The sequence below is a fragment of the Talpa europaea genome, assembly GCF_964194135.1.
Source record: "Talpa europaea genome assembly, chromosome: 3".
Lineage (NCBI taxonomy): Eukaryota > Metazoa > Chordata > Mammalia > Eulipotyphla > Talpidae > Talpa > Talpa europaea.
The window spans coordinates 7,316,239-7,367,955 of record NC_140069.1 but is presented as its reverse complement, the minus strand read 5'-3'; the positions used below and the strand labels follow the sequence as shown (position 1 = coordinate 7,367,955).

At 47.3% G+C, this 51,717-nt stretch overlaps 2 protein-coding genes across 3 annotated transcripts in view; both read right to left on the bottom strand.

Annotated features, from left to right (window-relative positions):
• Positions 1-11,795: 11,795 nt before the first annotated feature.
• Positions 11,796-37,939, bottom strand: LOC311168346 (gasdermin-C-like; the record flags this gene model as incomplete). The annotated part of the gene is made up of 12 exons (XM_084229748.1): positions 11,796-12,076; positions 12,746-12,819; positions 13,266-13,398; positions 13,668-13,807; positions 14,610-14,636; positions 15,481-15,525; positions 17,049-17,096; positions 19,173-19,284; positions 22,052-22,220; positions 26,809-26,992; positions 27,666-27,879; positions 37,868-37,939. 12 exons carry the CDS (start codon positions 37,937-37,939, stop codon positions 11,816-11,818), a joined length of 1,479 nt encoding a protein of 492 aa, XP_084085874.1. The 3' UTR covers positions 11,796-11,815.
• Positions 37,940-40,980: 3,041 nt separating this feature from the next.
• CYRIB (CYFIP related Rac1 interactor B) overlaps positions 40,981-51,717 on the bottom strand; it is a gene marked incomplete at both ends in the record, with an annotated part of 25,447 nt that continues 14,710 nt past the window's right edge. For both annotated transcript variants that reach the window (XM_084229837.1, XM_084229838.1), the window contains 5 exons: positions 40,981-41,044; positions 46,012-46,082; positions 47,439-47,565; positions 48,742-48,821; positions 49,700-49,816. In XM_084229837.1, coding sequence (XP_084085963.1) covers positions 40,981-41,044; positions 46,012-46,082; positions 47,439-47,565; positions 48,742-48,821; positions 49,700-49,816 — 459 coding nt within the window. The remainder of the gene's footprint in view (positions 41,045-46,011; positions 46,083-47,438; positions 47,566-48,741; positions 48,822-49,699; positions 49,817-51,717) is intronic.

Genomic DNA, 51,717 nt, shown 5'->3' with positions numbered 1-51,717 from the left:
ACTATCTTTTTTTCTCCTTCTGAGATTCCTATTTCCTTTCCTCACTGTGTGAGATAATTCTTGAAGTGTTTCTTTATTCTTTTTCCTTTATTGATCTCCTATCCTTTCTTTCTTTTTGTATCAGATCATTATTCCCTGTCGTCTATTCTATTTCCATGGCTTTTTCAAGAAGTTTCTACATTTCCATTGACCTTTTTATGTACTGCAATCCTTTATTTTCTTATTTAAACTTTCAATCAGTCTTCCATTTGTTGATTATGTTTCTCATAGTATTCTTTTTCTATTCTGCATCTTCTGATTTTTTTTTTTAATTTTGATTGTGTTGTTTGAGTTCTTTGACTTTCTTAACCATGGGAATTTAAAATTCTTCACTTGACAAAGGAAGAGGTCTTCTGTTTCGGGGTTGTTGGGTTCTGGATTTGATTTTCTCTCTGTGGTGGCTGCTCCCCTCAAGGCTGGCATGGCCATTTATTTGTATTTATCCTTCTCCCCATTGTTGCTTTGGGTTCACTTTGTCTTATTGGGCTTCTGTTGTGTGTGATTCCTTCTCTCCCACTCTTCTGAGTGTTTCATTTATGGTGGCGCAGCTACTGGGGTCTTGTAGGATCTAGGGTGCTGATGGAGCCTCCCGCAAAGCATGTTTGTCTTGTTCTGGTGGCTGGGAGGCGGAGAGTTGGGTCGGGAGGGAGTGCTGGGTTAATACACTGAGTTTCTGGAACTTTGGTTCAGTGAGGATGGTGGGTCAGGGCCTGTTACTGTGACCAGGTGGGCAGAGGGTTGCTGAGATCCCTAACATAAGAGACCCGATGAGCTGAGCGCAGAGAGTGATGTACTTCCTCCTACAGCTCGGGGTCCTTGGTGAGTAACTAGGTCTCACAAGGTTGTGGCCAAGGCCTCTGTCCTCTCCCTAAGAGCTGTCAACTCAGCCTAGAATAAGGGATTCTCACCTGGGGGGTGTGGACACTCTCTGAATTAAAGCCAGGCCTTGTGAGGCCGAGCTGGGCACTGAGTAGTTGGGAGGTGCTAGTGTCTGAGAACTTGTGGGATTCATTTCTGAGTGCATCAGGGACTCTGGTGAATCCTAGATATTGTGTGAAGTGGGACTTAGGGCCCCTTATAACTACTACCATGGACATCCTTCGCATATGCATCCACTTAATCTACAAAGACCCATCTCTCCATATAGTATGGAAGTCATTGTCACTCTCTCAAATGACACGGAAATACCTATTTAATCTCATTTGTAAGCCCCAAATGATTTCTGTAACCCTCTTCTATCTGCTCCTAGAAAATGCCCGGTTTTCAGAATCTTAGCAAGATTATGACAAAAGAAATGGGAGACAAAGAAATGAAGTATGTCAAATGTGTGGATTATGCCTCCTGTGAAACTATATTCCTTATTAGTGGCGGATAAGTATTACTCAAGTTTTTGGAAGAAAGAATATAAGCCACTTGATTTTTCCCTCTTGGATATTCTGGAACCAAGTTCTTCACTACCAGGTATTGTCAATCAAGGTCAGGTTATAAAACAAAGTTATAAGATAAAAGGGGCACAGTAGGGCCTCCCTGGTGGCGCAAGGGGTTAAGCTCCACACTGTGAAGCAATTCATAGCCTCTGTAGCATCAGTTCAATCCCCAGCCAGCCAGAGATCTAGCCACATGGCGCAGCAACCTCTCCTGTCTTGCCCGCTGCTCCCCTCAGCAGTGTATTTGAGTCCGTCTGCCTGTTCTGCTCTCCACTCTGTCTCTGGTGAATCCTCTCACTCCCCACATCCCTGGCCTGTACCACAGCTATTGTATGCATAAATAAATAAATCTTTCCAAAAAAGGGGGGGACACAGTATACAACCAATTATAAGCCACCCTCAGATCTTAGGATCAGCCTGGTCTAAAGACACTAGACATGGAGCTACGACTGTTTGAGACGATATTAATTATTTATTAATTACTGCCACCTGTTGATCTATTATGCCCATTTTACACAACAGCTAATGAAAGCTAGTAAAATAATTTGTTCTAGTTACATATCTGGGAATTGGTAGAACTATCATTAGCTATGTCCATTCATAATGGCTACAAATCCCCAACATTTCTGCACAATGTGCTGCCTCCTGGGCTGATGCTACTCGTGTTGCAGAAGAGTCACTGGGCCGACAGAGTGATGCACCGAGCCTCCTGGACCAGTGCCCGAGTTGCATCCCTACTGATGAGGATGATGTCATTCTTGCTGTCACCCAAAACTTCAGTGGTTCAAATACTTCCTCTCAGCAGTAATTTACACTAAAACTTTAATTGAATAATTAGCTTATTAACAGAGACATTAAATGAGTAGGAGGATTAGGCAAAATGGAGTCAGTTATTCCATGTCCATTGTTCTGGAGTTAATTCTTGAGTCAACCTAAGGCCACTATTTCTGTCTCTAGAAACTGGTGTACAGGGACCACTTGTCTTCCATGGTTTCAAGACACCTAAGGTTGCTGTGACTGTGGATGCTGCAGTAGATAAGAACACTGCAGGGGCAGCTACTGAGTTCCAGGAGTCCTCCTTCCAGTTTCAGATTGTCACACAATTTAGAAGACTTCAGAAAGAGGTGAGGCCATGGGAGTTAAAGGGGGTGGGTCCACAGAGCCCTGGGCTGTGCTCTCCTGCAAAGAGGCATCCAGCAGGATTTGTTGTTGAGACTCAAAATGAAGAAAATGGCATTTTGTGCTTCATTTTTTGGGCTATTCATTCATTTATTAAACTCAAAGTTAGTAGTTATCCAGTGTATATTTGATAAAGCAGTAACTACCCACCACTGTGTTATTTTGTGCTGATGAAAAGAGATTTTTATCTGTGTCCTAAAGCATATTACATTTAGTGAGACAGGGGACTTTACAGTGAGTGAGGAAATAGCATTGAAAAAGTAAATTAGCAAAGTGTTCATTTAAGTGAACAAAGACTTTGAAACTCTTTTTTAAATAAAGTACGCAACATGTGCAGACAAGAAATTAAACTCTGAATGCGGTAACAGATAGATCTCCAAAAATCTGCCATGGTCTTAATAAGGAACCTCATAAATTGTTATACCTTTCAGAAATAGAGATGTCTGTTTAAATAGCATTGATGTCAATATAAAGAATTATTAAAGGAAAGATATAAAAGATAAAAGATATAAAATCAGATTAAAATCTGATTTTCAAGAGCATGTATGATAGAATAGCTCTCTGCTGGCAAGCCTCCCATTCAAGGGCAACTGAAAAAGTCAGAAATCACTGAAAGATGTGTCTCACCCACTCTCTCCAGCATTGCTAGTGTCCCATGCATCTTTCTCCCTGAGGGGAGTCTTTGTTATTCCCTAAGATTTTGAAGCACAGATTGGTGAGGGGGCCTTGTTACTGTGCAGGCCATTCCTGGTAGATGAACAAACTAGCTAAGGCATAGACTTTAGACTGGTACAGAGAAATTCCCAGTTAGTGTGAAATAGCGTGTGGCTTCCTGATTGAGATGTCACATGAAGCGGTATTGTTAGCTCAGCAAGGGGCTTGATATCCCTACAAGGACTAGCAGAGAGCAGGGCCCTGGATGCTCAGTGACTCCTACACTGACAGCAGATTAAAAGTTTTGAGGTTTCGACACAGCGGTTCCCTGGAAACCAGTCCCGTGGGACCTTGGGTAGACTCAGGGCTGACTCTCACATCAGAATGGAAATGAAATGTGTCTCTGGGGCTTCAATCCTCTCATTCCCACCTCCTTCCAAACCTCTGTCTTCAGTCAGGTGAGGGAGCCCACCTGCAAGGACATTACTCCAAGACACCCTCCTGCGCTGGCCACGACAATCACCCAGCACCCCTGCTTCCTCGTGCCTGCTGAGGCAGCTCCACGTTCCCCCTGATGGTGCTGGCGTGGCTCCCGGCGTGGCGGTCACACCCCTGAGGACTGTTCTCAGCCCCAGGTCGCAGCTGCTCCAGCCTCTCTGGAGAAAGAACCCGTGCTGGGATCTATAACCTGCCCCCAACCAGACCCTCTAACTCGGGAACATGCAGACGTCTCTGACAGTGTGACGAGACCACCCTGTGTTTATCCCACCAGAGAACGGGGGCCTCTTCTCTGGCCGTGCATGTCAGAGGCTGTTGTGTGTTCCCAGGTGGCTCAAAGCCCTAAGTCAGTATTTTCCTGCCCAGGAAGGGCTTACCTGTGAGAACGTAAAGTCTGCCCCTCTCCCAGGTCTTGAAGAGGAGACTAACTCGGAGTCATCTGAGGAGGCATCGCTTTCTCTCTGATCCTCCTCTTCCTCCCTTATGTCTGCAGGAAACTGTTGGACCCACAGCCCAGCTACATGAACCAATACCGGAGATCAGGGAGGAATCTCTATGTGGTGACAAAGACGGTGGAGCTGCTCAACAGCCCTGTGCTGAGTGACAGCAGCAGTGGGGGTGTTTCTGGAGGTTTCTCCTTCCCTTGGAATCCTGCCTCCAAGGTACGGGGTGGGAGCTCGCGAGCACAGCCAGCCCAGCCTCACTCCCTGGGGCCTGAGCCCGCTCAGCCTCTGCCCCTGGGGGTTAGAAGCCATAAGGTTATTATTTCCACGTGTCCCATGCCAGGGAAAGCAACCCCTAACCTAAGACTACATTCTCACATCCTCAGTCCTTCCTTACATGGACTATTCATGAATGATGAATAGGAAATAGATTTGATTGTGATGTGTTCCATTTTGCTTTAGGAAGATGATGGATTCTGGAGACTCTACAAGTGTAGCTGCTGCTCTGTATGCAGTCACTTTTATGCTGTACACACAGAACAAATGAGGGGTCACTAAATCCAAACTTCAGGGGTTATAGTATCTAAATGCCGTGATACCTTGAACAGAAATGATTTAAAAGTGAGATTTGAATACTTTCAAATACATGTGATTCCCATAACTCACTCACCATATCAACTCTAATACTCTTAATTAATCTGACAATTTCATTGATCAAACATTTTCTGTGTTATAATTACTTTTTCATAATATATATTTTGTGAGTAAGTCATCCTCACTTAATAAATTTAGCACAGGCAGGGATTTGAATGACTGTTTCTGTAAGCTGTGAATTAACTTTCACAAGGTCTGTGTTTGTGTCCTCAGAAGGGCCAAGTTCCACCCAGTTCATTGGTTCCAAGTCAATTAGACAAGGTTTGAAATCATAAAACATTCTCCAAAGTAAGGGATATTAGTATTCACCTTTGGGTTTCCATCTACTTGGGTGGGGGAACAGCTCTGTGAGAAAACAGGAGAAATCCTGCGACATTGCAAGAGGGTGACGGCTCAATTCTGTGTCCTCCACCGCTCCAAGCAGGGATCGAAATGTGAGCTCGTGGTTGTGATGTTGAACAGTCCGTCTGTCGCTTCTGGCACCCGGCTGCATTGATTTTGATTGGGTTGAGAATGTGTTTCAGCACATCAGAGCTTCTCATTGGTCTGCACTGTTTGACATCAGGAGGTGTCCTGGTGAATCAAAGAGCAGTGTTGAATTCCAGAGGCACCACTTACTCACTGGGCAGCTTAAAAACCTTCATCATTTTTCTGATGAATGGTTTCCTCACCCACAATATTAGTGCAGTAACACCCTAATTTGAATGCAATAATACCAACATGAAAGTTTATGGTAACATGTTAATCCTCAACCAGTTCTCCTAGGATACTGTAATCCTCAATAGAGAATATTTGTTACTATGGCTTTATTCAAATTGGTGATTCCAGAATACACGGAAACCAATGCCTATATTCCTTGAAAAAGTCTTCTCTTGCATGTAGAAACTATGTTTGCCTATATATAAGGTCGCTTGATTAATTATATTGAAACTGTGCTGGACTGGATAGGAAATTCCTTCAAAGATAACTCCTGGCCTTGATGGCAAGTTGCCCCCTGGTTTACCTCCAAGGACAAGTTAATGGTGAATTTTCTTTTCCCACTGTCTGAAGCAAGAGGGAATTTTTATCCCCCTGGATATTCACTATGTGAACTGGTTTGAGCTCCTGGAAATACAACTTACAAAGGTGTGAGCCATTCCCACATGACTGGGTCTCCCCAGAGTTATTAAGGCCCGGGTTTGTCCCACTGACCTTAGAGGAATTTCTCAGTAACAGTTTAGGTTTCTCTACCCTGAGACCAGTTCCTGTGGAGGTTTCTTCTCTGGTAAATTGCCTTTTTACAAATTTGGGGGACAGTTATTGCTCTGTGACCTCACTTCTCTGACAGATCTAAGAGCTCTGGGTTTTTAGTTTGTGTAGCTTTTCACTTGTTGATACGAAGGAATGATGACACCTTAGCTCTTTATCGATCAGACTAGCGCCAGATGTCAAAGCATTTATAACAACAGAAAAGTCAGAAAATAAAATCCAGAAGATATTTGAAAAAAAGTAAACAAAGGATAGGAAAATATCAGTAAAAAATGTAGAGTATCAGTCCAGAGACCCATCTTCTGAATAATAGGAGGTCCAGGAAAACAGAACAGAGACAAAATGCTGTGGGAGGAAATGATCTAAGAAATAATACAAGAACATTCTGAGACTCGAGGAATGTGTTTATGTAATGAAAATGCCAACCGAAGGTCCAATGTAGTGAGCCAGCAACAATTGAGACCACATAATTAATACATGTTTGAAACTCTAGGCATTACCCTCTAAAAGAAAGCAAACATTTTTAAAAACAAAAACAAAAAAAGTCCTACCATGAAATTACACCCTAGAATTCAATGTCCAGTCAAATATTAATCAATTTGACAATAAAAACATACCTTCACTTATACAAGGTTTGAAAATATGCGTGCTAAACATCCCCTGGAGAGAATGAATAAAAAAGGAGAGAAGCCACATGAATTAGCTGATATTGAAAAGACCCGGAGTGTGGAGGTTCAGACTCCCTCACAGAAAACAGTGACGACTGACTTAGACAGGTGCTGGCTATGAACATTTTAGGAGGCCGTGGGGAGTGGGGGGTGGGGGGGGAGGCATAGGAGAGATCGCCTATCAAAAGGAAACAGGAAGTAGGCATATTTAAATGTGGGAAAATATCAAATGATTACAATAGAAATAGGAAATTGAGAAATAGAAGGTAAATATGAGATGAAAAAGGCAAAACCATGGTAACTGGCAATTGGGATGCAGAAGAGAGAGGACAGCTGGGTTCTTTGCTCATGAACTTTCCAGATCTATTTCACTTTCAAAACTACACATAAAAAGGAATATTTTCTCTTCATCTCTGCCACCAGGATGATAAACCAAAGGAGAAGCTTTTGACTCTGCAGAAGGGCATGGTGCTGGCCTACAAGATGAATCAACTGATCATCAGGGACAACGGCTGGGGTGAGCAGAGACTGAGGGCACGGGTGAGGACAGGGCGTCTTTTTCTCCTGGAAAGAGAGACCAGAAGTAAAAGAGACTCAACAGGCGGCCTTGGCTTCTCTGCTGCCTTGGAGAGGAGGAGCAACATCTCTCGGCTGTTTGGAGACACACACATCCCACTACGAACTGTAGCCACAGGGAGGTCGTGACAATTTCCTACGTGGAGAGGGACCAGGGACAAAGGGTGTGCCGGGCAGAGGTGTCCCGAGCAGCCGTAGTTCCCACCACCTCTAGTCCTTCAAGAACCTGCCGCTCTCAGCAGCTCATCTGGGGGACCCCAGGTGCCCAATCTCCTAAAATACCAGCACCATCACAGACGCAACTGCAGATGCAATGCCTTGTGTTGACAAGGCAGAGATTTGTCTTTATCTCTCCCTCGCTCACTAGACTTAGAGCCCCCGACACGCAGACTTAGGGCTTGGACCCGCACGGTGAACTAGTGGCATAAAAGATCAGCCGCATGCCCGGTGGGCAGAGGGCTGAGGATCAATGGGAGGATCCTGGCCTCTCCACTCCCAAATGAAGTCCACTGAGAGCTCAGCCGGGGATGGCGGGGTCCATCTCCTTGGAGACGAGCGATGCCTGCGCACATGAAATACATACACGAACTACACACAATTCATAAACTCTCTGACACACACAATCACACTCTTACATGTATGCACTCGCGTATGCGTTCACCCACAGAGACACACAGAGACAAGCACACGCTCACACACTGCTCCATGTGGCATCTGAAGGGCAGCATCTGGCCAGGCAGGGTCCGGGGGCTGAGCTCCCAGGACGTGTGAGGTCAGTGGACGTTTCTTCTGGGGAAAGGCAGGAACACCCAACGCAGCTCTCTGCTGAGACTGGGATTCACACGCAAGAGGAAGATCTCCGTCCCCTGATGAGGCACCTGCCGTTAAAGGTCACGGAGAATGGCAGAGTGCTGCACCTGAGGGAGGGAGAGAAGGAGCTCAATCTTCCAAAATGTCGAGTTTCTTCAGAGCCGGCAACTGGGAACTGAGTCACTAGACAAGAGGCGAGCACTTTAGTCCTGCAAGTCGTGTTCCCACCACCAGGGGGAGCCGGAGCTGCTCACTGGTCACAGGCGTTGGTTCTCAGTGTCAGGGAAGGAAGCTGTGCAGGTGCCAGAGCAGCAGACGCCAGACCCACGGGCCCTGGTTTCATCCCCATCGCAGAGCAGAAGGCAAGGAATGTGCAGGTCGAGAGTGCGCCACAGACGTGCTGTGCAACTGCAGAGAAAATCAAAACCCTCTGCGAGCCGTCTCATCTGCAGCCAGAAGTGAAAACACCTTGTCGTTGTTCATAGGAGGGTTCGTCCCTCTGGCGGAGGGACTGGCACAGAGCGGCCTCCACCCCCTGCCACCTGCGGCCTCCCTAGACCTGACTGCGGGCTCAGGGCCCAGCCTTCCCACAGCCCCTCACCCAAGGGCCCCCCCGGGCCCCCCCCCCATTATCCTTCCTCAAACCCCCTCCCCTCAGGGCCAAGTCCTTAGTGAATCTCCACACTCTGTGTCCTCCCCTCCCCTCCTGGCTGCCTCTACCTGCTGCAGTTCACCCCAGTGAGTTCACACCCCCCAGTCACTAGTGCACTCACTGGAACTCGCATCTCCTGGACACCAGGACACTAGGGCCTGTGAGCGCTTCATCTGTAGGACTGTTTCGGTGTTTCCTTCATGGGTTCACTTCACCTGTCAAAGAACCTTAGAGTTAGAAAATGTTCAGTTTTTAGTGCATTTCTCACGGGAAATTTGAAACCACCAGGGAAGCTGGCAGAGAGTAAGGGGGGAGGACATGAGCGAGGAGACTCAGGACAGAGAGACCCGGCAGAGGGGGCAGCCCTGCAGGAGGAGGGGGAGCAGACCCTTCCCCACCCCTCCACAGGCAGGTCTCTGGTGGAGCCAGTGGCACCCATAGGTGCAGATCCCAGGGTCTTCTCGGTATCAGACCCAGAAGGTCCAGAGTGAGGTCAGGGGCTCTGAGTTGTCACAAGCACCCCAGTGCCTCTATCAGGGGCCCCCAGAGCCCCCCTGAGGAGAGCTGCCATGCTCCCTACAGGAGCAGGGCTGGGCTGCGGGTGGGGGTGGGGAAGCCTCCAGCAGGGTGACCTGGCTCTCCTGACCTGGATCCTTCTCCTTTCAGATATTGTTGAGGTCACAGATGAAAAGCTGACAACATTTCCAGACGAAACTCCATAAGGTGGGTTCCAGATTCAGTATTTTCTTTTTTTTTTTTTTTTTTTTTTTTTTTTTTAATTTTTTTTTTTTTTTTTATAGAGGCATGCTTTATTTATTTGTTTGCTGGTTTGTTTGTTTTTGTTTATACATGCACTGGGTACAGTCAGAAGCGCGGGAGGGTGAGAGAATTCACCAGAGCCAGAGTGGGGAGCAGAGCAGGCAGAAGGACCGAAGTACACTGCTTAGGGGAGCAGCGGGCGGCAGGAGAGGTCTGCACGCCATGTGGGACCCTCCTCTGGTGGCCGGGGAGCAGCCGGGGATCGAACCGGCACCGCAGAGGCCGCGGGCAGCTTCGCAACCCAGCGCTCAACCGCTGCGCCACCGGGGAGGCCCACCAGATTCAGTATTTTCTCTGCCTAGACCTCAGGCCACCGCTGAGCCCGGCCCCACGGGACACCCCTTCTAACCCAGATGTGCACCGAGCCCACAGCTCCACAGGGCAGCCCCCCGAGCCAGCCTCTTCTGTGGCTTTCTGGTCTCCCCCACCTGGATCTGCCCCGGGGCCACCTCAGGGAGGCCACCTCCCTGCTTTGAACGCCTAGAGGGTCATGGGGGGCTGCCTGGGGTCCACCTGTCAGGCTCTCTATCTGGGGAGGTGGTGGTGAGAGGTGAGATGTCAGGGACCAGGGGAGTCACTATTGGATGGAGGAAGTGGAGAGGCGGGGAAGGGAGGCAGAGGAAGTCCCCTGGGGGAGGTGGTACAGGCCTCAGTCAGACTCAAGAGCAGTCCTGTCTGACTGACCTCCCTGGAAGTAAGACTTTCATCTCTTGCAAACCTGTTTCCAGCTGAGGAAGTCGGCCAAGGAGACAGCGTCATCTAGAGCTGCGCGGGGTCCTCAGGTCACCAAGAGAAACGACTCGAGCACGGAAAGGCCGCGTTCTTCAACCCTTCCTAATAATCCACTTCCTTAAAATACTTAAATTCCTCCCTCCTCCACCCCACCCCTCACTGGCCGGACCCACTCCGGGAACACCCTGAACCCTCTTCACTCAGGAGCTCAGGCTCCTGGACTCGCCGGCGCCCTCTTGGAAATAAACTCTCCTGCCTCAGAGCCCGGGGCTGAGTGTCTGCTGTGCTGGGCGTCCAGCACCCACCAAGGGCGCCATCTTGGCGGCGCCTCTGCGGCTGAGGCCAAAGGAAACAGGTGCAGGTGGTCCTCGTCAGCTGTGTGGGCTAGTCTAGAAATCTGCAAGGTGGGATCCGATCCCGCCACCAGGATACTCTGGGCAAGAAAACCCCTGCTGACCGCCTCCACCGCCAGAAGCCAAGGCCGGGGATCTCAGGCGGGGCCCGGGGCAGGGGCAGGAGCAGAGAATAGGGCTCGAGGAAGCAGAGGCCAAAAGCTGAGGACAGCCCACATGCCCATAGCTACTTTCTTCCAGAGAGTTACAGGTTTCTTGTGAACCTGCAGAGCCGCAGTCAATAGACTCAAAATAATCCACGTGCCCATCATTTCTTTAAAACACTCTTTTATCCAGATGTTAACCGTGCTAAACAGATCTTCTAAATTTATGTCTTATTTTTCAATTACGCCCTTTTGGTCAACTTTATCTACTCTTTTATGTTAAACTTTCTTATATATATAATAGTTTTAATTTCTAATAGCTCTGCTGTATCCTCTCAATGTTGTGTTTTAAAGAGCAACGTTAATGCAACACTTTTCTCCTGTTTTTCTTAATATGCTAATGATTATCTTAAAATGCAGCCTATGTAGTTTCTTTGTTCTATGCTGCATATTCTGATTCCTCCCATTTGTTTATTTGGTTTGGGTTTTTGGGGTTTTTGTTTTGTTTTGTTATTTGCATAGAAGAGGTGGGTTGTAGGCCAGAGGTGCAGGGGGTGAGAGGATTCACCAGAGACAGAGTGGGGAGCAGAACAGGCAGATCTATTGAAATACACTGCTGAGGGGAGCAGGTGAGACAGGAGAGGTCTGCTGTGCCATGTGGGTTACTCCCTGGCTGGGGATCAAACTCAGGCCATAGCAGTGATAGCGCTGAGACTTAACTGCTAGGCCACCATGGAGGCCATGATTGTTGAGTTTTGATGAATAATTAATCCTTAGCAAGATGTAGAGTATTTCCATCACCCCAGAACTTTCCTCCAGTCCTGAATGGTCCCCATAGAAAGGACCCATGTCCCCCCAGCCTTCAGATGACAACACAGCACAGACAGGTTGGAGCAGGAGTCTGTCTCGTGTTTGGATGCCTAAGGGGGTTGGGGGCGGATCAGGCCTCTGTCAGCTGCTGCAGCAGACATAGGGAATTCAAACAGGGCTGACAGGGGCTCCTTGGCTTCCAGATCCCAGGTGGACCTGGGGTTATTCGGCTCCATCCTCAGCCCACACTCCTGCAGCAGCCCATAGATGATGGCCACACCCTCACCCTGCAGGGGGGCGAGGAGCTGGGGGTCGAGGGTGAAGGGAATCCACCAGGGGTACTTGAAGTTGGGCTCCAGGATGCTCCGCACCTAGAATAAATTGTGTAAGATGTTACAGGTCAGCCTTTGGTAGGGAAGAGAAAACCTTCTGTCCCAACAGTGAGATATGACTGAGGAAAGAGTCATGGGGACAAGGACTCCATCCTGGCCATGTCTTGTGCTCAGTGTGACCTTGGGCACACATTTCTGGAAATTGCTGACCACCTGCTTCCTGAGTTGCTAAATGGAGAAACTAACACTAGCCTTGTAGGACAGTGGTATTTGGGGTCACAGGTGTGTGTGTACATGTGTGCAATGTGTGAATGTGGATGTATAATTCTAGTATCTCCTATGGACTCATACATACACACACACACACACATACATACATACATACAAACATACATGGAGATAGAAGAGCAATTGAATTGTAACTATGTAATTAAAGTGGGGGTATTCCTCAGAACCTCTGAGCTCCCCAAATCTGTATCCCTGTTTGACTATTTTAGTACTCTGGGGCCCTCCGCAGGGTTTCCATGGAAACTGAGACCCTCACATCCACTGGGCCTGCTCTCCAGAAGGACAGGAGCTGGGATTTCCCAGGGGCCACATTGGGATGGGGTCTCCCCTCCCAGAAACTGCATCATCTCTCCTCAGAGTCACTCTTCTCTCCACCCACCTCCCAATCCCTCCGGGATGCCTGCCCCGGGCATTTCTCACCAGCTCCCGCTGACAGGGCAGGATCCTCTTCTCCATGGACTGGGCCAGCAGAGCGTGTTGGGTGTCACTCAGCACTGGGGACAGAGGGTGTTTGGGAAAAGAGTGAGGAGTCAAATACCCCCCAACCCGGTGAATTAAGAAACCCCGTGAGGGGGGATCTCCAGGGAGAAGAAGAAAACCCACTAGATGTAAATTGCAAATCCCTGTCCTCCGAGTCTTCTGCTCTGGGGATGGCCTCCGTGATGCTACAGTACACAGTTGAGAGGGTGGGATTCTGAGCCTCAAGCCTGGAACCGCCCACCCCAATGACAGGGTGGATGAACATGGGAGGGTCTGTCTAGGCCTCAGGCTCCGTGTCACATGGCAAGTTTTCCTCATTGCTCCTCTGAGTGAGGAGTGATGAGAGGATGAAAACCATAATCATCAAAGTGCTTTGGGGAGGTGGTAGCTCACAAATTCCTGTTCGAGGTTCTGGGGACCAACACTGAGGCTCTCCCACACCCCCTCAAATCACTCTCACCCATTATGGCTTCAAGCAGGTAGAGGATGAGGTCCACTGGGTCAACATGAGGGTACCCTGGGATCCTTCCCAGCTCATCCAGGATGGTGGCACCAGGGCCACTCAAATGACCCAAGGGCTTCTCCTGGTCAAGCTGCAAAAGGCAAGGATGATGATGATCTGTGATCTATACGTTATTACCCAGAAGTTGGGTTAATGTCTTTCTCTACCCCCCAAGGGATACCTTACCCCCCCAAGGGATATGCTACATGGGATGTCCATGCAGCATGGCCACTCTCCTGGCCCTCTCATTCCCCTACTATTATCCCCACTCTCCTTCCCCATGTGTCTGGGCAGCCCTATCTGCTAAACATACACCATCTGCAGGTTTGATCAGCCCGGACAGCTGTGGGGCCCCCTCACCGTGTCCATGAGGTCCTGCAGAGCCTGTCGGTCCCCCAACATAGCTTGGATGTTAGTGAACATGACAGCCCGAATGTTCCTTGACAGCAAAGCCACCTTCTCCATGTTCATGAAAACCTCTTTTTCCAGGCATTTGAAATCTGCCACCCGGGAAATAGGAACGAGTCTTAGGTAGAACATTCCTAGGATAATCTTTCCCCATCATGTGAGCAAACTCATCAAGCGTTCAAGCTGCTGGTGAAAAGCATCTCTGTGGGTGATGTGTTTGAACTCTGGGGGTGCAGGTGTCAAAATAGGCTAGAAAGATGACGATACAGCTGAAATGAGGGGGCAGACGCCAGGAGCAGAGATGGAGAATCTTAAAGGTGTCTTGGGATGTGGAAGAAATGTGCAGGGACTCCTCTATGACACTTTTCTTGAACAAGGAGGATCCTGGCCTACGGCTGTAGAGATGAGAATCTTCCCTGCTCTGGACTCAGTTTCCACATCTAAAATGCGGCTGTGGTGACAATCACGGGGGTCATGTACGTGAAGCACATGCACTAGAACCGGGCACACACCACACCCTACAGAGTCACACTTGTGTCTGTGTCTTCTGAGTCTAGAAGGAATTAGCCTCTCCCAGAGCACCTGAGGGGCCATCAAAGAGACCTGCTGAGGTGAGAGGTCACACGAGAGGAAGCTCCAATGAGGCGGCATTTCTGTCTCTGGGTTCACTGCCGAACCCTGAGTCCCTGTGCCCAGATCAGTGCCTCTTTCCGACACAGCCTCATCAGGGTGTAGGGACTGAGTGTGGATGAGGGAGGATGGATGAACAGATGAGGGATGTGACAATGTGTGCATGGAGGAGAATTCAGTTGTCTGAATGGCAGGGAAGCTCCAGGGGTGTCAGCCTGTCAGTTTCCACATAGAAGCCCAGGTTCCCTCTCGGTAAACACTCACCTTGCCCAGAGGGTTCCTCTATGGTTCCTGGAGAGAGAATCACAAGCCATCATGTCTTTCCTCATCCTCAAATTCACTTTTCAGACACTGGAGGGTTTGTGCTCCCTCCGACCCCGCCTCCCTCCTGCAGCACCTCTTCCTGCCCCATCAGGCCCACCCTCCCCACCCTCAGCCCCCAGAGCCCCCTGGACAGGGTGCTGGGCCAGGCCCAGGGCAGCGGTGGCAAAGGCAGGGCCAACTGCCAGGCCCAGCTGATTGTGGCAGGAAGGATTCCTCCCCCAACCCCACCACACACTCACCTATCGGGGGGATGGGACTGACAGAACCACACCGCATTTCTAGAGCAGAAATTAAATTCCCAGCCCAAGATTAGTTCAAAGATGCTCAGTTTCTCTGCTCTTCTGCCCCTGCTCCCCCACCCCTCCTCCCCACCTGTGTTGCCCACTGCCCAGGTGCCAGATCCCAGAGCCCTGGGGTCGGAGGCCACTGCAAGCACGTGGGGGTTCTGTTGTGCAGCGGTGACTCCTGAGGGCGGGGGGTCAGATGGCCACTCTCCTGGCTCAGAAACCACCACTCACCTATCCGTTCCCAACGTGACTCTGGAGAGAAAACAGAAGGGCTCCCTCACCAGGAGGTGGTCTCTCCCCGAGAGAGACCCTCGCCTGCATGCCCACCCCCACCACCCAAGGATAAAGCTGGGTCTTGATGTGTTTTCAAGGCCCTGCTGGGGAAGAGCAGGGGAGCAGGAGGCTGTGCCGAGGGCCCGGGGACCTGCGTCCAGGGCTGACCGCTGTGCTCCGGATCCTCCTCCTCATGCCAGGGCTCGCGTGGCCGAGTTCGCGTCAGAGCACAAGTCTGGACTGAAACTCACCTCGTAGACACCGTTTCTGCTCATCAGCCAAGATGTCTGTAACTCCTGAGAGGAGAAGGGTCCGGGTCATCAGGAGAGCCAGAGCCAGGTCACCCTGCTGGAGCCCTCCCCTCCCCCACCCGCAGCCCAGGGTCATCCGCAGGCAGCACGGCAGCTCTGCTCAGGGGCCCTGGGGACCCCTTGATCAGAGGCACTGGGGTGCGTCTTGCAACTCAGAATCTCTGACCTCACTCCGGACCTCCTGGCTCTGGCACTGAGAAGTCCCTGGGATCTGCGCCCACAGGTGCCACTTGCTGCACCAGAGAACTTTCTATGGGTGTTTACAAAGGAGTAGGAGACAGAGTGGAGACAGCCCAGGAGAGGAGCCCAGAGATCAGTGTCCAGCACCCAGGGAGAGGAGCGTCCAAGCAGGCCCTGCCAAGACGTGATCTTGGGGTGAACTGCAGCGGGTGGAGGCAGCGAGGCCGGGAGGGGAGACACAGAGTGTGGAGATTCTTTAAGGACTTGGCCCTGAGGGGAGGGGGTGGGAGGAGGGATAACAGGGGGCCCTTGGGTGAGGGGCTGTGAGAAGGCAGGGCCCTGAGCCCCTAATTAGGTGCAGGGGAGGCTGCAGGTGAGCTGGGGGTGGAGACGGTTCTGTGTCAGTCCCTCCGGCAGACTCTCCCTCTAGCTCACCCCTCTGGAAGCAGGTCTAGCTTCGATTTCATAGCTAAATAGTGACCCGGGATTCTGACTTTCCCTGCCGTCTCGCGGCCAATCTTTGGCTAATCCTTTAACTGCCCTGCACGTTGGTTTCCTCTCTGATTTACTGTGAGCCTGAAATCAGTTCATGCAGGTCTGGTGTTGGCCCCCTGGCACGTGGTAAAGGCCCCAGGGCAGCGGTGGCCAAGCCAGGGGCAACCACTGGGCTCAGCTGCCTGTGGCAAGAAGGGTTCCCACCCCAAGCCCACCACACGCTCACCTGCGGAGATCAGGGAAGCAAATGGGATTCCTAGAAAAGAAATGAAAAGCCCCACCCGAGAATTAGTTCCAAAATACTCAGTTTCTCTGCGCTTCTGCCCCTGCTTCCCCACCCCCTCCTCCCCACCTGCTGCCGCCCATCGCCCAGGGGGCCAGACCCCAGTGCCCTGGGGCAGGAGGACTCAGGCACACTTGTGGGCATCTCATTGTGCAGAGCTGGCTCCTGGGGATGGGGTCGGGGCAGGAATCAGAGGCCACTCTCCTGGCTCAGAGAGAACCACTCACCTCTTGATATTCCTCTTAACTCAACTAGAAAGATAAAAAAAGAAGGGTTTACTCACCAAGTTAGTCTCCCCCAGAGACAGAGACAGACAGACACAAGCACATACACACAACACTCACACACACCCCACTATTCACAGGGGGAGCTTGTTTGTTACGTGTTTTCAAGGGTCCTGCTCCTGAAAAGCAGGGGAGGTGGCAGGCAGCAAGGAGGCCTGTCTCCCTGTGGGGAGAAGGCGGCGCCCCCTGTGGCCCTGGTTTGCATCCAACCTGTGGGGTCAGGGGACTAAGACCTAGTCTGAGAACATGCCGGGTCTGCAACTCACGTTCTTCAAAGGTTTTCTTCTTTTTATCATCCGAGACCTCAATAACACCTGAAAGGAGAAGGACCCAGGTCAGGAGAGCCAGGTCACCCTGCTGGGGGCTTCCCCCCACCACCCGCAGCCCAGCCCTGCTCCTGCAGGCAGCATGGCAGCTCTTCTCTGGGGTGATCCGGGGGCCCTGATCAGAGGCACTGGCTGGGGTGCTTGTGACAACTCAGAGCCCCTGACCTCTCTCTGGACCTTCTGGGTCTGACGCTGAGAAGACCTTGGGATCTGCACCCACGGGTGCCACTCGCTCCACCAGAGACCTGCCTGTGGGGGGGAGGGTCTGCTCCTCCCAACCCCCTCCTGCAGGGCTGCCCCCTCTGCCGGGTCTCTCTGCCCTGAGTCTCCTCCCTGATTTCCTCCTCCGACACTGCCAGCTTCCCGGGTGGCTTCAAGGCCCACACAGAGAAATGTCCAGAGGCCTGAGACTTGCCTCCACCAAAGAGTCAGGGATCAGGAAGGACTGAGCCCATGAAGGAGACAGAGTGGAGACAGCCCAGGAAAGAAGCCCAGAGATCAGTGTCCAGCATCCAGGGAGAGGAGCGTCCAAGCAGGTGCTTCCAAGACGTGATCTCCGGGGTGAACTGCAGCGGGTGGAGGCAGCGAGGCCCGGAGGGGAGGACACAGAGTGTGGAGATGCTTTAAGGACTTGACCCTGAGGGTAGAGGGTGGGCGGAGGGGTAATGGCAGGGCCCTTGGGTGAGGGGCTGTGGGAAGGCAGGGCCCTGAGCCCGTGGTCAGGTCCTGGGGAGGCCGCAGGTGGCTGGGGGTGGAGACCACTCTGTGCCAGTCCCTCCGCCAGACACTCCCTCTAACTCACTCAACACTGAAAAGATTTCTCAGTCTCACTTGCAGATAAGGTGGGTGCCAGAGGGATTCTGATTTTCTCCGCAGTCACACAGAAAATCTTTGGCATTTTCCTCTCCGATTTATTGTGGGGATGAAATTAGCTCCTGTGAGCCGTGTGTCCGCCTCACGGGCACATGACGTGGTCAAGGCGCACTGCCTTGCCATCAGCGTGCAGCTCTGCAACAGAGAGAGCAGCCTCGCCCCCTCGTGGACTGTCCATGACTTGCAGGCGCTGCTGTGGGAGCCTTGAATTTCCTTCAGCTCACTTCCCCACACTTAAGAAACAACATTTTTGAAGATTGAGCATCTTCCTCGGCCCTCCCTGAAGATGTGGCGCTTTGTCACAAGCCATCTCACGCTGCCTCTGCAGGGGTCTCTGACCTCCTCTACACTGGGGACACCACCCTCCTCTCTAGCCCTCAGGAGGGCCTTGCTCTGGGGAGGGCTGGACTTTCCCCAGAAGCAAAAGACACTGACCCTGCAAGACTAGACAGTTCAGCCCCTTTCTAGCCAATGTCACTGACGGGGCAATTGACAGCAGGACCTGACCCTGACCAGATGCTGCAATTAGGATCTCTAGAGGTCGGGTGGGGGAGAGGACATCCCCTCATCTCTGAGGAATCTGCCCCGAGCTGTACCAGGCTGACCTGACGAATCCAAGGAATGGGAGCTGGTGGGTTTGCAGTGTTCATGTCACCCAGGTTACACACTTGCTTTTTGATGCTAATAGTTCACACTTCGCGTAAGAACCCAAGTGTGTTGGGAGTGTCCTTTGGAAGCTGGTGAAGGGGGCAGAGATGTAGGTAAGATCCGGGCTATGTGGTCAGGGCATCACGCTTGTAGCCTGTGACTGCTGATGTCGTATAGGCCTAAGCCCGGGACTGTGGGTAATGCTTCCTGGTGAGCTGCTAAGAGAGGCAACTCCTTGAAGGAACAGAGATGGTCTACATTAGGGGCCCCCTGTGCCCAGTGCTAATGACACCCCCATGCTGGGCACCTTATTATCCCTCTTCATGAAGAAGACTGTCTCTCCATGTAGCAAATTTCATCAGGCCATCCCTGGAGATGGCTGCAGGTGGTGGGACTTGTATGTGGCCCAGATACTCGATAAAGGGGGTGGACAGGCAGAGAAGTCAAGGTCTATGATGATGGTCTTCCCTCTTCTTTCTCTTTCTAGCAAAAGTTCACCACCCCTTCCTCCCACCCCATGTGTCTCAGTCAACCTCTACTTACTCCACCCACTATTCTCACAAACCAGCAGCTTCTTCTTATAAGCCATCACCATGCCCTTCTGTAGAGTCAGCGCCGTTTCTCTCGACGTTTGACCCTCTCCTTCTGCTTTAGCCTGGGGGAAGAATCCAAGGAACATGATCATATATACAAGAGGTTCTAAAAGTCAAATAGATTTGGAAAGGAGGTTGAGGGTCATCATTCCCCCCTAAAAACAAGCAAAAACCTGAAGAAACAAAAATACCGACAACTGTTCTTAGGTCTGTCAGGAGATTAGGTCACATCACAGAGAAACCCAGTGTCCCCAAAATTGGAGAGACTGAACAGTAGGTGTAGAGAATCACAATTTATCAGAGCAAAAACCTTCCCATGAACCAGGATCAGGGTATAAAAGCCTAAACTGCCTCTAGAGAACCGCTGCAGACTCAGTGTGGACAGTTTAGAACTTAGAAACTCAAGGGAGACCGAGTCACTGAGGGTCTCCCCATTTTGTGAGTTCTGTCTACAGGAGCTCTACTAGGCTCTCACAGTGAATACAGGGAAAAAGTCTTCATGTTTAGGCAGTAGGAGGAAAATTGTCACCATGTTGAAACATTCTAGAATGTTCTGTTTTCCTTGATAAGACCTGGATCAAGAGAATTATTTTGTCAGAGCCTAACTTTTTGGAGTTTTAGAAGAGCCAAAACAAATGATAGTTGAAAAATATCCAGATTCAGCCTTTTCTAGCCCTCCCTGTGGAGAAAATAAAATAACCAACTCTAATTTACTTCCTCCATCCTGTCACTCCTGAGGTGGAGGCGCACAAAGATGCTCTTGTAAAATTCACATCTCAGAGGAACGTGTCGATGAAACACCGAGACCTAGTCAGGGGACTGGAGAATGATCGCCCACCCCATACCCCTTACCTCCACATCACTAAAGGGATGTTTGCCAGAGTTACTTTTACCTAGTGTATTTCATCTTACATTCAACAAACTATTACAAGGTTTACTCAAGGATGAAGCAGCAATTTAAGAGACAAGCACACCTGAGTATCAGACTCAGCTATAATACGGATTTGGGAATTGTTAGGGAATTTTCAGTAACTATGATTAATATGCTAAGGGATCTTGTAGAAAACTAAGAAAAAGTACAAGAACAGATGGTAATGGAAGCAGAGAGATGGAAAATCTGAGAAAGAAGCAAAAAGAAATGCTACCCAGGGGGACCCCTGGTGGCGTGGGGGTTAAAGACAGTGCTATGAAGCTGTCACCAGCCACTGCAGCACGAGTTTGATCCCCAGCAAGGGAGCATCCCACATGGTGCAGCAGACCTCTCCTGCCTCGCCCGCTGCTCCCCTCAGCAGTGGATTTCAATAGATTCGCCTGTTCTGCTCCCTGCTTTCTCTGGTGAATCCTCTTAACCCCCAGTACCTCTGGTCTACACCCCCAGTTCTTGTATGCATAAATAAATAAACCTTTTTTAAAAAAAAATAAAGAAAGAAAGAAATGCTAACCAGATCAAAAACTCTACTTCAGAAGTCAAGAGTGCCTTTGATGGCTCTTAGGAGACTGGGCCCGACAGAGAAATTATCTCTGCACTTGAGGACATCTCAAAAGAAATCACTAAATTGAAACACAAGGAGAAAAAAGACTGAATAAATGAACAGAAGACCCAAGACATGTGGCGTCACTGTCAAAGTTTCACATTTAATCGGAATACAAGTGACAACAGGGGGAAAGAAATCTTGGAAGCAATAATGACTGAGAATCTTCCCCAAATTAATATAAGCTGCCAAACCACAGGTCCAGGAAACTCAGAGAACTCCAAGCAAAATGAAAGCCCAAACACACCCACAAGCAAACCCACAGACTAGGAATATTATACTGAAGCAGCTGAAAATCAAAGATGGAGCGGGAGCAGCTGCAGGGGAGCAGGGTGGTGGTCTCGGGGGTGGATAATGGGTGGGGGAGTCGCACCTAAGGCAATAACTGCACAAAAATGACCCATGGTGTAAGAAAATAAAAATTTAAATAATAAAATAAATGTTTAAAAAGGACGGTGGCTGTGGAGAACAGGGAGGGGGAGAGAGAGGAGGAAAAGCAGAGGCGGCCAACTGGGCAGCGGGGCGGCACCGGGCCTGCGGCGGGGGTTGCTCTGAGGCACACACACCTGCAGAAGGCCGCCGCTGCCCTCCTCAAGTTTATATAGTTTGCAATAAAGGTAAAAATCCATTTTTTTTTTTTTAGTGATCTGGGTGAAGTTCGGTCCAACTGCTCCAGGGCAAAATCACTAGTTGGGAAGGTAGTTCACCCCTTCGTTTTTTTTCCCCCTTTATGCTCTACATCTGTTAAGTGAAGACAAATTACTTAAAAATTTTCTATCAGCAAAAATACATTATAACACACAATATATTTAATAAATGGTTTTTCTTGAATTATTTCAAATATCAGAGTTGGTTTTTGTGACGCACTCACTAAATCGTGTGTTTCAAGCTTCTTAAATCACATTTGTTAAATCTTTTCTATCACACCGTGTGTGGGAACTTTGACCACCGCGGTTTGGAGACGGTGGGTCTCATTTCTTCCAGCATGAAACTGAACATGGGTACAGTAGAGGAACCCCGCCTTTAGATTCCCCAGGATCCAGCACTCTTTAAAAGTAAAATATAACATATCACAATGAAATTTACTTCCTATAGGTCCTCACTGAATGGTCCCACCCGGAGAAGCACCAAGCATGAGGCTGTTAGGACGCGGTCTCTGGCCAGGAGTCAGGCCCTGCACATGGCGGGTGGAAATAGCAACCTGCACCTTCTAACCCCCAGAGGCAGAGGCTGAGCGGGCTCAGGCCCCAGGGAGTGAGGCTGGGCTGGCTGTGCTTGCGGAGCTCCCACCCTGTACCTTGGTGGCAGGATTCCAAGGGAAAGAGAAACCTCCAGAAGCACCCCCACTGCTGCTGTCACTCAGCACAGGGCTGTTGAGCAGCTCCACCGTCTTTGTCACCACATAGAGGTTCTTCCCTGATCGCCGGTATTGGTTCATGTAGCTGGGCTGTGGGTCCAACAGTTTCCTGCAGACATAAGGGAGGAGGAGAAGGATCAGAGAGAAAGCGATGCCTCCTCAGATGACTCCGAGTTAGTCTTCTCTTCAAGACCTGGGAGAGGGGCAGACTTTACATTTTGACAAGTGAGCCCACAATGGGCAGGAAAATATTGGCTTATGGCTTCCAGCCACCTAGGAACACACAACAGCCTCTGACATGCACAGCCAGAGGAGAGGCCCCCGTTCTCTGGTGGGGTAAAGGACACAGGGTGGTCTCGTCACACTGTCAGAGACATCTGCATGTTCCCGAGTTAGAGGGTCTGGTTGGGGGCAGGTTGTAGATCCCAGAACGGGGCCTCTCTCCAGAGAGGCTGGAGTAGCCGCACCCTGGGGCTGAGAACAGTCCTCAGGACTGTGACCGCCACGCCGGGAGCCACGTCGGGAGCCACGTCAGCACCATCGGGGGCACGTGGAGCTGCCTCAGCAGGCACGAGGAAGCAGGGGTGCTGGTGATTGTCGTGGCCAGCGCAGGAGGGTGTCATGGAGTAATGTCCTTGCAGGTGGGCTCACTCAACTGACTGAATACAGAGCTTTGGAGGGAGGTGGGGATGAGAGGATTGAAACCCCGAAGACACATTTCATTTCCATTCTGATGTGAGAGTCAGCCCTGAGTCTACCCAAGGTCCCACGGGACTGGTGCCCAGGTAACGGCGGTGCCGAAATCTCAAAACTTTTAATGCTGTCAGCAGGGGAGGCCACTGAGCATCCAGTCTCGGGTCTCCTGTGGCCCTTTCAGGGACATTCAAGCCACTTAGAGCGTCTCTAGGTGCCGCGTCCTCTGCCATCGCCTTCCCTCCAAGCCATGCATTATTTCACCTTCATCCAGGTTAAGCAGGCTGTCACCCACTGCTCCCTACTGATCCTGAAGCCTCCCGCCTGAGTCCTGCCCCAGGGATAGACACCCCGCATCCGGACCACTTCCCGCTCGCCCTTGCTTGCTCTCTTTCTCTCTTTATTTTTTCTTTTTGCTTCTTTCTTCCTTTAAGTCTGAACTCAACTGTTAGATCCACAGAGAGACCTAAACAGATTCTCTTCCAGCAGCTACTTGTTCCCCAATTTCTGCTACAACCTTCAGCGTGCCCTTCAGACACTACCGCTAAACACCTGCAGGTGAGAACTGTTCCATGTCCACCTGCCATCTGGTGAAAGTAACTAGATTGCTTTCTTTTACGCATTTGTAGCTTGACTTGTTTAAATCTCTTGGTGTTAGATAATAAGATGTATCCCTGAGTTCATACCTTTTTAAATACTGAGAGAAATTTCTAGGACAACTGTTTCTCTTCTCCTGCAGTTGCAGTAACCCAGATACTGCTTATGATATCAACAGTCTTTGCAAATGTTAGTTCTAACAAGAGACATACTAGAAACACAGACATTGTCCAGTGCCCAAAGAAACATTTATCTCTGAACAGTCTGATTTTATTTTTCATCAAATTTTGTTGATTTGCCATTTGTTTACACAACCCTGTGGTATGGGGAGTACTTCACACTTCAACATGTGTATGTGTTTCACTGACCCTCCACCAGACTCCAGCCCACCGCGCTATCCCTTACCTGCCCACATCACCTCGTCCCTCCCACAACACACCTCTGGTAACGAGTCTATTTTTTAGAGTCTAAGAGCTATTTTTATGTGTTTTGCTAGTTTGTTTTCTTTGGCTATTGATAGTCCACCAATAACTGAGGCACTCTGGTAATTGTCTGTGACTTTCTTATTTATTACATTTCGGATAATCATGTCAAGATGTAACTAACCTGTCCCACAAGACAAAATTTCATATTTTTTATAACTGTGTAGTATTCCATTGAGTAGATATACCACACCTTCATTATCTAGCATTTAAGTCGATTTCATATCTGGGCTCTTGTGGATGATGGTTCCATGAACATAGTGGTGCATAGATTTTTCATATTGTTGTTTCCACATTCTTTGGTTAAATACCAAGAGTGGTATTTCTTGTCTTGATGGTATTTCCACTTTTAGTTTTTTAATGAATCTCCATACTGTTTTCCATAAAGGCAGCACCAACCTACATTCCCACCACCAGTAGATGAGTGTTCCTTTCTCTTGACATCTGCACCAACATTTCTGGTTTCCAGTCTTTTTTTATCTAGGCCATTGCCACAGGTATGGGAAATCATCTTATGATTTTGATTTGCATTTATGTTATAGTAAGTGATGCTGGACATTCTCTTCATGCCTCTGGATCAGTTGCATGTGGCCCATGTGACATTCATATCCTTCTTCAGGGAAGTGTCTGTTTAGGGCTTTTGCCCATTTTTTGACTGGGTTGTTTGTTTTTTGTTGTTGAATTGTAGGTGTTCTTTATATAGTTTAGAAATTAACCCTTGTCAGATGGATGATATGCAAATATCTTTTCTACTCAGTAATTGTCTTTTTGTTTTCAAGATGGTTTCTTTTGAGGTATAAAGCTATCAAATTTAATGTATTGCCATATGTTTATATTTGCTTTTGATGCCTTTACCATTGGAGTTTTGTGCCCCAAAATATCTCTGATGTTCATGCCAGGAGTGTATCACCTCAGTCCTTCTATGTATTTTCTAGTCTCAGGTCTTACATTCAAGACTTAATTGAATTAAGTAGAATTAATTGACTAAATTAATGTAGAATTAAGTTAATTAAATTAATTAAGTAAGTAAATTAATGTAGAATTAATTTTTGTGTTTGGTATAAAATAATGATCTACTCTAATTTCTTTGCATGTGGTTATCCAGGTTTCCCAACATGACTGGTTGGAAAGATTTTCCTTTCTCTACTGTGTAGTTTTTGCTCATCTACCATAGATTAACTGAATCCATTTGTGTGGTTTTATTCCTAGTTTCTACGTTCTATTCCATTGGTCCGTATTTCTGTTTGTTCCAGGTCCATACTGCTTTAATTACTTTTGCTTTGTGTTAGTTTGAAGTCAGGAATTGATACACCCACTTTTCTTGTTTCCTGTCAGCATTGCTTTGGCTATTCAGGGACTTCCATGGTTGCATGTGGTCTAATTCTTTGTTTAAGGCTATTGTGTCCCTGTTGATTGTCTACATATTCGACCTGTCCATTGGTGAGAGTGGGGTGTTGAAGTCCCCTACCAATTGGGCTCATAAGGAAATCAAAGAAGAAATAAAAAATACCTTGAGACAAATGACAATGAGCACACAACCTTCCAGAACATATGCAACACAGCAAAGCAGTAAGTATATAGCAATACAGGCCCATGTGTAGTGCCTGAGTTACCCCTTTCTCCCACTGGTGTTGTTCTGTATTTCCCCCAGAAGGTGGCAAAATGGCTTAAGTTTTGGGATCCTCTTTATTTACTAAGATGATGGGAGGATGAGAGGGAAGTGTGTGGGGAAGAAGGAGCCCAAATTCTTCCAGTTAATGGTCACCTGCTGGATGGAGGAGAATGGACTGGGCTGGGAATCCATTACCACTGATCCTCTTGCTGTCGTCAAACCCAGCTCCACTACTAACCCAAAGCCTGATTCTCAGATCCCTGCCTTAGTATGGAAGGGCTACACTGCTAGCAGCAGATTTCTCTCCAGCCCCAGGGGAGCTCTCCCCCTGAAGGGTAGGTAGGGCTATCATGCCCCTGCGGCTTCTCATGCAAAAACCAGAACAATGCTCTGGGGATGATCAGTGTGTCCCAGGGCTCAGTCAGCAAGCAACATCTTATTTCACACCAACTGGGAAGGTCCCCTGTACTGTCTGGATGAATAAAAGCCTACACCTTTCTCAAAATTGTTCATCTTCTAGGCATGGCCCGTACCATAACCAAGGCCCCCCTCACCTCTCCATGCTCCAAACTTTTAGCGAGTAACAAAATACCCCCCTCAGGGAGAAAGCTACACGGGTCATCAGCAATGCTGGAGAGAGTTGGTGAGACCCACATTTGGGTGACTTGTTTTTTTAAGTCTTCCATGAAGATGAGGTTTGCCAGCAGAGAGCTATTCTATCACATGTGGTCTTGAAAATCAGATTTTAATTCTTTCCTTTAATAATTCTTTGATTGACAGAAGTGTTATGAAAATTGACATCTCTATTTCTGAAAGATATAATGATTTAAGATATAATGATTTAAGACCATGGAGGATTTCTGGAGCTCTATCTGTTACCACATTCACAGAGTTGAACTTACTGTCTGCGCACTGTTGTATACTGTATTGATTTAAACAAAGAATTTCAAAGTCTTTGTCTCACTTAAATTAATGCTTTGTTAATTTTCTTTTTCAATGCCAGTTCCTCACTCATTAAAAAGCGCCCTATCTAGCTAAATGTAATATGATTTAGGACACAGATTTTCATCTGACTTATCATTACTCTAGTCTCAGCACAAAAAAAGCACAGTAATGGACAATTACTGTTATATTAAATAAACACTGGATAACTATTTACTGTTAGTTGAATGAATGAAAAAGAAAAAAAGCTGCACAAGATGCCATTTTCTTCATTCCATGTCTCAACAGAAAATCTAGGTGCCTCTTTGCCCAACATGAGCGCACACCTTAGGGCTCTACCAACAAATCCCCTTTACCTCCTAGGGACTCACCTCTTTCGGAGTTCTTCGAATTTAGGTGGTGGGACGGTAACAATCTGGTACTGGAGGGTGGATTTTTTGGACTCTGACGCTGCCACCGATACGTTCGTATCTACCACAGCAGCCACATTCACAGCAACCTTCAGTTTCTTGAGCACAGTGTCACTGAAGGTCAATGGTCCCCTCACCTCAGTATCTAGAGAGAAACGGTGGTGTTGGTCGGCTCAAGAATTAACTCTAGAACAAACGGAAAACTGAATGGAAAGGAAGTAACTGAATGATATTTTGCCCAATCCTTCTGCTTATCGAATGTTTCCATTTAGAAACTATTTAATTAATGTTTAAGTGTAAATTACTGATGAGAGGAAGTGTTTGATTCACCCAAGGGTCAGGTAACAGCAAAAACAGCCTGATCTAAATCTAAATCGCTGTGACCTGGGCCCTGGTCCAGGAGACCTGCAGCATCACCCGCCCAGCCCGGTGACTCATCTGCAACCAGAGCAGCATCAGGCCCCCGGAGGCCACACACTGCAAAGTGCTTGGGCCAGTGTGAGCTGGGCATGGATGTTGCTTCTACCTATTCCCAGTATGTAACTAGATCAAATTATGTTACAAGGTTTCATTAGCTGGTATGTAAAATGGGAATGATATTCCTAGCTCAATAGGCTGCAGTAATTACTAAATGAATTATCATAGGCCTGACTTCATAATTAGTAACGTCTCCAAGAGTCATGGTTCAAGTCCTTTGCCTTTAGGCAAGGCTGACCAGAGATCTAATATGAGGGAGCCTGCGTTGGTTGGAACCTGTGCCACCTCTATCTTACAATGTTGTTTCCACACTGGCCTGCTATGCCCATGACTGACAATACCTGGCAGTGAAGAACTTGGTTCCAGAATATCCAGGAGGGAGATCTCAATCGGCTCTTCATCTTGGCTCCAAAACTTTGTGTAACTTTTTTTCTCCAGTAATAAGGAATAGAGCTTCACGCTGGAGGCATGATCCACACATTTGACATGCCTCATTTCTTTGCCTCCAACTTCTTTTGCCACAATCTTGCTCAAACTCTCAAAAATGGGCATGTTCTAGAAGCAGATAGAAGAGGGTCACAGAAGTCATTGGGACTTACAGATGAGTTTACGTAGGTATGTTTGTGTATTTGAGAGAGTAACAGTGATTACAAGACACTTAGAGAGATTTAGGCCTTTGCATATCTGCACAATCAAATGATATCCATGTTAGTAGCTGCCATGGGCCCTAAATCCCACTTCAAAAAATATCTGGGAGTCACCACAGGGCCCTCAGCTGCACCAGGAAGTGCATCCCACTCAGTGATTAGCCCCAAGTGCCTCCTATGTCAGAGACCTTCAGCAACCCTCTGCCCTCCTGGCCTTCAGAAACAGGCCCTGATCCACCTCTCCTGGGTGAGGCAAGGTCCCAGAAACACAGCCTCTTGACCCAGCACCCCCCCAGCCCTCCCAAGCACCAGAACAAGGCCAAGAAGTGCTTTGAGGGAGCTCTAGCAACACCCCAGATCCTGCAAGACCCCAGTAGCGTTACCCACCATCAATTAGTCAGAAGAAAGGGGAAAAGAACTCACACACCACCAAATCCCCAACCACAGCAGAGCAAACCTACAGCAAATAACAGGGAGAAGGAAAAATACAAATGGCCAAGAAGCCTGCAGAGGACCCATAAACCACAGAGAAAAATAAGCTTCAGAACAGAACCCCACTATACTGCCACAGGAAATTCTTCTACCAGTGAAATGAAGAAGAGGTAAGAAGGAAATGGATAAATAGCAGATGATTATACTTACACGTGGAATATACAGAAACTGAACAAATAGTCAGGAAAAGACAGACTTGCAAGTTGACCTTGGATCTGATGCACAGCAGGTGGGGGAGGGGTCAAGACCGGGGAGGGGAGAGCACAGGAGACTACGGAGGGTCGAGGGTGCTGAGGTCGTGGGAGAACTACAGGACAACACCTGAGGGGAGAAACCAAATACTGTCCAAAAATTAACAGTAATGTGAGAAAATAAGTTATTTAATTAAATTTAAAAACATATCTAGCGAGATCTCTAGTGATCAGAAATAAAAAACCTAGACAGGGTATAGTGAACAGGTCAAGGGATTGCCTAGCCCATCTGTTGGAAGTGACAAAGCAGAGCTAAATTCCCTCCCCAAATTAAACAAATGCACTTTCTTATGTCAAAGCAGTTACGACTGGGTTGGCCAATGCATATAATTTTTATTCACCCATTAGCAGACATGTTCTCTAAGTGTGTGAATACCTATGTTTCGTACTGCAAAACCCAGGCCTTCCAGGGCGTGCAGTGCTGCTCTGACAGAAATAGCACAACTGTGTGGTTTCACAACTGTGTGGCGATGGGCATGAGGTGTTCACGTTTAAAAATCCAGAAGCCTCTGTGTTATGCTACGTGGATCATGATTCACTAGAACATTACAAGGTGAACAACTTCTCCACCATCAGGGCCCCGCAGAGGTGGTCGTCAGCCTGCCAGGGGCTCGCCTTCTTTTGGTCTCAGAGACTGATATCAGCAAATGTCAGAGCAAAAGTACTAGACCCTCAGCCCTCCACAGAAACACCCATTTTGACAACTACCTTTAGGCCAGAGAACACTGGGTGTGATCTCACAAACAAAGCAACAAGGGAAGGAGACCAGCAGGTGCATAAAACAGCTTCTGCACTGCAGTGGAAATCATGACAGAGGGCAGATACCTGGAACAAGTGTAGGAAATATTGCAAACCACACCACTGACAAGGGCGTAGTATCCAAAATAAAAAAGGAAGAAAACACTGAAAAAAAAAAAATCCCACATATCTCTATTTTTCTCTAGGCAAAGGACTTCAATGGACAGTTCTCCAAATGGGACATAAACACTCACGACAGGTGTCTGGACACTTGCTCACACCATGAGCCATAAGGGGGATGCAAACTGAAGCCTCCACGCCCATCTCCTCACACGGTGCAGTGTCTTTTATCAAGAACAAAAAGCTACCAGGTGTAGCGAAGCTGTGGCAGGAGGGACTCGGAGCACGGCTGGGATGTGAGCAGGTTTGCTGTGACAGGGAGCACAGAGGCTTGGACTCCAGGAGAACAGGAACAAAAGAGTCTCTAGACCTGACCTGGGCAAAGATGCCCCAACACACATCCCGTAGCCTCAGGGCTCGCCTCAGTTACCAGGACACCTCCTTGTTAAAGAGAACTTTAGGGAGAAAAGCTTTTGGGTACAAAGATGACAAAACAAGCTTCTATTCCTTTCAAAATCCAGCCCAAGCATTTCTGGCTGTGAATATAGTGTCTCCTCTTCTTATTCATTCCCTCATTTCTCATTAGAACTTACCAGAATATATGGTGTTTTGCCCTGTAGAGAGAGATTCCAGTTAGCAGACTCTTCAACGTCCTGACGTTCTGAGGTCAAGCAGAGTTGGTTGGACAAACTCCAGAGAACAGATAATGTGACTCTGGTCTGTGGCTTCTCTCCACCAATGGGCCCCTGAGTCAATTTCCAAGGCCTCTTCTTAGAAAAATATGCAGGTGATCAGCCGCCCTCCTGGAGGCCAGGCCTAGAGCTGAGTTCTGGTCACAGCTCTTAGCTCTCAGGCCTTCCCGGCTGTAGAAACAGAGTGGGGTGCCCGTGTCATAGAGCACCAGAGTGTCCTGAGCAGAGGAGAGAAGACTGTTTGGAAACCAGGCCTATTTCTCGTCAGGTCATCTAAACACTGGCTGAACAAGTTTTTATAATCTACCTTGACTTAAAGTTGCTTTATAACATGATGTGTCAGGTGTGCAATATTCTATTTCAACATCTGCACACACGACATCAGTCACCACCAAACGAACAAGTTTTCCTCATGGATTCACAGACAGAGCAGCGGGAACAACTTTTCTGTTCATATTCTGTCTTCAGTGCACTGTATGTAAAATACCAGAGCCAACAAGAAGGTAGAAGGATGATTTGTGTCAGGTTTGTGTCGGGTCTCCTGGGAGCATCTGAACTGGCCCCTGAGGGCTGTCAGCAGGAATCACACATAAAACACCTGCTCGTCAAGTTCGTGTCCCTATTATGTAGTCTACATTTGTAACAATCTTTGTTGCAAATACAAAGAAAAAGAATTTCAGTAAAAAGTACAACTTGTCTGAGACCCACACCTTTTCCAATTCCTCCCTGTTTCCTTGCAGGATCGGGAGAGGTGGCTCTAGGGAAAACGTATGGCAGGAAGGCCACCCTGGAATGTTCTCTAATCCCCCAAGACCATCCCTCATACCTGCATTTCCTAGGTTAATAGTTTTGCACATTTCAATCACTCAGGGCTTCTTTGCTTCATCCTGTTCCTATAGCACCTGCCTCATCTGGTTCTTGCTAAGAACCAGCCACACGGGCCTCCTCTGTGCCCCTCAGCAGGCCAGTGTGACCTCCTGACACTCTCTGCCCTTGCTGGCTCTTCCCCTCAGAATGTTCACTGTGGAGTTCTGGCCAAGGCATCTCCCTATCATCCAAGGACACCTCGGTGTCTCCTCAGAGGGACTCCCAGCGCCAGCAGCCCCACCCCAAATTCTATCACATTCCACTTCAGCTCATTGACAAGTCTCATCAAGCCTTGTAACTTCACCTGTGCACTGTCTGCCCATCACACTGAGGGAAATCTTTGGGGTTGGAGACTCTGTCCCAGCACCCTCCACACCCCGGCACCACAGTCCAGACAATGTGGGGAAGTGTAGACCCCTGTGGGTCTGGGCTGTGCACTTGACTCTGTACTTTCTCCTGCAGCTTCTCTCTGCTTCTTTTTCTATCCCAGGCTATTTCCAGAAAATCATGGTGCACAAGGCACAAAAATATACACCTTTGGGTTTTATTTTTAACCATGTCATGTCATCTTTGTGAAGGCTGCATTCTTGTTCCACTTCATTCACAGCAAGCTTGCATAAACTCTTGAAAAGCCTGGTGTTTCCATCTCTGAACACATGAAATTCACACACATATAAGGCAGTGATCCCGCTGCTGATGAAACCACACCATGTGATCACATTTACCTTCTCTGCAACTATGGCCTAAGAAAGTGCTTGTGTTTACATTTTCGAAGGGAAATTTTCTCCATCTGGCCACTCCCAACAAAGGAATCAGGTACTCAAAGGTCTCCCAATTCTAGTGGGGACCCCCAGTAATTTTTCACATTTGTTCACTACAGGTCATCCTACCAGAGTTGTTTAAGCAAGTTTAGGCAGCTACTGACAAGGACAACATTTCTGCATCCACAACACTTCACCCTGCAGATATGACAAGCCCCATGTCCCAGAAATACCCACTGTCCACTCTCCCCGAGGGACCCGTTAAGTAAGAACAATTCAGTCTCACAGTTAGACCCAAAAGGGGTCCATTTAACTGACCTGAACTCACCATGACGAGTGCGCTCAGAGCATATGCAGGGACAAATTCATGTAGGATTTATTCTCTGGAATGTTCCAGGCTCCTCCCCATTATTTGCCATGACTTGTAGTTCATCCGCATGGATGTTGCTTCTCCAACACCCATCGCTCTCTACCTTCCTTTACCCCCCTCACTCCCTAGAAAACGGCCCATAACAGTATTTTTCTGACTCTCACACAGCACTTCACTGGAGTCCCTCCAAGAGGACAGCTGAGAGTGGCCAGTGGGCCTCCCGGTCACCAGCTTTTTTCTGTATGTTGGTTCTCCCTTAAGCACCAGGCCAGGACCCGACCACCTCTCCTCAATGTCTGAGCAACACCCGGCTCTCCAGCATTAATCCCCCCTGAACTATTCCAGTCCCCCTCACCACACCCCGACTCCTGCCTTTCCTACTTTACCACATGCTGGTGTCGCCACAGCAAACACAGGCGTCTTTTCAAATGATGAATCAGGTACGTTACTCATGACCTCAAACCACTCCTAGAGATTCCGGTCTCAGCTCCAGACTCACCAGCACGCGCTCAGCAGGCACCGGCCCCACCTGGCTCGCAGGTGTTTCTGATTCGTGTCTCTCTGGCTCCCTCGCGCCCCCGTGTGGGCTACAGCGTCTCTGCACGTGCCAATTCCTCTCCCGGGAAGCCTTCCCCCAAATACCTACGGGGTTCCCTTCTCTCTCACCTGTAAGTTTGTTTTGGTTTTTTTTTAAGATTTATTTATTTATACAAGAACTGGGGTACAGGCCAGAGGCGCAGGAGGGGGAGAGGATTCACCAGAGACAGAGCGGAGAGCAGAACAGGCAAACGGACCAAACACACTGCTGAGGGGAGCAACGGGTGAGACCGGAGAGGTCTGCCGCGCCATGTGGGTATCTCCCTGGCCAGCTGGGACTCGAACCTGCGCTGCAGAGGTTGTGGACAGCTTCACAGTGCTGTGCTCAACCCGCTGCGCCACTAGGGAGGCCCACACCTGTAAATTTTCGTGCACATGTCACTTCTGAGAGTCCTTCCCCGTCACGTGTAAACCCCACCCTCACTCCTACTGCTGCTCACATCCCCCTAACATGGACCCAGCCTTCCCTCGCCCTTGGGCTCCCGATTCTTGGAGTCCTTCCCAGGCCTCCAGAGCCTCCCCAGGTGAGGTGGGGGGGAAAGTAAGGGGGTGGGAAGAGGGGGAGGGGTGGGGGCACCTGCCACGGAGCAATGACTTGTGCAAGATGCTCCCCTTGAATGTCTGGACGATCTCTAGAAACTGAAGTTCCAGGAGAGGCGTGTCTACACACCCTTCTAAGTGAAGGACTGATCATCTCACTTCTACATTCTTCTCCTCTAAGAAAACATCAAAATGACAAGTTACCCACTCATTTCCCCTCCGAACTTAACTTTAAACTCCCTGCTCATCTGCTCCTGACCACTCACCGTCCACGTTAGGGTATTTCATCAGCAAACACCCGGAGACAAAACTGCCCTTGCAGGGACAGCAAGTTCTGTCCGTGTGTTATTTGTGGAAGAAGAAGGAATATCTTCTCTGGCAGTTTTGGCAAGAATCTGACACTTCAGCCGATTCACCCTCGTGGACACCCCTGGAGCCATATCCTTCGCCCCGGCTGGATCACACAGGAGCAGAGAAGAAGTGGTGAGAAGCTGGAGTTTGTGAAGAGAGAACAGCCTCCAGGAATCCCCAAGGAGCCAGCAGGCTCCTCTGGGGGTGAAGACAGATGTCAGCATCAGCCTAAAGGCATGGGACACGGCGCCAGACTATGTGATAATTTACTAATTATCTGACCCCAAGCATAGGTTAGTACATTAAATATTTACAGAAGCCTTGAGGTAGGAATGTGATCCCATTTTACATAGCGGTAAATTGAACATTATAAAATAATCTGTTCCAATTTCTACACCTGGGAACTCGTAGAACTGGCGTCCACACCCACCTACCTCCGGCCCCGAGAGTGTTCTGCTCCATGCGCTGCCTCCAGAGCTCCGGGCGGATGCTGTGCCTGGAAGTCCCTGGTCCAGCGCCCCAGGGTCCTCATCACTGGGGTCAGGGCGGTCTCCCTGTTACCCAATTCCTGAGTGGACAAAACATTTGTGCTCAGCAACATTTACAGTTTCATTCACACCCCAGGTTTCTTGAGATATTAATAGTATATAACCTGTGAGCTTAAGGCCTATGAGGTGATAATTCCATACGTTTATTTTGCAAAATTATTAACGTTAACAAAATGTTAACACATCCAATTCCTAACATCATTACCTTTTTGTTCTGATAACACGTAAGACAGTCTTAACAGCTTTCAGGTCTATGATACAGTATTGATAATTATGTCAAGATCTGATATTAGATCCCCAGAAGTTCATCTATATCTTATAAATAGAAAGGTGTGTCCTTTGCCCAACATCTCCCCATTTCTCCTACCACTTCAGTCCCTGGCCACAACCGTTCTTCACTCTGTTTCTATGCTTTTGGCTTCTTTGGGTGAGGGGCTGTGAGAAGGCAGGGCCCTGAGCCCGAGGCCAGGTCCTGGGGAGGATGCAGGTGGCTGGGGGTGGAGACCGCTCTGTGTCAGTCCCTCCGCCAGACACTCCCTCTAACTCACCCCACTCTAGAGAGCAGGCCTAGCTTCTATTTCATAGATAAGATGGTGACAAGGGATTCTAATTTCTCCACAGTCATACAGAAAATCCTTGGCAAATTTTTTTTTAAAGATTTATTTATTTATGCATGCAAGAGCTGGGGTACATGCCAGAGATGCAGGGGGTGAGAGGATTCACCAGAGACAGAGTGGGGAACAGAACAGGCAGACTGACTGAAATATACTGCTGAGGGGAGCAGCGGGTGAGACAGGAGAGGTCTGCTGCACTGTGTGAGTTGCTCCCTGGCCGGCCCAGGGACTGAACTCGTGCTGCAGAGGCTGTGAATTGCTTCATAGTGTGGTGCTTAACCCCTTGCACCACCAGGGGGGCCCTTTGGCAAATTCTTAAACTCCTCTGCACCCTATTTTCCTCTCTGAATTATTGTGAGGATGAATTAGTTCATGTGAGCCCGGTGTCGGCTTTCCTTGCTGGTTAGGCTAACCGTGGAACAGCGAGCAAGCCCCACCGCCCCCTCGTGGACTCTGCGTGACTTGCAGGCGCTGCTCTGGGAAACGACTTTCAGTTCACTCTCCAGCACATAGAAAAAAAAAACAAAACACAGTATGTTTGATGACTGAGCTGCTTCTTCTCCCTCCCTCCCTGAAGATGTGGCACTTTGTCATACGCCACGACCATAAAGCACAAACATCTCCCGCTGCCCTCTGCAGGGGTCTCTGACCTCCTCTACACTGGGGACACCATCCTCCTCTCTAGCCCTCAGGAGGGCCTTGCTCTGGGGAGGGCTGGACTTTCTCCAGAAGCAAAAGACACTGACCCTGCAAGACCGGACAGTTCAAGATCTTTCTATCCAATGTCACTGACAGGGGGTAATTGACAGCAGGACCTGACCCTCACCAGATGCTGCAATCAGGATTCTCTAGAGGGGAGTGGGGGGCAGTGGGGCGAGGGCACCCCCTCATCACCGAGGAATCTGCCCCCAGCTGCATCAGGCTGACCTGAAGACGGGACCTACATGAGGGAATGGAGAATCCAAGAAATGGGAGCTGGTGATTTGCAGCCTTCACGTCACCCAGTTTGCACACTTGCTTTTTGACGCTGAGTTCACACACCTGGTGTCAGAACCCAAGTGTGTATGTTGGGAGTGTCCTTTGGAAGCTGGTGAAGGGGGCAGAGATGTGGGTAAGATCCTGCCTATGTGGTCAGGGCATCACGCTTGTAGCCTGTGACTGCTGAGGTCACAGAGGCCTGGGGCTGTGGGTAATGCAGGGAGGGCTGTGTGGCTTCGTGGTGAGCGGCTAAGAGAAGGAACCAACCATCCAGAGATGGTCTGCATTAGGGCCCCCTGTAGCCAGTGCTAATGACACCCCCATGCTGGGCACCCGTTTGTCCATAATCTTGTTTCTGGTCATGAAAAACAGTTGGGCCAGGGCAACGTCCCCGGAGCAGCAATCGGAATTGTTACATGAGGAAGTGTTTCTGGTAAAGCTCGCATGGCCCAGCATGGTTGTGTGTGCACGTGTGTATGTGTGCACGAGTGTGTGCAGCAGCATGGACGGGGAGCACCCCAGGACTGGGCCCCGAGTTCCCACTCACTGTTCTCGTCTGTGCACACCCACACCGGGGAGCCCGACGCTGCATTCGCGGGGCAGGCGGACAGCCCGGCTGTGCCTGCTCTCAGCAGCATCGCCGTCCCTATTTTCAGATGATACAAGTTACCGAACAATCAAAACCCGGCCACTGTTATGAAAAAGAAATTAAAGTTTCAGGGGCCTCCCCGGTAGCGCTGCGGTTGAGCGCTGGCTTGCAAAGCTGCCCGTGGCCTCTGCGGCGCCGGTTCGATCCCCGGCTGCCACCGGAGGAGGGTCCCACATGGCGCGCAGACCTCCCCTGCTGCCCGCTGCTCCCCTCAGCAGTGTCCTTCGGTCCTTCTGCCTGCTCTGCTCCCCGCTCTGGCTCTGGTGAATTCTCTCCCCCTCCCGCGCTTCTGACTGTACCCAGTGCTTGTATAAACAAAGAAACAAATAAATAAATAAAACATGCCTCTATTAAAAAAAAAAGAAATTAAAGTTTCAGAAGTGTGTGAAGAACATTTTAATCTCCATCATTCCACCCTCCAGATTAACCAGGATTGACCAGGATTGACCAGGGTGGGGCTGTCCATCCTCTTTTCCACGCGTACATGGAGATGATCTTGCCAAAAAAATTGGTAACAGAACTTTGTAAACTTTTAGAAAAAGTAGTACATTGTGGGGATGCTCTTAAATCTTCTCTGAAACCTGAGAAGTGAGGTTGCTCAGGCCGGAGGATCCCTGCAGACCTCACCCCACCCCTGAAAGCTGGATTCTGAAAGGAACAGCCCGGCCGCCTTCCCCAGGGGAGCAGCTGTGCCATCTCCGTCTGGAGCGACACGGGCTCCCCCTTGTGGCGAGAGCGAGTACAGCCACCCTGTCGCTCTCCAATGCCAGACTCGTGCAGTGAAACCGGAGGGGCCTCTTTTTCCCCACGTTGCTCTTCATGGTGTCAGCAATCCCCAGGGCTTGACGGAGCAGTACACAGGCAAACAGCCACAGGGAAGTTAAAAGGGATTCATTGTTAACGCATGTCTTAAAGAACATTATATGGGGTCTGCATAAAAATCCTCTTTCCTTTCCCCATACCCTGCTCTGCAGTGACCCCAGCAGCACCCCCTTCCACCTCTCCCCCTTTAGATTTCCCCCTCCACCCAGAAATGCATCACGCACATTCTCTATGGCCTTTCCTTCTGAAGGGGAGGGAATGGACATCCGCTGGCAATGAGAGCTTTCTCTTGGGAGCTGGTGAACATATTCATCAGGTTTGTTCCTTAACACCTGTATTTTAACTTTCTTGATAAGTAGCTTTTGCCTGAAAGCAGAGGTGGTGGTCATTTTAACAGACAATGTAATGCTCAGATCAAACTAGTTCTAGAGAGTGAAGGTGGGATTTAGATCATCAGTTAAGATGGAAAAACAGTAATATAACAGAGCAAAGGCAAACCGACAGACCTGGGCTGAACGCCGGCTATCTCTATCAGTAGCTGCGTGGCCTTTGGCAAACTTCTTCACCTCGCTGAACATGTTTCCTCATCTTAAAATACTTCAGGGTGCTTTTTAATACAAATCTCCAAAGCAGGGAAAACAGTGCACTGCAAAGCCCTATCATCTAGGTGGCGCCTATAGAACCCGGGATAACCATGGCCACAGCTGATGGAAGACACGAGAGACAGGTACTTCACAGCAATGGGCACAGATGCAGGCCTAGGATGAGCAGAGCTGGGTTCCAGAGGTTAAGAGGGGGTGACAGGAGGTGGCTTCCATACACTTACCTAAGCAGACCAGGGTACTCCCTCGCTCTTGGAGGCCATGCAGATCCTGCTCAATAGGTTAATCCTGCCCCGCCTTCTGCTGAGCTCACAGCCAGCAGACATTGAGAGACCAGAGGTGGCTGGTGAAAAGGTGCCCGTTTGCTCTTTATCTGAATGGCAAGTGGAATCCATCTTCTGGCACAGACCTCCACTTACCAGGCTGCAGCTTCCATCACACTAGGAAGCGCACACCTGCTCCTCTAGCTAGAGGAGGGGTCTGTTGAGGGCCAGGCATGAAATATTTTGGCCTGAAGGCCACAGGGTCTGTCACAGAATTCCATTCTCCTGTCTGGTGCAAGAGCAGCCGTAGATAAACTGTAAACAAAGGAATAAGACTATATTGCAATAAAATTTTATTTATGAACACTAGCATTTGAATTTCATATACTTTACACATGCCACAAGATATCTTTTTTCACCTTTTAGAAAACGTAGAAACTATTCTTAGTTCACAGGCTGTACAGAAACAGGTGGCGGGCGGATTGGCCAACATCATAGTTCGCTAAGCCCCGAGCTAGAGTTACAGAGACCCTTCCACGTGTTCTCCGGCATGCAGGGTGGGAGTGACGACGGCAGAGGCCACCGCAGTATCCTTCTAGCTACTCCAGCTGCGTGGTCCCCTCTGACGCGTATCCATTTCACTCCACTCAAGCATTTACTGGGCACCAGCTCAAATTCCGATTCTGTGCAAGATCCTTAGGACCTGAGGGAAAATCCAACATGGCCCTTCTCTCAAGTTCTCACAGGATCAGAAAAGATACCAAGTGCAGGTAAACATCAGGGTGTCTGAGAACTCACATACATTCCGAGGACTGCCGAGACAAACGACAGCGGCTTAAAACAGCACAAAGGCCAGGAGCAGGGGTCTGAAGTCAAGGTGTCGGTGGCAGAGTTGGCGGGGTTGGTTCCTTCAGGAGGCCCAGAGAACCCCCTTCCTGGCTTCCCGCCAGCTTCTTGGTCCCTGGGTGTGGAGATGCTCATCTCTGGCTTTTTCTGGCGGCCTTCTCTTCGTAGGCCTTCCCTTCATTTCTAAGAACTTGTCCTAGAAATTAGGACCTTGCCTATTGCAGGATGATCTCATCCCCAAATCCTTATTCTAATTGCAAATACCCTTTTTTCCCAAGTGGTTCCAAGAATCACTTCCAGATTCTGAGTGGACCTATCTTTTGGGGCCCCTACTGAACCTATTACAATACTCTTAGAAGGATGTGGCCAGTGTTATCCTGAAGGCTTCCTGGAGGTGACACCAGCTGGTCCTTGGAACATGAGAGTTGGTGCACGTCAGACAGACATGAGGGAGGGCAGACCACAGCTATGAGAGCTTGACAACACACGACTATCGTAACAGCAAGAGGGCCTGGCGGAGAGCAGGTGTGAGGCAGGAGAGCTTGTCACAAAGGCCTGAGAGGTCACGGGGATCCTGCGTGAGGGACTTTGGGTGTCAGGACTGTGCACTATTAAAGCAGAAGGTCACAATGGAAGCCTCCAAGAGTTTCTTCCACAATCAACCCTTTCAATCATATCCTAGCTGACACGCCATTAAACCACCAGCACGATCCAACTAGACAAGCCTCGAGTAGCTTATCCCTGTCATGACACTTGGATTTCCTGAATAAGGTTTTATGATCTTAAAGTAACAGAGAGGCTAGCTTCCGCCACAAGTGAGTGAGATCATGGCCTTCAGCCTCCTCCTGGGAAGAGCCTCCCACCCTCCCTCTCCTGCCAGGGCTAAGCACTGTTTTTCTTTCCACACTCTTGGCTTCCGGTCGCTGACCTCTCACTCCGGGGAACAGCCAGCCAAGCAGGAGTGTAGTTCTCCTTCTAGAACTACATTCACAAGTCAATCAAGAATGGAAGTCAAGTTCATGACAAGATCACTGGTTGCGCTGCAGTCAGCAAGATTATAAAAACAATTAAAATTGTGTACATAGATGATAATGAGCAAAAATACTGTTGAGAAGACCCAGCTCTTCCCTCCAAGAAGGGTAAATGATATGACGTGCCTATGCCTTCCATGTAATTCCACACGGGGAAAGCTTTAGAAGCCTAAAAACAAAACATCAGTAAACCAAGCCACACTTAGAAAAATGAAAGCTGATTTTTATTTTATCATCAACAGCCATTCTTTAAACATGAACATGCATACGTAATAGTCTACGCACACATCACAGTTTGTAACGTTAGTTAATAAAGGTTAAACACACAACATACATCCTTACAAAAAAAGTCAAAATGCAAACCTAAAACGTTAAACAAAGTCTAATTTAAAAAGTTTCTGTTGGGTACCATTCGTACAGCACAGTTAATTTAAACATTTTCATTTTGGCTGCACATGAAAAAAGCGGCAGTAGAAAATAAAGTCATTGAGGGTTTTTTTAAATAGCAGTATAGGCAGTTTTGCCATGCAGGAGAAGCAATATTAAATATTAGTTTTCAAAAAAAAACCACATTTAAAAATATTTAGTTCAAGTCACAGAATTTTTCTCAGTAGAGACCCCAATGCAATGCATAATTAGCTGCCTCAGATGGCCCATTTGAAGGATTATGCTCCTTCAGAGTATAACCTTACTGATTTTGGCACAGAAAGGAAGTCTTAAGAACAAGAACATGATTAAAAAAGAGGGAAGAGGAACAGAGGAAAGAAAGAAAGAGCAAGAGTAAATGAGATCGTAATTGCAATCACTAAAAACTGTGCATTCTCAGTCACTGCAGAATACTGTCTTCTGTCTACAGCAGGCGCTTATTCCAGAACTGTTATTGCAACATGGATTTGATTTGCTTGGAGGTAGTCTCATCATTCAAATGTTTTGTTGTGTACCTAAAAGTAAAAGAACATCAATTTCAGGGAAGTAAAAAGAAACAGTCCCTGTGCTGGGTTCTTCACTACCAGAGGAGGCCTCACTGGGCAGGCAAACCTGCGCTCACAAACTCGTTTCATCCAGTTCTCTGAACCCTGTTCAGGCTCTGCCTACTTTATCCTCCCTACTCCCTTTTAAGCAGAACATCCAATGGCTGTTTAAGTTAGAACTAACTCGTTGAAAAGGTCTGGTTAAATCCTAAAGTCAACAAATAGCTGTAACTTCTCACTCAGAGGAAAATCATCGTTCCTCCATCCAGGGATCAGCAAATTAGAACCTGCGGGGCAAGTCCAACCCACCACCTGTTTTTATAAAGCCTAAGCATGCATTTATATCTTCAAATGGCTGAGAAAGCAAAATCAAAATTTAAGAATACCTCATGAAAACATGGAAATTACATGAAGTTCAAAATCCAGTGTTTATACCAAAAGTACTGTGGAACTCAGTCATACTCACTCATTTAAGTAATGTCTTGGTTACCTACTTGCTAAATGGCAGAGGTGAGTGATTGTGACAGAAATCATGTGGCCCACAAACAAAATATCTGCTTACTCTCCAGCCCCTCATAGAAAAGTTTGCCACCCTGTTCTATTCTGAACCTGGACTGCTCCACTACTGCAGCTCTGGCATAGCCCCAAACGTTTGTCCCTAAATGCCTTACTTCCAGGGGTGTGTGTGTGTGTGTTGCTGTAAGTATATAAATGAAAAAAAAAAAAAAAAATCTGCAAGCATGAGTATTATCAGAAGATTCACTATGGGAGTACTTAATAGCAGAAATTCACCAAGTAAGCCTACTATGTGTCAGGCGCGCACTGACCCAGGAGCTCACAACCTCACACAGGGAGAACGGTAATACCCTAATGCTACCGTAGACTTGGGATGAAAGACAGAAGTCCCAGGTGGGCCCCAGAGACCAGCTGGTGGGGACACTGAGGCTGTGGTGTGGAGCTCAGAGGCCATGCCAAATGCAATGAAAGCCAGAGGAGGATATGACACGGGGGAATGATGTGCAGTTTCACTTAGGTTCTGGAAGGCTCGCTCTGGTTGTGAGGAAGTGGGGGCAGGAAGAGAAGAGGAGCTAACCAAAGGGCTGTTACAGGGGCCGAATGTCCAAGGCTCACACCAGGTTAATAGCAATAGAAACAGGTCCCCAATGCTTAAATTGGGATATATTGTGGAGATAATTCATAGAACTTAATGCTAAATGGGCAGACTTGGCCCATTTCACATATAATCTATAAGAAATATATCATTTTAAGGACCTCCCAGGTGGCGCAGTGGGTTGAGTGCAGAGCTGTGAAGCTGTCCGCAGTCTTTGCTATGCAGGTTCAATCCTGGCCGGCCTGGGAGATACCCACATGGCGAGGCAGACCTCTCCTGTTGCGCCCGCTGTTCCCCTCAGCAGTGTATTTCATCAGTCTGCCTGTTCTGTTCCCCACTCTGTCTCTGGTGAATCCTCTCACCTTCCCACACCTCTGGCCTGTACCCCTGTGCTTGTATAAATAAATAAACCTTAATATATATATATATATATATATATATATATATAATTTTAAGCAGGTGCACACAGATGGTCTTTCTGTATTAGAGAAATTTACTCAATATTTTTTAGTTCATTTCAAATTAATTTAAAAATTGAAGAAAGTACCTGAACTCTCAAATACTTGGAGATGTAAAGAGACAAATGTGTTTATTAAGTACCTCCTATACTCTATCTTTCTTAGAAGTCACCCCAAACTGTTTCCATATCACTAAAGAGACACCTGAGTGCCTGGCACATTATAGGTGCTCAGTTAGTATTTGTGGAAGGAAGACAAGCAAGTAAGCTAATCAGGCTGGGAAAAAAAGTTTCTTTAAAGAAGTATTTACATTAAGTGGTAGGTGATGTAGCAAGGGTCTAACCTTTCTGTTTCACTTCCCAATTGCACATAAAGTACACACAGTTACATGTATCCCTACTGATGTCAGGAAGAAAAATGTCCAACATCCACCCCTTCGCTGGTTTCCCTGCCCCTCCTTTACACAGGGAAGAGCGAAGACTCAAGGAACGTGCACAGGCGTCACCACGCAGCAGCGTCCTGTGACGGCCCCAGGGTGAGTGCTTCCCTGTCCACCCAGATACCGGATCTCGCTCTTCCTGTGGGATGTGGCACAAGCTTCTAGCCATCCTCAGATCCTTCCCTGGCCAGAGCCAACTGAGAACCTTATCATGCCAACGTCCTCTATTACCAAGAAGAGCCAGTAACATCTACCTCGGTTGGAAAAGAATGCACGGATGTGGACAGTATCATTTCATCGTGTCTGCCTAAACGGTCCCTTTCCAAGAGCATATTACTCTTCTATTAGAAAGGCAACAATTACTGACCCTGACCATTCAATCTAATAAAGAAGGCAATTAATTATCTAGCACTGAACCTCAGCTCCCAGATCAAGTGCTCTCCCGCCCCCTCCTGATCAAAGGCATTTGGCTCCATACCGCTACCTGTAAAACGGAGACAAGACCTGTTGCTGCCCTACCATGAAGCTGGAGGCAGTGTAGAACCACCACAGGAAATTTAAAACAATCACTGTGCACAATTACCTGCTGGCTCTCAGGGAAATGGCACGCGCATCCCTAGTGAAGCAGCTATTCACTAAAAAGGAATATTCACCAAGAGATGTGTTCCATGTTGTCAAGGTATAAATAAGACACACTTGCCTAGTACTTTTAGGACTAGAAAATGCTTTCTTAACAGCATCCGCTGTGCTCAGAGGGAAGCCTGTTACAGGCTACGCTGATTTAGTTTGAACAGTGTTTCTCAGAGGAGCAGAGCATGTGTGTCGGCGAGGGCGTTGAACTGTAACATGAACTGTAAAATTACAGTGTCTACACCTCCACCCCAGACCAAAGGAAGAGCACTTCTGGAGAATGCCTGCGACTCTCCACTTCATCTCCACCCAAAGCCACTGAGGCGTCACACCATGCACCCAGGGCTCTCAGCGCAGCATCAAGCGTACCAGGTTTCGAGAAGGCAGTCCGGGTTTGAAAACCAATTCCAACATTTACTAGCCATGTACTCTTAAGTCTCCTAAGAGTTTAAGGTGGCCAAGTTCCTTAACTATCTTTTGCACAGAGGTGACACTCCCCACACCCCAAAACACCACTATAAACTACAGAGACAAAAAGTATTTCTAATTGTAACTACCACATAACATAGGTACACTGCTTAACCTTACAGGCTTCCCCAGGTGAAAAAATAAGGAGACAAATACACTCACATGAATAAAAATTGTTTAAGAGTTGTCTCTGCAACAAACTCTTATTTAGAATTCCATTACATATTTGGAAAGAAAACCTAAAACTGACCAGCGGCTCTTGCATCAATGCAGCGCTTCTTCCCGCCAACACAGCCTGCTTTGTGGGAGACTTTGGTCGCATCTTTCACTCACTGCCACTGCCCTCCTCTGCCCTCATTCAATGTAAAAAAAGGCTGAACTTCCTTTAAACTCTGAAAATAAAAGCTGAGTTTTTTACTTAATGTTTGATGCACAGTCTCTTCAAAGTACAGAAATAATACTAACATGTTCCAGATCTCAATTATCTCTTACTGTTTTAAAAAAGGTTTCCTGATACTTGCTGCCCTTGGAGAGACTAATCACCCAGAAATAAAGGGGCTCCAGAGAACAACAGGCTGACTGGGGCACAGGAAGTCATCAGCCAGGGCTCCAGTGGAAAAGACTCACAATCCAAAACCCAGAAGTCTGCGCACTGTAAAAACCTCCAGAGTAAAAATTCCGAAAACACAGCTTCTAATGACTCATGGCTGAAATGGCTTGACTTTCTACGGATTTGTTACTGTTGAATTATTTTCCTTAATCTTTCTGATGTTCATTTAGAATAATTTCCTTTAGACATGCAGTCACTTCTTAAAAAAATACATTTCATAATCTAAATAAAATCACTCGATGGTTCAACTGAGCAGAAGCGATAGAGACTGGATTTTGTTTCCTGATGCACCAGGCAAGAGTAGTATTCCAGAGGAATAAAAACCTGCTTGCTCACAATACGTGGGGGAATATAGTACTGAAATCATTTTATTCTGACATGTGAAAAGTAAAGATTGTGATCTCAGAAGGTCAACATATAAATATTTCTGCGGTCATGTAATATTTGTGTTTAAACACAAGATAATCAAGCAATGAACAAATCATCTTTTATGTTGGGGGAATTATACTGCCAATTAAATCTCTGCAGTTAAGATGTTTTAATGTGCTAAGATTTTCATTTAAAAATACTCCAGCATTCTTAGGAGCTTTGGTAACTAAATCAAATAAGTCATAGCTGGAAAAAGAAAGATAATAATTGTCTGCTTTACTTCTATTATAAGACAGACACAAAAATAAGAGCGATCTTTATTTGTGAACCCAGAAATGCAACTACACAATATAAAGGGAAAGGAGCTAACTATAGAACAGTCTGTTTGGCATCGTTTTGTAAATATTATATAGAGCTAGGCCTTAACAAGAATAACTTTGTAAGGCGATACAACAAAAAGTTAATACTGATTTATTTCAAAATAGGAAGATTTCAAGACTTTTCTTTAAATTTCTGTTTTATGAATTTTATTTACACTTAGTATTAAAACTATTTGAAAAATAAACAATAAGCAATTCCAGCTTCAAAAGGGCAAAAAGTAAAAGCCAAACGCTAAAAAGAAAGCTGCTTTGTTAGCTGCTTTTCTCATTTGCGCACACACACACACACACACACACACATCATGATAAATACTGTGAGCAATATTTGAAAGCAAGATTACCAATGAAAATGAAATCTTCACATTTCTAAGTTGAACATACTAATATTCATATCTTTTGTGCTATTCACATTTGGAAGCATTTTCTTTACATTTATTTTCTCTATGAATCTATAACATGTAAATATACACACCTGAGAGCATTTAGAAGACCTTCTACACTATTAGGAGGTTGGTCCTTAAGAACTTTGATACAACCTTTCATCTAAGGAGAAAAGGAAACAGAAAAGGTAAAACGTCTGTTTTTTCAGGTAACCCTCATTTTCGAAACAGTAACACTACCACATCTATGGAACTCTTGAGACATTATATACCAGTGATGTCAAAATAATTATTCTTAAGACGGGGGAAAAAAAGTACCCAAATGTTGTTATTTTCAGTGTGTCTGTCAAAGCTTTCGAAGAATCCTATCAGTCAAACTGAAGAACCACCCACAGTAAAGAGGAAAGTAAGGGCCTGCTAACTGAAGCCTTTCTGCAAAAGTGTTGAGCAGCCTTTTTTGGACAGTACGGACAGACTGGCAAGGAGAACAGGAGCTTTCCAGATAGACAAAAATCACAACAACAATAATGAAAGTATATCACACACACACATTGCAGACCTGAAATGACTTGGGGGCGGAGGGGGCGTGGGGGTGGGAGTCTACAGAGGGCTGTAGGACTCATTTAAACTGGTTCTTGTGGTAGGGACAGGTCACAGGTCACAGGCTATTAGGAAAAAAGGGAACAACTCAACAACAACACACCACAGGAGAAACACCGTAAGCTTTGGAAACCATGGAGATGTGGGTTCAAAATCCCACTCTACCATTTCAATTACATTACTTAACTTCCCTAAACCTTAATCTGTAAGTACAAGGGGGCAGCTAGCACCTAGATCCTGCAAGTACTTTCAGAGTTAAATGGAAACAAATGTAAAATCCTTGGGAGGCAATAATGACTCAGTAAATGTTAGCTCATTTTTCTTTACAGGATGGATATGATTTCAGTCAGGAAGACTGACCAGGGCAATCTGTACTCCAGATAAGAAGTGCTAAGAGCCAGGACTGCCATGAAAGGGAAATTAGAAGAAAATTCTCACCAAGTACCAAGAGGGTAAAGAGAGCTATTATAAAACAGAGAAACCAAGAAATTAACATAAATGTTTGCAGAGACAAGGTAATAGGCACATATGATGACGAATAGTGCAGAGGAGGGAAAAATATGTAAAGACTTTAACTCTTTGCTTATAGCGCTTCTACTAACATTTTACACAGATTGGGAAATGAATCTTTAGTTTGAAAGGCCTTTTGTCCAAAAAAGAATACAAAACCCCCACAAATTCTTATCTCTGATTATTTATATTGCCAAATATGCAGAGGGCCCATTCAAGCCCAAGGTTTCCCTACAGGGAGACACAATAAAGATACAGTTATCCTCTGATCATCCAACTCCACCTGGACACAGGCTTGAGGAAATATGGTCAGACAGCAGAGGAGACTAAAATCCACCTTATCACAATTACAAATGCCAGTGATTTCCATTTATGAAAACTGTTTGAAATTACATAAAATGTAACTTACATCAATTTTTGAAGTTTTGGCAAATGCTCCCACTGGATGTACATGGTCATAGAGTATTATGACACCCACCATCACCCTCAAGCAGAATGATACTGTCTCCTCGTTTGTGAATCTGCTTCTATATTCCCTAGAGGGAAAAAAGATATGGATGAATATGCAGCACATCACAAATTAATGAGGTGCTTCAACTCGGAAAGACTTACCCTGCTGATGTCAAAAAGGGACGCTAACTTTATGACCTCTCTCCATGAGTTTCCCAGAGGGAGAGAGGAAGCAGGTTAAGTAGTTCTCACTTACACATGCTGGTCCCTAGAGGCACCCACCATAGTATATTATCCCTTCTGCCTGGCAGAGATCAGACAATATTACAGAAATCAAAAGTAGCCCCAAAGTGAAATTCTGGGGATGGACGCTTTGTGAAGGATGGTACAATTGCCAATATGACAACAAAAGTTACTAGCTTAATAGACCTAGTGTGTTCATTACTTAGGGGATAACTTGATATAAACATTACCATATTGCTGGATTTAAATTTTACTGAAATTCAGACATATTCTTTTCTTATTTGAAAAAAGGAAATACAACTGTTGTCTCTCTGGAAGGCAGCAAGGGACAGTAGTAAGAGCTTAGAACCAGGGTAGAGTCACGCAGGCACTTGTGTGGGGCATGGTGCCCAAGTCCCTTCCTGTGCCAGGATCTTACTCTCCTCAATGATGGGGATGAGGATGGGTTATAGCTGCCCTTTTACTTCATTATGCTTTCCAGTAAGATGACATATATAATAGCATTTTAGAAAATAAAAAGCTCCACAAAGATACCAGTTATCTAGCAAAACCATCTCTTTCTCAGGGATGCAGGAGTCCTTCTGTGTGATCACAGGGAAATCCAGTCAGACACTGTGGTATGAGAGGATAAACCCCCAAAAGAAGTCACGTTCGTGTTGTAACAACGAAGACTATGATCTAACCCTGAGACAAAAGGCTAACTCTAGCCCTGTAGCAAACAGGCGATGTTCTTTACTGGAGAGAGAGAAATGATAAAAAGCATAACTAAAAAGCTTTGAAGTTTGTCCCCAAACCCCAAAAACACCGCACAATCCCCTTTCCGAAGCATCTAAATTAGTCTAACTTAGGCTTCACTCTAAATCAGAAGTTAGATTACGCTGCCCAATTATTTTAGTTTTGCTCATATACTAACACTGGGTTTTTGGAAAATACTTCATTTCTACTTCCAAATACTACATGTCCCTAGCAGGACAACACTTCAGCAGACTGTTCAAGGGAAAACTCAGCCAAGTACTCACGGGGTTTCCAGCATGACTCTGCAGACGCTAGCCATGGTGCTTAGACAGTCTGTGGTATTTTCTATCGGTAAATTTTTATTCTGTAAAAGTACATGGAGAGTAAATAAAAGGAGAAATGACAGTTACTACTTACACATAATTTAAAACCTGACATAAAATGAAAAATCAAGTTTATAATTTGGTTCCTTCCTAACTGTGGAAAAGGCATTAGATTCCAGTTACTGCTCTAAGCTCTCGGGTAGGACTATGAGCAAGACAGCTAAGGAACTTGCGTTCTAGCTTGGAAGAAACAACCACAAGAATCAGGACTGCTAGAGTTAGAAGGTGTGTGGATTTTATCTTAAGGGTACCGAAAAGTTACTGGAAACATTCTAAGCAGAGGAGGAAGAGAATGTAATGTGGCTTACGTTTTAAGAATCGCTTTGGCTGCTCTTTGGAGAAAGGATTAAGGGGTAAGAGAACAAGAAATAAGAACAGTTGGAACATAAATGCAATAACCCAGATAAGAGCATGGCGGGGTGACTGAGAAGTTGCCAAGGGAGGAGTTATTTTTTTCTATTTCATGCTGGATTTTAGAGGAAGAACCAACAAGAATGCTGGAGGAACAAATATCAGTTGTGAGATAAAGGACTTTAGAATACTAACCCCTGAATTACTTGCTTTTTACAGTGTTAATATTAATTGAGACAAGATAGACTGGAAAATGGGCAGGGTTAGGAGGAGAAACTAAAGACTTTGGTTTAGCCAAATGCAGCTAAGTTGTCAACACTACAACTGGGAGAGTGAAGTCAGGCAGGCTGACGTGGGCACTGGGCCTCAGGAAAGAACTCAGTGTGTACCTTTGGGGGTCTGTTGGCTTAGAGGTGGCAGTTAAAGTCACAGGGCTTACCAAGGTCATCCTGTCTGTAGAACGGAAGGAGGAGACAAGACAAAGAGTAACTTGCCAGGCAATACTTACCTCGGATACAAATTTTGTTGTGGCGTCACTTAAGGTTTTCAGCATTGGGGTTGCCTCAGCATAAAACAAAGACATTCGATTTGCCAATTCATTATTTACTTCATTTTCTCCTTCTGCCTGTGTGAAAAATAAGACCACTTGATACCGGTTCATAAAATTACAAAATATTATAAAGCATTTATATAAAAGGTCCTAGACAGAGTGTCTAATCTCATTAATGCCTGTTAATGTACTAATCATCCTTCACAAATTATATATTTTTTAAATTTTTTGTTTTTTTAATAGAGGCATGTTTATATTTATTTGTTTGTTTGTTTGTTTTGTTTATACATGCACTGGGTACAGTCAGAAGCGCGGGAGGGTGAGAGAATTCACCAGAGCCAGAGTGGGGAACAGAGCAAGCAGAAGGACCGAAGTACACTGCTGAGGGGAGCAGCGGGCGGCAGGAGAAGTCTGCGCGCCATGCGGGACCCTCCTCTGGTGGCCGGGGAGCAGCCGGGGATCGAACCGGTGCCACAGAGGCCGCGGGCAGCATCGCAACCCAGCACTCAACCGCTGCGCCACCGGGGAGGCCCACATAAATTATATTTTGGACCCTCACATACACAGAAATCTTAGTCTTTAAATGGGCCTCCCTGGTGGCGCAGCGGTAGAGCGCTGGTTTGTGAAGCTGCCCGCGGCCTCTGCGGCACCGGTTCAATCCCCGGCTGCTCCCCGGCCACCGGAGGAGGGTCCCACATGGCGCGCAGACCTCTCCTGCCGCCCGCTGCTCCCCTCAGCAGTGTACTTCGGTCCTTCTGCCTGCTCTGCCCCTCGCTCTGGCTCTGGTGAATTCTCTCACTCTCCTGCGCTTCTGACTGTACCCAGTGCATGTATAAACAAAACAAACAAGCAAACAAATAAATAAAGAAAAAAAAAAAATGCCTAAAAAAAAAAAAAAAAATAGAAAGATTAAAAATGACATTAAGCATTTTTTTTAAAAAATTAACCTCTTTTTAAATTCTTTAAATGACATCAAGCAATTAAATAAAACCTTGATGAGCTGTATACCCTATATAAGGAATTGTTCTAATGCCTGGAGGGGACAAGAGGAGGACTAGGCCACTGCAGCCTGATGCTATCAGGAATAACATCTAAGCACCCATGGAACAGCCACCAAAAAAAACCTAAGAGGCGATGGAAAAAGGAGGAGAGAAAAAGACTAAGTCAGGCTGGAAGGAAAGGAAAACGACTCCTAGCAGAGGAAAGCTCCCGCGGGCAAAGGGGCACAGACAGGTCCAGGTATTCCAACCAGTCCCCAGAGCAGCGGGCACACTCTCACATGACCTGGTAGAATGTAATTCCATGCAGGTCACTGCATTCCGTGTAATAAAGGGCATCACCTACTTAAAGCTAAGATTGGAAAGGAAGGCTGGGGTCAGAGTCTTCAGTGCTAGCCGAAGTTCATATTCTTCTTGTGTATGTAACAGGACGTCAATGAGAATGTCAGAAGGAATGACAAAGAAGTCAATTTTCTTTCTTTTTTTTTTGGGGGGGGGCCACACATAGATAACTATTTTTTTAAAATAAATTTTATTTTTATATTCCCCATACAATTGCAACCCCCTTATTTTGACCCCAATCCCTCCCCTCCCCGCCCCTCACCCCCCCCATAGAGTGTCTCTGGTTCATAGTTTTTTGTTGATTTTTGATTTCTAAAGAAGGTTAGTTGATTACAGTGTGCAGACTTGACCAGAAAGGAAAAGTCTACAGGTCAAAAAATGAGCTTGACTGCTACAGAATGACTCCCAAAAAGAAAGTAAAAATTAGGCTCTCAACAGGGACATGAGTATTAAGAGATGAAAATGAAAATGGGGGTGGGGAAAAAAGTGAGATTTCACTTGAAAACAAGTGGCTTTACCTATAATTAGGGAAGGTGAAAAACAGTGCAGCACAAAGATGACTCTAATGCCTTTGGATTTGAGCGATGGCAATATCCTGCAGCAACAGGTTAGGGGTTTGCTTTTGTTTTACTTTAC